The following is a 72,089-nucleotide window of genomic DNA, read 5'->3' on the forward strand; positions in this document are numbered from 1 at the left end:
TATCTTTATTATAGCAATCAGATAAACGCGTGCTAGATTTATTTTTGAATTACTAGACAAAAATAATCAAAACTTTGACCTGATTAAGCATATTCCAGTGAAGAGCCTTAACAATGTTGCAAACTATGCATTATAGAAGAATAAAGTATCTGATATTTGCAAATCCCTAAATCATTTATTTGCTACTTTTTTGTTGTACACAACATTGACTTATTCCTATTGATTTTATCTTGGTGATAAATGACAGCAAACAAATCGAAATAACACATTGAAATTCAGTAATCATTTGACTTCATACACTTTTCTTAAGCTGTTTTTGAAATTATTAAAAATAAAGAAAATTTAATTTTCGCCCAGATAATTTACTTTTAGTTTTATTTTCTGTGCACCCCATCCCTTTTCCTTTTTGCAAATAGTAATTTAAGTAACGACCCCTCATTTAATATTGCTTTAACAAGGTTTCCGGGTATTTACTTCCTCTTGGTACATCGTAAGGTGTACACGTCAAGTATGGCTGGACGTGGTTTTGGATCAGGAAAAGACAATGATAAAAATGTTGCTTCTCTATTACTTCAACCCCCTGGAACTGGATTTTCGTGGGATCAAATGGCAGGGAGCGCTATTCTACTACCTGTGACACAGTCGGGTATGACATACTTCTTAAAAATATTAACAATAAAAGATCATTATATCTACTAACAGATGCGTATTTTAATAGTTGATTTATACTAATTTTTGCTTTATTGTATATAGTTTATACTGTACCATACGTAACCTTAACACTCAAAGTTGCTATACGTTATAACAGTGGATGCACGCGTCATTACATATCTATGGTTATATAACATCCAAGCACAAGCAATGTAATGCTACAGTGTTGGCAATATGCAATTTCTAAGATTCATAAGTCATAAGGCTATTCAGAGTAAAACAATAGCAAAGTCATTCTTATTTGAATTTTATGTCTAGACCAACTTTTCACAAATGCTAATTTAAGTTATCTGAAAAGAGTAAAGATAGGTCTTTCTAACGTTACTATTTTGTCATATGTATTAAATTTAAATTTGCTGTTCCGTAAAATGTAGAGCCTAAATTTTGCTTAGCACAGGCACCAATATTGGTAATGCCATGTAGTAACTTAAAATTAAATTAATACCCTTAATTTACATCAAGTTGATTCATTATTTCTCATCACATCAGAGCTTCAAGAGCATTTGGGCAGGTAGTTTATTATTTCTTATTTATTATTACTACAAGCCACTTAAGAACAATTGCAAGAGTAATTGCACAATGCAAAACATACCTATTACAATACACTACAAACAGAACAAAATGGATAGTCACTTCTCTGCTGATGGCAGGTAGTGGGAGTATGGTTCACGGTGTCAGATGATGTGTATACTGCTCAACTACACAGTACACACATATCAGTTCAAAGTTTGTTGAGTAATATAGTTTTCAATTGTGTCCTCACATCTATGATATTTGATTTTCACATCTTTGAATTCAGCTCTTCAAACGTGACATGAAAAGAATATGAATGATCATCCAAATGTCTTTGAAGTTAGTAACATTTTGCAATACTGAGTTTTTGCTTTGAGTTAATATGTCTCCATATATTGCATTCTTCACACTGCACCATCAGGTATGAATATTTTGCATATTGCACAGTAGCAAAAAAACAAAATTTATTTTATTCATAGATGGTTTTCAAGGAAGATTGATGCTGTTCATTGTATCTGTTCACAAACTTGTTCAGATGAAAGGAAGTGTCCCTCTTCATCAGGTACAGAAAATGGAAGATGCTTAGTATTATGCAAAACATCTTTGGGTTTGAAGCACATGAACGGGCTTACGCAGCTTAATACATCATTTCCATTTGAGATTATTAAATATGTAGTGGCCCATCTGGCAACAGAGCTGAAGGAATTCTAGTATATTTTTGTGTTCTTCAATGTTTGCCTTCACATAATTTCCACCATCGTTTAGGATGCTGCCAAAAGCTATGACTGCTGTTTATAATTCACTAATTTTCCAAAGTGTTTCTGAAATGTATATTTCAACTGGCTTTTCTTTTAGTTGCAAACATGCAAAAATTGGGCAGAGAAAGATCTTCACTGATGATAGGCTGTCTTTGATAGGTCCAACACTTTGGTCATTTTCTTTTTCCACAATTTTTCTCAGCTCAGCAAGACTGTTACACTTTGAAATCTCTTTCTTATAGTCATCTGACATTTTTTCTTTGGCTAACTCGCTGTTGACCAGCAATTAAAAAATTAAGATTGAGCTTGAGAAAAAGGCAAACGAATGATAACTGTAATGAAACAAACCAATGATAACTGTAATGAAACACATGTAAGGTGATGGTCTGGCCTCCAATCAAAATATAAAAAGAACCCTGATTTAGTAAATAATGCTGACTGCAGGATTTAATACACCCTAAATGTGTGCCTAAATCGAGATGATAGTTCAAAGGTTGTGTCATTAGGCAAAACATAAGAGTCAGAGTTTTCGTTAGGTAGGTCATTCACTAAAGTCACAGTTGGCACAATCCCAAACTAGATAAAATCATCATTCCCAACTGTCATAAAAATATTGTAGTCAACTGGAACTAATTTGTTTTAATCTACTGTTGCTACTGGGCAACTAGGTTTATCCATTTTTAGTTTATTGTCAAGACAGATCAATCTAAAGTAATAATGCAATAACAGGACATACGTATATAACAAAATGCTGCTGCATAATGATGAGTCCCCCAGTAAGTCTTCAGATTTACACTGCTGATATCGGAGGTACAGTTCCCCTCAGTGGAAACAGCAGATGGTCCGTGTGGCTTTGCTGTAAGAAAACATGCATAATGATGACATTGCTGAACCTTGAACTTTATGCTGAATCTTCTAGTGTAGTGATGAAGGGTATTCTTGGCAGTTGGTATTTTGGGTCAAAACAGAAGCCTTGCAACTCAAAGTCTGAATGGGAGAATAAACATGGCAGAAACTTTTCACTTGCACATCCAAATCCCAAAAAGAGACAGCTCAAGCAAGATGAGTAATTTTACCATTTCACCAACTGTCAACAGTAACACCAAAATATGTCAAACTTTGTGGCTTGACTAGAGTTTAGTATTTGCAGATCAGTAACAATATCAGCATTTTCTATGTCAATAATTTGTTGGATCCTCTTGTTTACTTCTGCCTGATCATCCATTGCAGCTGCTTACTGGTCTTCTGTTTAATTCCTGTAGGAGTAATGCAGGACAGAAAACTTTGTAGAAGGTGAAATTTGGCCAAACATTTGAAACAATGCAGCATACATTGTATGTGTTTGATACTTAGGAAGCAGTATATTGACAGATTGATCACAAATAAACTTCTTTCTAAAACAGAAGGTAGATCACTGTCAGTTGTAACTTTCAAAAGAAAGTGAAGATTGCTAGTGTTACTCCCTGGAGAGTAAACAAGGAAACTGAAAACCAGTTATGGTCAGTTTCTACAGTGCAATGCTCGTTGGTTGGATTTGTTGGTGGCAAGTCAATAATTGGGCAGTATTCAAAATTGGCCTTTTGGTACATGTATTCCTAAATAGCAGTCAAAGAAGATGGCATTACAGTGATGGTTGAAGTGGGAAAGAATTTCAATGAGAAGTTGCTTGACAGATCTCAAAGTGGTGTACATGAGGTTTGGAGAAACTTTACAACTTTATTCTTCTGAGTAAACGATGCAACTTCCTTCCAAGACAGAAGATAGATTTGTCATAGATCGCTGTGCAACATTGTTACATATCCATCTAAGTTTGCTTGTAAACTGGTGCAACTAATCTCTTGTGAGATTATTATTTTTCATACATTGCTTAGTCTATATAGCTTAAATTTTATAACATTTTAGTTTTATGTAATTTTATTATATTGACTTTTCAGCTGTGCTTGGCAAATATTACAGAAGTTGTAAGGATGCTGTGTATGTGCACTCATTATTGTTACCATATCCAATAATATAAAACTGACCTGTCTTGGCTGTGCTTTAGTGGACTAGTATTTAATAAAATAGTCAAATTTCAATTATTATACATTAAATATGTATATTGATTATTACAATTTACAAACAAGTTCTTTAATTCATTTTTCTTCAAACATAGAACAGTAAGTAAGTAGTTACAGAAAACAATTATAATTAGAATAATTGGTTATTCACATGTAATATATTGAAGTAAGTGTACATAAAGGACCATTTCCAAAAGTGGAAAGAGGTAGTGGGGCCACTGCATTTGATTCAGTTCATAAGTGATGTCTCAACAAATAGAAAATATGAGGTTTTTATTTTACATTCTAACTTGTCAATATTGATAATTTGAGTTCCTAATCATACAAAACTATAGATTTAGTATTTTGACATCACAAGCATCTAATTTGAACCATTGTTGCATTCAGCATACCATGTGGCTCACAAAAATCAATATTTAGGTATGTTCTTTTAATACTTACTTTTAAGTTAAGAAATTAACTAATATGTAATATTAAAAATTGAATTATACAATTTGATACTAGACTTTATAAATTCATAAAATAGTAGTTCAATAAAATTTTGAATGCAAGTCAGTATAGGTGATGTCTCTGCCTTTGACCTATGAGCTGTTGTGATGTGGTTAAGGGTGGCTGTGGAAAGACAGTCTCGAAAGAGAAAGTTGTCCATTTATTATGCTATAAAATCATAAAAGAATGGCAATTGGAAATTTTTTTTTTTATTTTTAAGATCACGTCAGTGATTGTATTATACAGGGTGTTCGGAAAGTTACTGTGTAGTTTCGTAATCATATTTTATTCAGTCTATTTCAAGCCAGCAACTGATAGCGGTGTTTAGAAACAAAATAAGAAGGATCCAGGCCTGTATTGAAGCCAATGGGGGGTCACTTTCAATATTGTTTATAATTGTCATTCATATTTACCACCTGTATTCTATATTGAAACATGTCTGTTAATAAATATATAAGTGCACAGTGACTTTCCAAACACCCTGTAGTATTATAAAGATTTAAAATATTAAATATATAACTTATATTTATAAGAATTATATAGCACAAGTTTCTCACTTGGAGCATAGTGGTCATTTTTGGGCTCCTTACATTAACTCAGTGTGCATGGGCATGGTTCACTGAACTGAGTCTGTATTGTTGTAGAGTTATTGAAATATTTACAGGTACAGTTCATTTGTGATCTAAGATGTATCTGTCAGTAGTCGTTTTTTTCTTGCTACCCTACGACACAAGACTTTTTTGTGTAAGGTATCTAATATTGTTGAGGTGTATATAGTAATTCCAGCTGCTGGTATTGAAGTCTGTAGTTCTTTCAGTGTAACTGTTGGCTTAACAGTTTCTTCTTTGATGATTTTTTCTGCTTGTCAGGTGCAAACTTTCATAGGGTGACCTTATTTTGGCAAGGTTGAAGTAGTAAGGCACATCTTCCACATTTTCATAGCCTACTTTACTGTACTTAATGAAAGATTGAGAACTTTATATAGCCTTCTCCAGAACTGTTTCTAAACAATCTTCTTCCTTAGGGTTGTAGAGTTTTTGTTTCTCATTATTCTTAGTATGTAACAGTAAATCAAATTTTAACTTTCAAAATGCTATGCTTAATTCAATACTAATGGCTCTATATGATCCAAAGTAATTTTTCACATGGCTCTATAATATACTTTTGTATCTGATAGAATTGTACAGAGTCACTTGTTTATGCTTTAGCAGAATAGTGACAAAGTTAACAATGGTAAAAGCTGAGGATGCTAGAGACTTTTGCAACACAAGTTTTCAAGATTTTTTGTGTTGTATCACTAGACTGGGTAACAATGTACCTTTTTATTTTTTTGTAATTTTTAGAAACTAGTATGAGATTAATATATAATAAATATTGTTGGCCATTTGAGTTTGTCTTTCGCAAGAAAATAGCTAAAATGTATTACCAACACATAGGTGTGGGTGGGGGTGAAGACTTGCAATCACTATATATATTTTTTTTTATTTTTTCACACACTGTATTTTAATCAAGGTTGAAGCTTTTGGTTTGTTAAAAACAACTTTTCATATCAGTTGATTAAGTTAATTGTATAAAATTTACAGGCTTTGATTTGACACACCACTTTGTGTTGTGAAAAAAAAATGAAAAAAAGCTAGTGGGTGGAACAGTTTGAAACCTAAAAATGACTTTCTACAGATTATGTAGCTTTTGTAGATAAAATATTTTTATATGTTATATTTATAAGAACTTGAAGCTTTGAAATTTGAAAAAGTGATTTCACTCTACTGTGTTTTCTAAAACAATTAAAATGCTTACATTTCTTGTAAAATTCAACTGCTATTTTTTTATGTGTTGACAAGATTTTTTTTTTGTGTGTAGAGGAAACAGATAGTTTTGTAGGACAGTCAATCCCAGCAACAGAACAACACATTGCACCTCTTACTAAAAGCATGATGCAGCCACTTGTACCTTCTCAGAGAAAGGATTCAGGTGGTGGTGGTGGAATTCTAAGTCAGCTACAGCAACCTTTACGTCCACCCCAAGTGAAACCACAGCCAAAGTCACTGTCTCCTATGTCTAGTGAAACTTCAACTCCAAGTGATTCCCCAAGACCATCTCCTGCTCCTACTCCCATATCAGATACCACAGTGGTACCACCACCAACAAGTACAGTACCTTTGTATTCTGGACCCACAAATATCCCAATGGGTAGTGTTTCTGATTTGTCATGCCCACCTCCAACAGGTAATTATATACAAAATTAAAGACTGGACAGTTTTTCACTGTACATATATTTGACCTTTTGATTAGTAGATGAACATATGTAGAATCCAACACTTTAATTCTTCCAAGTGTTTTTAAATCCGTGTAAACAATGCTTAATATGAAAACGACATATAGTACAATAAGAGTAAAGCTGAATAATCAATATAACTCAGAAATTGATTCAGTCCCTTTAACACAGTATAAAATACAATTTCATTTGTACTATATCTCAGTAGATAAATGTACTGAGATTGTATGAAATTCATAACCATATTTGTGTTCAATGAAGTTTCATAATGTTTTGATATCTTCCTATTTTATAATGTGAGAGTAGAATATATGGAATGTTGACACAAGTTTTCTTAAACTTGTAGTTTTTCACACCAGGTTCATATTGCATGCTGATTTTGGTGAATGTTTTCTGAAGACCTAAAAATGCCAATTGCGAGAGTTGCTATGTTGCAGAAGAGGTTTTAGATTAAATATTTTAATTATATATATATATATACATATATGTAAGATAAATTTGATTATTTTACTGAATGTTGCTTTCTATCCCTCCAGAATGTTGGTATTCTTGGAAACAGTTTGAAATGTATACTGGTTTTATTTTTTACTTTTTTTAGTTATAAAATGGACAAACTTTTAAACTCGCATTGAATAATTGTGTAATATTCTGCATTTTGTATGAAATTAAGTAAGTTTTTTGGAACATATTTTACAAAGTAACAAGCATTCCACTTTTTCATCAATTGATGTGAAAAATTTGATTTTATATTTACATTGGACATTTTGATCAGCAACATTTTGCATTTCTTGTTAACTTTCTGTAATTTTTGAAAGATTACTTGATGAACTTTTGCATGAAGATAGAAATTCAAATGGGTTAGCTATAATGGATTCTTCTTGAATGTTTCTTGTAGGCCCAGCCCAAAATTTTCGTCGTCAGTCACCAATGAGATACGCACCTACACCAGGATTATATGGAAAGCCAAATGCAGTATCAGAAAATTTGAGACCACCTCCAGTAGTTGGTACTGCATCACCTCTGGTCCCATCATCAGGCTCACAAGAGCAGAATATCTCTGTGACTACGTCACCAATCTCCCAGCCACCTCTAGCCTCACAGATGCCGTATGGAGCTCAGACACAACCATGGAACCTACCTGTAGGATTTATAACATACCAACCAGTCCAACCTCACTGGTTTTATGAAAAAGAAATTGAGAAGAGAAAACTTTGGATACCTTTTAGTATTATTGATTCTCTTAATCTTGAGGAAGCATACAAAAAGGGTAAATATATTTAGATAATGTTACTGAACATAAAGCAGGTTTGTTTGTTTTTAACCTTCTTGCTGCAGTCAGATTAAAATGTGCATGTTGTGGCCTTTTACAGAGTTACTTTCAAACTTTAATTAAACAGTTTGATTATCAATAAAGTGAATACATACACTTGGAATCAAATGTAATTACTAAGTTAAATTTGAATATTATACAAGTTTTAATTTCTTAGTTTTAAAGGGAATATTTAAAGAAATCCTTAATCAAGGATTTCCTTGTATTGTGGTCATGACGTTTGTTCTCTAGGTCTTCTCCACTCTAATTTATTTACCATCCCTTTTTGAATTATGGAGTTTAACATATTTCTCAATATAATACAAGTATGACTGAGACAATGTCTAATTTGTATATTCACAGTTTTTCTATATTTATAGAGACAAACTAGAAAGTCAGACCATGTCCAACTGTCACATCTTCTCATTCACAAATTTCCAGTAATTCTCTGATGTTTACCTGTGTAACCAATAGAAATACAAAATTTTCATCTATCAAATTACATATAATATTACATAGCTTTTGATGCAGTTTTATTTTGTTTTCAGATTGAGAAGCTTAGGCTCTTAAATTATGGTGAAAAAGCCAGTTAAATTATAATTGTTATAAGACTGTTTGTTTTGTGAATGTTATTATTCTGTGTTTTTAGATGCACTAGTTATTAAAATAAAATAAAAAAAATTTAATGTATGTTATGTACATTTTTGAGTCATTATCATAAAAGTAACTAAAATATAAGAAAAAAGAAACTTAGTAGATTAGATTAGGTAAAGATAATCCTACATGAGTAGCTCATGTTGTCATTCAGTATGGTAACTTTAGCTATGGATTTCCTGAGCCATTTACAAGTTGTGAGGCCAGAATGTTAGACATGGTTCAAAGGACAATAAAATTAAATGAAAACAAGTGTAAACTGTTATGAGCCTTAAGCTATTAAGGACAAACATAGCTTCCTGTTACATTTTGCAATTATTATAGAAAAAAAAAGAAAAATTTTCTTTTTTATTATTATTATTATGGTTACAAAGTTGAACATATTGAGTCCATATAGAGTGAAGAAAATAACATATAAGGTATACAGATTGAAAATAAAATTTTTTATATTTACTTAGTAGGTTTTTTAGAATTTACACAGATGAAATAGAAAATTTTGAGATGAAGAAAAGTATTTTTAATCTTAACATGAAAATCGTTTTGCACTAACAGACAATTCTTTAAAAAAGTATTTTGCATACAAAAAGATTTGTAATGTTTACTGAAAGTTTTTCAAATTTTATAAAAATACATGTACCATATTAAAAGATATGGTATGTAACTGAGGTTATAATGCCAAGGTAACTCACTGACCATGTATGAAGAGTAAATGATTTTTTATATCCATGTTCTGACCATGCACGAAAAAAGTAAATGATTTTTTTATATCCTTGTTCTAAAATAGTTTAAAACATTGCAAAATAATGCATTTTGAGACATTAAAATGAATATTTTAATATAATTAAACTTACAAGGGTTATTTACCCCCTCATGGTTTATTGTTTAGATACAGGAATAACCTAAACCTGAGGTTTTAAATCTTTGAAATTGTAATTACAGACAAACTTATTTTGAAAGGTAAGTTACATGACTCAGTTCCTTGTAATCATTATAGTTAATTGACTTTTGGTAAGATTTTAAATTCTCCTAAGCTTCATTCTTTCATGTTTTATTTATTGTGCAATAATAACATTACAGAGATGGGCTTTGTCCATATGACTGATTTTGTGATCACCATAAAATTATACATAATTTTTAATGTACTAAATGTTTCTTCATGAAATTTGGCAGACTTTTAGAAAATGTTTCCAATATTTTATTCACCAAAAAGTCACATTTCTCAAATAAAGTATTTTACTAAAGATTTACAAGTAAATTTATAAAGTCTTTACTAAAACAAGCTGAGTCAAAGGAAATGTTTGGTATATTTTGTCTTGACTTGCAAGATTAGTTTTTCTTATTTTATGTTGCCTTTCATATGCAAACTTTTTTGAATGCATGCAACAAGACTTCAACTCTCCCTCTGTTGGAATCCAAAAAGGTGCTTTTAAAAATAGGGTTTTATGATTACCAGTTTAACTGTCTCGGATGTTGCAGTCCCTCTAGACTTCCCAATGCACTTTTTCTCCATTTCTTCTAGTTGAGTACAGGAGTCGTTACCACTTACCAATCCAAGTCTCTGGGGTAGTTGATCATGGAGGCAACCTGCTGGAAGAGTTCCACAAAAACAACTACAACCATTCAGTTCAGAAAAGGGCAGTGGTGTTCTGCAGGTATAGAGGGAGTTGCAAGATCCTCTGGATGGATGATTTTCCTGGAGTTGAATTACCCAAATGCAGTTTGCTTCTCCAATTGGATGCCCTCCTGTTACCCTCATGTGAATGTATGTGCCAAACAAGTGAGGTTTTGAAGATTGAGTGAACCAGTCATGTAAGTCCTGACACAGGTTTTAGTGTAGTGAGTCACATGAGGTCTTTATGGCATCTTTCCACTATTGTTCTATGTTTGCCCTCATTATGAGGTTGTTGACTACTGAGTTTATTTCAAGGTTATGGGAGTCAGTTGCACAAGATGAAATATTTTGGGTCTCTGACATTAGACCAATTTATGTGTTCCTGAAATTTTCTGAAAGGTTTCCTCTGGAATCTAGGACTTGAGGTGAAAATGGCATAGGTCCTCATCCTACCCTTATAAGGATTTCAGTACCTAATGGGTGAAGTGTTGGATGTAGTTGACTTGCTGAGTGTGGTCCATTGGAACTTTGGATTCCAATAGAGGGAGGGTTGAAAGGTTGTGGCATGTGTTCAAAAATACATTTTCATTTAGAAAAATTATATAACTTTCATACTAAAAACAAAAATTCTTCTTATACATCTTACAATTTTCATAACCCCAAGTACCTCCAAAATGATTGTTTGGTCAAAGTGGATTTCTGTATGTGGTGAGGGAACCTTCCAGAAAAGTTTCTGTAATTTCAGTTTACCTCCTTTGAGATATAAACATCCACTGTCCCATTTCTCTGTATCATCTACTTCTATACAGATTTTCTGGATACCAGGTGATGTTGGTATTGATGGGAACAAGCTTGCTGACATCGTAGCTAAGTCTGTCTGCTCTGGTAATATCACCCCTACACCTGCCCCTTACATGGACTATGGTTATGTATTCAAGGCTCGGCTTCATGCCAGTTGGCGGTCAGCTTGAAGTGAGCAAGGTGATAACAAACTTTTCCAGATCAAACCTATTGCTATTTGGGCATCTTGCTTTTGTAAGGATTGGAAGGAGGAACTTATTCTGGCTAGGCTATGCATTGGTCACAGTTCTTTAACTGATCACTTTCTTTTATCTGGTACTGATGCACCAATGTGTAGTCTGTGTGACACTCAATCACAGTAGCCCACATTTTACTGTCATACCATCATTACAGTTGAGATCAATGGCACCATTTTAAACATATTTACCATGGGTTCACCCTTGACATTGGACAGTGTCATTGGCAATGGTGACACTGTCCACCTCAGTTGTGTTTTTAAATTTTTAAGGGCCATTGGTCTTTTCAACTCTAAGGTTTTACTTTGAAAATTGGAGTATGTTTTGTTTTAGCATGATTTCTTTTGCATATTTTAATCATTTTATTTCTTTACCAGTTATTTGGCACAGATAGACCAATTGCTTTACACCATTAAACACTAAACAACCAACCAAAATGATTGTTAAAATATTTTCTTCAACACTAAGTGTAACAGAACCATCTTCAGTGAAAGTTGAAAAGTCTTGTACATACTGCAAGCTGTGCTTCTTTTCTGAGCATTCATCTGTTTTGTGTTTAAAAAGGTGCACATGAGGGAAAAGCTGAACATTTCAATTTTAACATGATGGAATAACAGGCATGAATAATGATGGTACCAAGTTTTATTTTGCATGGAGGATATTCTACACTAAATTGTTAGGGATTAATCATGCTATCCTTCACCTTTTAAAATGTGACATAACTGAAAGAATAAAAGTGTAAATTTACTGTATCTTACTGCTGAGTGACTCTTGGCATAACTGAAATGCCCAACAGTTACATTTTGCATTTGGTAGTATAAGTATCTCGGAGCTCTAGCAACACAGTCTTTTTAAAGTCCATGATATAATTTAAATTGATTTCTTACTTAAACTTTTATCATCACTGGACATGAATACTTTTGCTTGTTTAAAATCAAATTCAAAATCTTTTTTTTTAATCAAAAGACTGTGGTAAACAGTTTGAGTCTGTTTTCATTTCATTTTGTTATTTTATTTCTCTTTTGCCATTGCTAACTAGTGTAGCAATGTAATAAATAACCTAGCAGATGTTCAGGGTAAACAAATTATTGCATTATATCTATATCACACATAGGCAATCTGTATACATTCCTCGAGGTGATTTTTTTTAATTTAAAAATTCTTCTTATCAAACATAAGAAGTTTCTAATTTTTACATTTCATTACTTTCATGTAATAATAAATAAAGTGCACTGAAAATCCAAGGAATTTAGGACTTACTTTAGCCTTGAGGTCTTGTGCTTTCAGATGTATAGTTTTATAACTTTTTTTCTCTGTTAGTTGTCCAACATCATTATGTAGCTTTCAGATTTCCATTTTAAAAAAAAAAGAATAGAATGTCTAACTACTGTAATTTATCTTTAAAGCAAAAGAATGTGTGTGGGATGTGTCAATGTGTGTTGAAGAAATAGAATTTTTTAGTAGAGCAAGAAGATGAAGCTTTGAAATTTTATATTCATACTTGTAAATGTCTATAGTATTTATTTCTCATTTATTCAACAATCTGAAATTTGTGTCGGAAGAGACACATCTGTAAGTGAGAAGTCAAAGTGCCATCACATCATATTACTCAAAGATGCAGATTGAGAATTTATTATTTAAATATTTCTTTTTGAAGTTTAGATTAAAAAATGTAAATTATAAATTGCTTCTGCATGGAATTATAAAGAAAGTCATGACATGCACAATTTAACCCTCTTGTTAAAGGTCAAGCTGTTAAAGCATGAGCCATCATATTTCTAACCAATTTGATGTATTTTTTTGGTTTATTGTTAATTTCTTATTGAAGATGAAACAAAAATATATATAAATATTGTCTTGTCCTTTTGTCATTGAATCCATTGCTGAGATAGATTTATTTTGTTCTTTTACTACAGCTAGGGACAAATGTAGTGGTAGTTTTTAAACTTTTAAGATAATTGTAGTTACAGTTGAAATATACATGTAGTTATTGTTCTCTTTTAGATTCTCAAAGCAGTGCTGTAGCTACAGATGGAGGTAGATATGATGTTTTTTTGGGAGAACGACTGAAAAAATCTGTATACTGGGAGGAAGAACCTCACTCAGTTAAGAGATGTACTTGGTTCTACAAACAAGAAGGACAGAACAAATTTGTCCCATATGAAGAAGACATTGCTAGTAAATTGGAGGTAGTTTTTTTATCAGCATAATGAAAATCTTATCAGTTTTTCTTTATTTATAATGCATTTAGTTTACAAAAAAAAATCAATCTTTTTAGTTATTGAGAGGAAATTTCAGTGATTATAACTCTTAAGTATAATTAAAGTTAACATACTTTAAAACAAATGGTGTATAATCTGTTATGTGCATAACTTTACTGATCTTGACCTTAACTTCTGAAGGCAGTAGCAAATGGTTGCTAATTGTTTCCTTCCACTGACAGGGACCATAGCTGGTACTAGTAATAACATTTTCTTCATTAAGATTAACTGCATCATAATTCATGTTTTAATGTTAATAAATATTTATAAATGTTATTTATATGTGTAATTCTTCTATGTCATGTTTTCTTTTCAAATATTTTACAATATCAAAACTCATTTTGATTATGGGTTATGTTGTTTTTATTTTAACTATATCACAGAAGTTAAAAGATGTCCATAGAGATCTTTATACTTGTCTCACATTTCCTGGTATGGGTGTTAAATCTCCAGTAGAATTTCTGTTACTGAGACATAATTTTCATCATGATATGATAATAAACAATCAGATCAGAGTTTCCCTAACATCATGTAAATTTAACAGATAAGGAGTGTGGAAACAAAACTTTGTTTTTGATGGTTAACACGTACAAAATTATTCACATGTATATATTTATTCTTGTCAAACATAAGTGAAATTGCCTTACAAGAAGAAGCTTTATTGACCACAGTAATAAGCATATCAACTAACAATATGGAAATGCTGTAAGTAAAGCCATGCTACAAACTTAAAGTATAAACCAAAAATATTAAGTAAAATAATAACTGTAGAGATAAACCCAGTGGTCAGACTTGATGGATTATTGTAAATCTATATACAACCTAGAATCATAAGTTATTGTGTATTGCTCAATAAATACAAATAAATGTCCTGTATATAAGGACTACCATTAAACAGAAATGTATATCTGTATACATTTATCTGTATTAATAAAATTATAATCTAATATTTATTTCATAAAAGAAGGATCTTGTATGAGAATTGTTCTGTGTTTTAACAATGAAACTATTGCAACATACAAAATTATTTGGATATTGTTTGAAACGTATATTTTATTTTTACTCATTAAAATAAGAAAGATTAGACTAATATAGATGTCTTTCAGGAAGAGTTCAAATATGCAGTTTCCAACAACAGCTGGAATAGAAGGATTGAGTTACCTGATTCTGAATTAATCATCATGTATAGCCCTAATTCTATTCTTCACACACTGCCCACCAACAAGCCTGATGAATGGGGAAATGTAATTGTAAGTTATGATAGTGCGTGTATGAAAATCTCTAGTATTTTGTATTTGTAAAATCATCATGGTTTTGGGTATTTTTAAAATAATGTTTAGAATGATTTTTGTAACAATTTATAAGTTTGTTTTGATTGTAAGTCATGATTAGTGGTATTCAAATATGAATTATTTATAAATGTTCACACAATTCCAAAAATTTAAAATATTATTTTAAAAACTGTGTCTTTTGGACTATTAAATATACACGTTTATATCAATAATATCAGTATTTTAAATGTTTCATATAGTTTTACCACTTCTGTTTGTTTTCATTAAATTCTAGTAGAAGAATGTCATGACAAAAAGTTGGGATGTGATTATTGTAAATATAAAAAAATTCAATAATTTGTGTTTGAGAGTAGAACTATGAAAATGTTACTAATAGGGTTATTAACAAAGTATAATTACCAGGCTGTAGTTTTGTTTTGGAAAAATTAGATAACATGGATTTTACAATAAGAATAAATCAATTCATGGTTTCTTTCCAGAATTAGAAGCAGTGATTAGGTTTATCTTGCATCATTACAGATACAAACACGTGAAAAAAAAAAGTTACATATCAGAAATTATTAAAATATGATGTTTCACAGGAGATTCAACGACCTCATGTTGTGAAAAGAGGAGCTGAGAATTTTGAACTTGTTGATTATGGAGAATCCACACAAATTGACCATCTGGTGTTTGTAATTCATGGAGTTGGAGCCATTTGTGACTTAAGATGTCGTTCTGTTGTAGAATGTGGTAAGGTCTGATGTTGAAGAGTGGACAGACTATTTAGTTTGACATGGTAGAAGCATATTGTGTGAAGAAACAATTGTATGATTATATATGCACACACACACACACACACACACACACAACAAACATGTATGTGAATTAAAATCATAATATTAAAAATATAATCCAATAAAATTGAAGGTAGAAGACAAATTGATGAATTTGTATAGCTTGAGGATTTTTTAAATAACCTTTTACTTTTTTGTTTTATTTTAAAAGTTAGTTGCCACAAACAGCATACATTAAAATGAAAACTTGGTAAAAATCCTTTGTTTCAACACTACCTTAGGATTCTTGTGAAGTCCTCCTTGTGGTAGTCTCCTGTACATAATGAGGGGACCTCCAAGAGAAGGTTCTGTACTCTCAGTCTACATTCTCTGGAATCTGAACATCCACCTGTTGCATGTTAACCTTGTGTTATGACCCTCAAAGGGGAGGAGGAGAGGATTGTGATGGTTGAGAAGTCCAACTCCAACACATCACTTTGGTCATGAATTCCTGTAGACAGGTAGTGTTGGGATAGTTTCTCAAGGGTCAGTTGACTGGTCCTGTAGGACTAGGATTAGCTGCAACTCACTGCATAAGCTGTAGTGGTTCTTATCTTTACTGCCATTCTTGCTCTATGTGGGTGGAAGAGAAAGAGGTATATCATTTAAAAACTATTAATAACATTTCTTATCCGGAGGCTCGAAGTTGTTCTCTACTCTGTCTTAGATTTATGCTGTTGCACTACTTTCCACTGCTACTGTGGGTGAGAAGACAGACCTTTCTCTATCTTTTTCACATCACATGAAGAGTCTTTTGATGTCAATGGGATAATTAAGCTGACAAGTAAACATCTGCTCCCAATATCTCTGTCCCAACCATTCTTTTCAGCAACTGTTCAGGTCCATTTCCTTCAGCTCCAGCTTCTGGTTTCTGCTCCAGTCCACCATTTTTAGCCCTGAGGTGTAGAATGATTATTTATTGATGCCCGTAGTTGCTGGAATCTCTGTATACTGACAAGGACCTGTCCACTTGATCCAGGACAGGATCCATGGAGGTCAACAGACCTCCTTCTAATAAAAAAAATGGCAGGGTTTTAAACTGAAGGATTCTCTACCCAGATCTGCTCCACCTAAGTAAAAATGGCCATTTTGATGAGGTGGAACCATCGAAGTTTCCATTACCCAATGTAACACAAATTTTGTACCTGGATAGTATGCATTATTTCTTAGTTGCTTATATTGTAAAAGTACAGAAAATGGCCATTATTTTCTTCAAACTTTGCTTTTGTGACCTGGATAATGAAATTTAGAAATTAACCTATTCTATATGTAAAATCAAACTTATATAAGATCTAAATAAAACAACATATGAATCAAGATTTACATGTATTTGTACTAAAGTTATACAAAAATGTTTAGAAGTGAGTAGTTTTTCGAGATTTGTGACTGTAATGTAAATCACTTTCACATATCAGCCCCCAAATAGTCTCCCATCATGTTTTCGTTATACAGTCCCAGGTCACAAAAGCAAAGTTTGAAGAGAAAAGTAAGTCTTTTCCATTTACTTTAGGCATAAGCAATAGAAAAATAACACTTTCTGCCCAGGAACAAAAAAGTAAAAATTTTGTTACATAGTGTTATAATCTGGATGACATTAATGCCTTGATTGACTGCTATCATCCTGTGTGTCTTACCTTGCAGGAAATGTTTTTGAAACTTGCCGATACAATCACCTTTTGTCAGTTTTTCTTTATGCTGGAATGACAGATTGAGTGATGTAGGGGTGGCACTGCTAGTCAACCAGCATGTGTTTGTTCTCCATTTCCCACTTGATACACCCTTGGAGACTGTAGCCATTTGTGTTTCCATGGGTCATGTCATCACCATTTGTTTTATCTATCTGTATTCTGTAGAGACTTATGATCAGTCAGACCTTGATGCTGTCTCTCTTTTTAATTCTGGGAAACTTTAATAGGCACAATCCTTTCCAAGGTTGTGCTGATATTCATGGGAGGGGTTCTTCTTTGGAGTGTATGCTCTCAGATCACAATCCTTCTCTTTTCAATACTGATTCTTATACTTATTTTCATATACTTAGTCATCGTTTACTGTCATTGATCTATCCATCTGCTCCCCTTCACTTTTCTTTTAGGGTTGACAGTGACCCACAGAGCAATGATCATTTTCCTATTGTTTTATGTGAGATTAGTCGTGGTTGATGCTACTCAACTCGTATGCCTTGGTGGAAGTTGGCCCAGACCAATTGGCTCTTTTTCACCACTCTGTCAGAACGTAATCCTGATGTTGTCTGTCTGTCATCAATAGATGACCTCATGGTAACAGTGAATGATTGTATTGTTTAGGTAGCTCCTCAATCAGTTACTAAGACTTCAACTTGTTTTTCACAGTATCTTTCTCTACAGTGGAAGAAGGCTCAGAAACAGGCCTGGGATACCTTCTGACAGTATCTGTCTCTTTCTAACCACATCATTTATCAGCATGCTATAACCCACACTTGGAAGGTCAGATGTCAAAGCCAAAAGGAATCTTGAAGTAAGCTCACCACTAGCATCTCTTCTATCACCAGTTCCAAAATTACATGGGACAAGATTCAGAAGGTCAGTGGGAGGTATGCTTCCTATCCACTTTACATCTTGCTCTTTTATGGCCAGGAAGTTGCTGTTATACAAAACATTGCTGATACACCCAGTGAGAGGTTTCCTTATGTCCCCATCTTCTTGACCATCAAGTCTCAGGCAGAATGATTGCCTCTTTCCTTTTGGGCTGATCTTCTCTATGACTGTAATCGCCCCTTTACACTGGTGAAAATCAAATATGCTCTTCATTGGTCTGGCAGTACGTTGGTTGGACCTGATTATATCCACCATGAGATACTGTTCCATCTCTCTCCTGCCTTTCTTGCTGTTGTTCAGGTTATTTTTAACTAGATTTGACAGGAAAATGCTTGGTGAAGGATTATCATCCTCCCTTTCTCTAAATCTGGGAAGGACCCCAGTATTCTTTCTAATTATTTTCTAGTTTCTTTGTGTAGCTATCTCTGTAAAGTCTTGGAGAGGATGGTTAATGCTTATTTTGTTTGGGTCCTTGAATCAGGCAACCTCACATCCACCCAGTGTGGGTTCCTTTGATAGTACTCCACTGTAGACCACATGATTCAATTTGAAACGTTGATCAGGGAAGCCTTTCTTAAGAGGGAACATTTTATTTTTGTGTTCATTGACATTGAAAAGGCTTATGACAGTACATGGTGGAGATAAGGCATTTTGTGGGACCTCCACCTTTATGGGTTGCATGGCCATTTATCCTTTTACATCTCTAAATTCAACACTTTCCCATTCTTTTCCACAGGAACTTGGAATCCCTTTTCAGTATCACGATTAATTGGGACACCTTTTTTTTTTTTTTCATGTATCACTTCCAAGTAACCCAAAATTAGAATATGCTTTAACTAATAAGCTTATTCACTTGATAGTGCAAGAGAATAATCATGATGTAAACCTTGGTTGAAGAATCTTGATTATCACAAACTGGAAATTATTTTCAGGTCATAGTATAAAATGTTGTAAGCCTTTAAGACCACTCCTAACCTAAAACTAAACATTTTGGTAACACAATATTTTTAAAAATATTTAGTTTATGTTGAAGACTCAATATCACATAAAATTATGCTTAAGTTTAAATGGTTGAATAAGGTTTTTAATGTAAAATAAACACAAAAATTAAAACTAAACAATTTGTTTGAATGAAACCTGCCAATAAGGAGGCTAGTAATATTTAAAAAAACTGATCAGTTAAGAATTTAAGATTTGATACAGGGTACTGTGGTTTAAGGTGTATAAGTAAAAAAAAAAAAAGTAAGTTTTCTTTACATTTTTTCACTGTAGCTCAGCATGAGACTAGTAAGCTCATTAATTATTATTATCCTCATTAATTATCTTGCAAGTCAGAGTGATATCTAATAAACATGAATACTTAAAGTAGTAAGGAAGCTGTGTAAACTATGCCCAGTTACCAAAATCAAATTTACTAGGCAAAGCTTCAGTGACAATCCAGTCTGTCAAGGGCAGAGAATTTTTTTATATTATTCATCACTTATAAATTTTGTAGTGATAAAAATAACAGCAAGAGCTGAAAGTTGATATAGAAAATATTAATGTAAATTAGTAAATACATTTTTTAAAATTAAAGAAGTTTGTCTTTTTAACATTTGAACTGCAGAAAATTCATGATTTTATTCTTTAAGCCTAAAATTTCATAGTTATATCCTTAATCTCAGGTTTGCACCTCATTACTGACTTAACAGAATGTAGTTATGATCACATAAATGATGGTTTTGAGACAGTAAAAGCAAGCTACAACAGTCATAATTGAGACTTTGGATTTATTTTTGTTGCAATGAAATATCTTCATGAATGCACATTTAATGATTTATTTGTTTGTTTTTGTTATGTACTGAATTAAAATAATTACATCTCAGTAGATAGCATTAGATAAAAACAGATGTATTAAAATCATATACTGTTCTGGCCAAATAATAAAATTTTTGTGGTTTCTGTTTTACATTTGTTTGATGTTGATAAATATAGTTTGGTATGTTATCTACTCTTTCTTCAGTGGATGACTTTCGAAGTCTTGCCATAAACCTCCTTCAGAGCCACTTTAAAGAACATGTAGATGAAGGTCATGTGGGAAGGGTGGAGTTTCTTCCAGTTTCTTGGCACTCAACTCTACATAGTGATGCAACAGGAATTGACAAGTATATAAACATATGTATAATTTTGTATTTTTTGTATTAAAGAAAGAGAAATGTTTAGAAATGATATAAAGTACAAGGTGTAATTAACTTGTTTTGTTATTGAAAATGTGTTAACATATGATATGTTTTCAGTATAAAAATGACATTTATTTTAAAAACCATTACAGTGTCAAATATTGACCCCTGGTAGCACAGCAGTATGGCTGCAGACTTACATCCCTAGAAACTGAGTTTTGATACCTATGATTGGCAGAACACAGACAGCCCTTTGTGTTGTCTTATGCTTAATGATAAACAGAAACTGTCAAATTTTACTTAATAAACCAATTAGCCTTTATTGAAGACTTTTGGATAATTTTGATATTTGGACATTAATATCCTTATATGTTTTGATATATGTGTGTGTGTTTGTGTGCATGCATACACATGTATGTTAAAGTAAATATGTCCTTTAAAACCAGATTCTAAAATGAAAGTCATAGATTTTACATCTGTGCTTTATTTTTGTAGACAAATGAAAACGATCACACTGCCTAGCATCCCCAAGCTCCGAAATTTTACCAATGACACACTACTTGACATACTCTTCTATACAAGCCCAGTTTACTGCCAGACCATAGTGGACACTGTTGGGTCTGAGTTGAATCGTCTATATCATTTGTTTTGCAGTCGAAACCTGACCTTTCAAGGGAAAGTTTCTGTTTCTGGCCATAGTTTAGGTAAGGTCTTCTGGTAACTTCTATTGAAATATTTGTACCAAAGGTCTCAAAACATTAAATTTAGCAATTGACAATTGGTTTTTAATATACACTTTGAGTTTTAAGTAAATGTTTCACTGATTTACTGTGAAAACTTTAAAACTTAAAGGTTGTTTGATCAGTGATCATGGCAGTAAAATATTTAATCCTTTTTCACAGTTTACTGCTGTCAAACACAATCTAAAAGCATAGAAAAACATGATAATTTGAGTTAAATTGCAGAAAACGTTAATTAATAGGGGAAAAATTGCTCAGTCTTACTTTAATACTAAGTTTGAGGAATTATAGAAAATTATATGTGGGCTCCTGGCTTCTATGTTTGGTGGAAAATATATTTAATGGAGTTAAGTATGCACTAAAAAAAAATTGGAGTTGCACACATAGTACAATAGGTAATCCTGACAAGATACTCTTGTGTCATCCTATATAAAATATGCTGTCGAGAAATTAAAGCTTCACTAGGCTAGTGCATTGTGCAAGTGTTTACTTTTGACCCATGTTTTTTTGCACATCGAAGTAATACATCTGTGGTTAATTTATAAAGTATTTACTTGCATCAATTCCTTATCATCTGTAATAATTGTTGAACATCATACTTCCATATGTAACAAGTAGTGCATTTTCCAGCACGCTGTAGGTCCATGGTATGACATAAGTAACTAATATCTGATGTTTAATTTCTTGCAGTGAAAACAGCAGATATCCCAATGTGGCTTTGCTCTAAAATAAATCAATCCAGTATTTTATGGAATGTGAATGGAAAATTAAGTTTAAACAACATTCTGTTCAAGACAACAGGTGAAAGAGTATTAAGATTCAAAGAGGCCCTGATCAATAAAAACTTTCATTGCTGATACAAACTTCATGAAGAACTCCTTCAATTTTTAATTAAAATATATTTTTAATATTTTAGATCACTAGATAAAATGTTGCAGTTTCATCAGTGTTTATAATTTTCTGTCTTGGCTGCTTATTAACATTGTTCATCAAAATGCCAAACTGTGTGTTTCTGTTAAAACAAATTTATAATTTCATTAATATATTTATATATCCCTACATCTTAATATGAATATATATATTTTCATTATCATATCCATAGTGTTTAGCTCACTGACAAGTGAAAAATGTTTGTTTGCAGTTTCAAGCAACTTTTAAGTAGTCATTGGATTAATTAATTACACCAATTTTGTTTTCAGTGTATTAGTAGAATAAGTTGTTTCAGCAGTGGCCTTTAGTCACAATACAAACTGCTTTGTAAAAGTTATAATCATTTTTTGTTTGAGAGTATGAGTGATCGTAGTTAATTAAAAGAAAATGGTTTTATTTGAACAAAAATTTAATGGGTGAGGTGATGAGGTTGAATATAATTTAGTATAAGACAGTCACCAAGTCATTTTAGCTGACATTTAAAATATTTTTTTATTTTGTTAGGTTCTTTGATCCTCTTTGACATTCTTGACCACCAGATAGACCAAAGTCCTTTGAAAAGTCAAAGTCTTCCTGGGGTATCAGTGGCTACATCTACACACAGTGCTATTACAGAACAACAGGAATTACTCAGTGAGAATTTTGCAGCTGACCAAGATGTGCCAGCAACATTAGAGTCAGTTTTTGAGAAGCTAGGTCTTCTAGAATATGTGAACAAATTTGAAGAAGAAAAAATTGATTTAGAAACACTGGTATGCATAGCACAGCTTTAAATCATTTCTTTTTTAATAAAATAAAAATTAATTAAAATAAATTCAGAAAAACAAAATGAAAATTAATTGGTAATATACAATTTCTGTTCACAATGTTCCAGATTTTTTCTTATTCTTTTATGTAAATATTAGGAATGGCACTATATTAAATCATATTTCAACCTATTATCTGTGACATTAATTATACAAATTACTATACCATACTTGGTTCTAAAACAAGAAAATTTTTGTAGTTGATCAGTTCAAAGCATCAAATATGAGCTGGAGTTTGTTTTTGTAAGGCATAACTTCATAATATACTGGTAAATAAACTTTTTTGCAGAATTTGGTCTATGATTTAGTGCCATATATACACCATATAATTCTGATAAACCAAAACATTTCTAAATGTGTAGACCCAGAAATAATTCCCTTATTCTCAATTTCCAAGAGCCTATGTAATTGAGCAACTGTGGCTTTCATAATTTTACTTTTTGAAAAAAATACTGATATATTAGTTAAACAATGACAAGTTTTTGTCATATCTATGTACAAGTAAAATAACATTAATAAATAATAAATGGGAATTTTGTAATTTGTTCCCCTTCAAGAAAAATGTATAAGCTGGAAGTTGCAAATTTACCCAAAGCATGTAGAAATGGAGAGAAAGTACAACATTATATTTATTTTGTGCCATAAGCTGAACTATTTAGTGAAGAAACCAGAAAAAAAATGTATTTCAATGATTTTTAGTCTTACTGAATTACATTTATTTAACCTTTTTATTAACAAACTAGTACTTGTAGTATTAGGTGTCGATTTCAGAATATTATTTGTCTAAAGTTCTCTTGATTGTATGATTGAACTTTATTTTTTATTGGTATTCATAAGATACTTTGCATTTAAAATTGTTTTACCTTAAATTCTGTTATCTTTGGAATATGACCATTACTTCTGGCTGAAACTTTAGACAGAAATAGTTGACTATTAATTAGTGACTTGGTATTTAAGTGAAAATTACATTTTGACATTGTATGTCTGAATTTAAAATCCTAGTTAGTTTCTTAACAAATAATCAAAGCCATTGTTATCCGTGACGTACTTATTATTATCCAATATTTTAATCACAGGCTTTTTGTGGAGATGTTCTGTAAAAGTTCTTTTCTTGCCCATGCATATGCAAGTTTTTGCTTATTAAATTCAGCTCATTAGAAATATAGATTCTTGTTCCATACTGCTTACAAATTAGGAGTAAGATAAACACAGTAAACTTGAAACTCAGCTGGTTATAAAAGTAATAATAAGTTTGTTTTAATTGCTGCTTGTGTGAGTACCTTTCTCTGAATTCTCATATAGTCTTTTCTCATAGCATATGTGCAGTGAAAATGATATTAAAGAAATGGGTCTTCCAATGGGACCACGGAAGAAACTCCTGTGTTATCTTCAGGAAAGGAAAGAAAAGAAAGTAATAAATTATTTGTTTCTGTAACTTTATGTTTTGTGTTTATTTTTCTTAATTTATATAAACAGTATTAATATCTGAACTGTAATATATTATGTAGTGCATTAAAGTCAGGATAGTAATGTTTACTTTTATTAAAAGGTGAATTAAAATACATATTGTTTAAGTAATACAACAGAATATAAAATTTGTTGCTTTGTTCAATGCCATTACAACTAGATTGGAACTGCTGTAATATTTCTTTTTAATGTTTTTTTAGTTTTGTATACCTTGTGAATGTAAATATAATGTTTAAAACGTTTTTTTCTTAAAGTAATAAGTGGTATACATATTTAGTAATCAGAGTATTGTTTGACTGTTAGGAAATGATACAGGAGGAAGAAAAGCATACATATGTAAGCAAGCCAAGTGAACCCGTTCCAGTTTCACCTATAAGCATCAGTCAGACGTTTGTTTCTCAAAGAAGGGAATCTGTAACTACAGTAAACTATCACATGGGTGTTGCTGGTACTGGACAACCTTCTGTAATCTATCCAAAGTGAGTTGTAAATTTTTGATTTAATTTTTTGAAAGCTGAAATAGTATTCAACTATTTCTCAGCTAACAAGGATAGGTTCTAACAGGTTTGGCATATCCTTTCACTGTTTATAAAGATGTACATTGAAATGTCAAAATCTTACTGGTGTATCATTGTAGTGGTATAGCAAACAGTTTGGTATGCAAGTGTGATTTAAATACATATGTTATTGTTGCTAGTAGTATGCTACATACAATGTTGCAATAATCTTGTAAAGATTGAATATTTTTGGTCTTTAGAAATTCATTAATTTTTCAGCAACATAAATAAGTTCAGTTAAGTCCAAAACATTTGAAATAGGTGTTTTAAATATATGAAATAATCGTTTTAGGTTTTTTATACGTACAGATTAAAATAGCTCAAAATCCTAAATTACTATACCAATACTATAAAATTGCACTACAATTTATTAAGTTTGACTTCCAAATATTTCAGAAAAGATGAGAAAGCCATTATGAGGATATTCTGAGCTTTCAATTGGTTATTCACATGCCATAGACAGAAGTAGATGCATTTAAGTAAGAGTTTGCAAAAAATGAAAAGATTCAATGTATATCAAAATATCTCAGCAAATAGAAAAGATAGGAGGTTCTTATTTCATATTCCAGCTTCTCAGTATGAGTAATTTGAGCTTCAAGTTCATAAAAACTGTAAACTTTGTATTTGGACATCACAATCATCTACCTTTAACCAAAGCTGCATTCAACATGTCCATGTGACATACAGAAATCAATATTTAAGATTCTGTTTTTAATATTTACTGTTTAAATTAAGCAAAGTATACTACTACAATTTGATACCAAACTTATTCATAGAGATAAGGATAAATATTTGCATGTACTTAGATGTCAGGACACACTAGGAATGAAAAGAGGATTTCATTGATAAGTTGTGCCCTTCTTTAAGTAATTTGTACTTGTTTGTTTGCATTCAAGTTAAAAAACAATGCAATAAACCAAGACATCAATGAAGAAGTCATAAATAAATTTGATTTGTAACTTATAGAGCCAAATTGATGGTTCTAGGTTTTATTTGCTGATATTTAAAAAATTCATTTTCCAAAAAGTGAGAAAGATAAAATGCAATGTATATGTTTTTTTTGTCTTTTAGGCTAGATTTTGCACCTTCTTGTTTTTTTGCTCTTGGATCTCCTATAGCTATGTTCCTAGCAGTTCGTGGGATTGAAACAATAGGGGAAGATTACAGGCTTCCAAGTTGCCCATGGTTTTTCAACATCTTCCATCCGGTAATAATATGAGGCTAATAAAATATAGCACTAAATAATGTGCTTAATAATTTTAAGGAATTTATTTCTACATTCATTTTAGTTCAGATATGATAATTGTAATGCATAGTGAATAGTTCCAGTCTGTATTTGTCCATTTAACTCAGATTGCTATAACTGTACTGCAGTAGAACTTAACTGTTTTAAGTGTAACATTTAAGTTAAAATTGAAGTAATGTGTTCATGCTCACATGATAAGAGCAAAATGTAAGTATATTAAAGTGTTTATTGTGGAGAAAAGTAAAATAAGTTTATTTAAGTTGCTGTCTTGTTTGTAATGTATAATAAACTAATTTTTCTTTACTAAAGTTAGCTCTGTATTTTATATGTTCCAGTGCCCATACTTTAGAAAATTAAGAATGGTAATGTTTTAAATAAAATAAAATATTCTTAATTACTAGCATAGTACTGTAAATGTTTCTTTTAGGTACTTTGGAATAATTCCATATTTATAGAGATAGCACTTGTATGTATTTTGTCATCTAACATCAATATTTTTATCTGCACAGATTGCACTACAGTTTGCTTAGTATTAAATATAATCACCCAAGGTCTTTTAACTGCATTACATTTCAATCTTTGTTCCATTTGTACTGATGAGAGCTTAGAAATTAACTTGCTACAGTTGTGACCTACAAGTATTGATTAATTTCACATAAAATAATCAAAATTCTAACTAATTTGGGTAATGTCACAAAAATAATGAACTAATCAAAATTAATATTTTCTGTCATTATTGTTTTTGATTATTCCAAGTTTCCAAACATTTGAAGTATTACCATTATGATTTCTCATGATTCTTTATTTACTTGAAGGTGTTCAACTTAATTTTTAGTGTTACAACTCATGAAAATAATCAGTTAATTAAAATTAATGTTTCCAATTATTATTATTTGTGATTATTCAAACTTTTCAAGTCTCATGTAAAAATACTTTAGTTGTGTATAACTTAAGTTGTATATGTATTGAATGTTTTCTAGACTAACATCCTTAATTACTAAGTATCCACCATGTTTAACCCCCTAGAGAACTGTAAACAGTTGAAAGTGCAAGCATAACAAATTTCACATTTACATTAATTATATTTTAAATACAAAGTTTACAAAACTTTGAACAAGCCACTAACCTGTTTTTGTTTTGTTTCTTTGTAGTTTCTTTTGATAATGTTTTCATTTTGAAAATTTTTTTGGCATTATGTATGTTTTCAATTTACAGGAATATTCTTATATGAAAATACATAAAATATAAGGATATTTAGGGTTAGTGAGTATGGTAAGCTAGAAATTCTTCAATGGAAAACTACTGAAATGACAAGTTTTTTTTATTTGTATGTATTAGTAAATATGTTATTACTAAAACAACATGAGTACAAGAACTTCTTAATTATTGAAAACAAACTATAATTATTACAAAGAAATTAATGTTAATCAAAAATTTAATTGGAGAAATATTGCCTATATCTGTGTAGGACTTAGGATACAAGTGTAAGTTTGGTTTCTACTAGTTAATACTTATTGTTCATTGGTGCTTTGTTATTTTTGCAGCTGTTTTACTAACTAAGAATGAATAACAAATATAAATAACTGAGAAAAATAAAATGACATAGACCAAATTTAATGTATGAAATAAAACTTTCTATTTAAGAAAATTTAGTTTTACTTCTTTTCATATTTCTTTAATGGCTTCTTTGTTTACAAACAGACAAGGAAATAATTAAGCCATTATTAGAAAAATACAGACATAGTAATTATAGTCATTGGAAAAATAACTCTATTGGATATATTTACATTACTTTAGGCAAACAGTGAAATATTAACAGATTTTCAAAGATGAAAGGAAGTAATTTAATCTCTCTTAAAATCAGGGTCAAATCAAAATTTTCAAAAATTACATTTCCCAAATATGATACAAATACTTAACTAAGTATGAGGATAACCCAGTGATAAAGTATCAGTCTGCTAGTCCTAATGAGGTTAATCAAGTTATTGAACAAATCCTTGTTACAAGAGAAAATTTATTCATCTTGGAAATGTATGTGTTCAAAATACATCTTAATATGGAAACGCTGTAATGTTTTAATTTAGCTATTTAAATACTTTGAAATTTTTAGTACTAGCAGAGGTATTCAGTTGAGATAAAATAATCTTAGTCAATATTGGAGAATAAATCATGCATGTATATAATACCAGCAGGGAAACACATATAAACCAAAGAGTAAGAGTACCAAATATTTACTCAAACAAGTGACTGTTTTTTTCACAGTGGTCACTTCTATAAGAAGTGTCAAATTGGCAAAATTCTGTGGAAATTAAATCAGTTTAGTCGAGATGGTAGAATAAAATTATGAATGTATATAATACTGGAAGGAAAATGTATAAACCAAAAAGTAACAAATATTTACTCCAACGCTACACTTTTTGTGCATCTTTTCCATTGGTGCTTTTATCTTCAAAATATGTCAATCAAGTAGTCAATGGCAGCAGTCTCATTTTCACCAGAATGACTTGCAAAAGTAAAAGTTCTTAAAAAGTTTTCTTTGGATTGAACACTCAGCACATATGAAGACTGATGGATCAATGTTGATACTGATTTGAGATTTTAGGAATTCCAAAAAAATAAATACTTTTCCTCTAATGTACTCTTGAAAACAAGCACACTGATAAACATTTTGTTAATTGTTCAGGAGATACAGAGCATGCTAAACAGACATTTGGCTGTTGTATAAAGTGGAGAGGTTGTTAAATGGAAACATGACTTTATAAGTAATTGGGTTTCAGGTTTAGGCTTTGCAAGAAAAGTAAAACTGAGAATAAAAGTTAAAACATTTTTTTCAGAACTGAAATTCATAACTGTTTCATAATGTTTTTATACTTTGTTTCTGCTATTTTTTAATATTTATGAATCATGGGTTATTTAAAAATTGTAAGTGTGTAGAAGCACAACTTTTTACTGTGTTTATTCACCTTGTGTTTTAATATCTTTCTCTTTGCTTAACTTCATGAACCCTGATGGCCAACACAGTTTGACCCTGTGGTAAGTTAATTTTAATATTATAATATGTCAGTGATAGTACTATATTATTAATATTTACTATATTTATTACTTTTATTAGTTTTTATTGTACTGTGTTCATTGTCTTGCCACTCGTGTATTTAAACATTAACATATGGTAATTTATTTCAAATGTACAGCTACCATAAAGTTACACTGCCAGTGTACAGTGTACAGTACAGGCTCTCATCAATTAGATGTTTTTAGGGAAGATTATATTAAGTTTTTCATATACTGATTTGAAGTTATTATAGGAACATCAAATTTAAGAAAGAGAGCAAATCACTAGTGTTTATGTTGCATAGATAACATATACTTTATTCTTCAAAAATTGTTAATATATTTGTTTTTATTATAACAATTATTTTTCATTGTCATCTTAGTATAATTTAGGACTAAAATTTGTTGAAGCCGACTGAACCTCATGAGAAGTTATTGAATTATGCAGGGGACAAAATATGCAGGTTCACATTGTAATATGCAAATCAAAACAACCCAGTTGCTAATCATTTTCCTCTCTACTTGGCATAATTTGGAAATCACTTTCTCTTATATGCTGTTTTTTGAGGCTTCCCACAACACAGTGAAGGTGCAAAACAATTTAGTTTGATATACAGACTCGGTACCAAGAACCAACAATTTTTACTTGTATATGGTTTTAATACAATAACTTTTAAGTAAACTTTACAAGTTGTTTGTACACAAAATCAGTTTTTTTGACAAAGTGTGTGTACTAAAGATTTGTCTATGAATGTATAGTGTCTTGTTTTTGATCAGTCCAAGTGCAAAATGATTTTCATGTTCAAATTAAAAATACTTTTTCATTTCAAAAATCTCAAATGTAATTTGCATAATGTTAAAACCTCCTAAGTAAATTTGAAATGTTTTTAGTAAAAGTTTACATTGTATCTTTATTACTTTTTCTACACTAACTCTATAGAAGGTTGGTCAGTTTTACTGACCTTGTAACTTTAAAAAAAATTAAATAAATCTATACCATCTTTTTTTGCTTTTTAGAATGACTTCAAGTTGTAATATGAACCATATTTGTTTATTCAAAGTAGCTTTAAACTCATAACAACAGAGATCTACTTATATTTGAATTTTACTGCCCTTTTAACAGTGTGTACCTGCTAGCACTATTCACACCATTATATGTTGTAAATCACTTGAGGAACATGTGGCTCATGTTATGCTGTCAAATTACATTATCCAAAAGCAACTTCATGCTGCTTGCTTGTGTGCCTTATTAAAAATTATTATATTATTTGTTTTACCTAATCTAAGCTTAACTTACCTAAAGTTTCCTACTTCTGCAAAGTAACCAAATGTAATTGAAGGTTTTCATGAAGTATTTGCTTTATCTGAGTGATAATAATAAGTAATGTACATTAAATTTCGTACTTCTTGGAGGGATGATAAATTATAAAAGAAAGGATGTCTAGATAAAAAAAAAGTTTCTCACCCTAAAAAAATTCAAGATATTTTTTTAATATTGCCATATAAAATTAAAAGAAACTTCTATACTTGTAAAGTATGGATTATTGGCTACAATTTCATGCTGTACTAATTGATGTAACATAAACAAACAAAAGTAGTTTAATTAACTTTTGAATGTAACTCACTAGAAACTCATGAAATGCACAGTAAAGGATGTAAAGGAATAATTACTTAAGAAAAGCTACCAGAAAGCCAAAAAGATCACATTGTTAAGAAAGTGATGAGGTCTCACTGGTAAAAAAAAAAAGAAATAAACTAGATTAATTTAAAAAAAAAAAATTATTTGTGGCAACCTTATTCAGTTGTAATGTCTTTAAGTAACTTTGTTTTTAGGTTAATTGATTGTTGCATTATTTTGTGAGGTGTTTGGTTTTACTTGAGTTTTGAAATTGTGCTTTATATACCAGTAACTATTTTGGTCATGAAACTTCATGTGTGGTACAGTTAAATATTAGGATTTGAAGCTAAATAGAAGTGTTATTAGAATAAAAATCACAGTATTTACCTCTTCCTTCCCATTAGTGGATGTCTTTACCAAGAGTTAATGTTTTGAGTGCTAAATTTAATTGTCATAATGTGTTAAAATGATGATGGTTAAAAAGATTCTAAACAATATTTACTAAATGCTAATCAGATTTGATATTATATAGGCAGCTTGCTTTGCTCAGTAATTAACAATTATTAATGGTTTTAAACTACTTTTCATTTACATATAATTATATGAATTTAGAACTTAACCTTATTAGATCCAATTTCTCACATAATCTAACTAACTGGAAACAAAAACCAAGGATGGTTATTATGTTTCTAAAAGGCTAATCTGTGTATTTTATAGAGAGTAGGAAATTTCAAAGGACAGTATAGGTATAGTGCAGCCTGTTCTAGTTCACCTGTTATTAATGAATTTATGAAAATGTATGACATTTGGTAGTTAAGGTCTCGTATATATATCATATTATACAATCCACATAATCTTAAATAGCTGAATTATAAATGGAGTATCACTGTATTCTGATGCATATTTGAGGATATCAGACACTACCACACGTCATGGTAGACTGTGTTTTTCAATATGATCCATCAGTCTTTTTGAAATAGATCCTATGTATACTATAGAACAATTGAAGCATTTATACATGTAGACAACATGTGAGCAATTTGTTTTTCCTGTTCTTTCTTTAAACACAAAATAGTTCCTTATTATAATAATGGATTTAAGGATGAATTAAAGCTTTGCTTGTGATGAACAATGCACAAAAAAGTTTTGAACTGCTTTTTATTTTCAATGACAATGATATGTGAAGTGTTTTTTGGGAGGTACATTATACATCCCTTCATTGATGCACTTGTGATTTTGTTGATTGTCATTGGAAAATTCTATCTTGGATAATATTTGATGTTGTATACATATGTGGATAGTTCTTTAGGGATGGAAGTTTGTTGAAGAGATGTCCAAACAGCTATGAGTAACCTCAGTTGTGGACTGAACAAGAACTTTCAGATAAGGACATAGGAAGGATTACGAATGAGAGAAGGCCATTTGGCTCATCTTGCTCATCCAAGAATCTTGTTAGTTTTATGTGTGTGGATGACAGTTAAAGTACACATTCTACACCCTTTTACAGAGTGTTATTCATATTGTGCATTTGATGTGAGAAATATCAACTGTTTATTTTACAATGTGATACTGATTTAGTGAATTTTGTGCTAGAGGAGAGTAAATACCAGATACAGTATACTATGATACTAAAAAAAAAAGAAAGTTACGTTTAAGCAATTCTAGAAGTTATTCAAATGCAATAAGCAAATTTTACGATGAAGAAAATTATTTTTTATTCTTTGCATGAATATCAGAGTAGTCAGTCTGTCAGGCTTACGTGTACAAAAGACTTGCACATTTGACTAACAGTTTGCTACATTTCATGTAGATACACATTAAATTCAGTCAACATTCCTTCTTCAGTATGGGGCTGGTCCAACCATATTTACATTTGATTAAGCTATTTTTAGAAGGATTACAAAGACTCAGTTCAACAACATGACTGGTTACTTTAATATCCATAATTTTGGGTATGAAAGAATGAATGCCTTCTGATTTTAGTCCTAAGTGTATCTGCTTTCAATTTCCAAATGGCTTCCAATATAGTCATTTTGGTTTTGGTTTGAAGGAAATAGGAATATAGGCTCTTGTCTATAGCCTGTTTTTTGTTTGGGAAATTTTTAAAATTTGTATTTGCATTTTTTTTAATAAAAGTTGTTTGCTGTTATTATATGTGTGTGTTTGTAAGTTGTTATGCATATTTGTTTTGTACTTACAGTGTACACATTTACTACTGTCAAAACATGAACTGATAAGAATTTTCAGTTTTGGCAAATTTGCTGTATTTCCACCCTTGCAAATTTTTTTTAAATATTTTTCTAAGATTTTTTTTATGTCTCTAAACAACCTTATTATGAATACATATATATATCTGAATGTTTTAAAATAGCTTATTGCCAGCTCAGTTCTTGAAATTATATGCAAAAACGGCTCGTTTGGGCTGAGAAAACACTTTACATAGAAGAGCGAACAACGTTTCGACCTTCTTCGGTCATCGTCAGGTTCACAAAGAAAACCTGGCGATGACCCGAAGGTCAAACGCTGTTCGCTCTTCTATGTAAAGTGTTTTCTCAGCCCAAACGAGCCGTTTTTGCATATAATTTCTCAACAAGTGGGTTTCTCGTCATCACTGAGCTCAGTTCTTGCTTTACCACAGTGTTAAGTCATAGATAATACTCCTACTATCCTACTATATACCTATCAATGTCTTGAATTTGGCTTTATCAATGTTATACATACATAAAATACAGTTTGAAGACTTTCATTACAGGTAACACAATTAATATACAATGTTATTAGAAATTATTCAGAATATCTCAAATACATAAACTGTGTAGCAGAATCTTCCCACTGAAATAAAACTAAGTAGGAATATCATGAATGGTATCAACTGCAAAAAAGTTGTTTGGTTTCAGAAGTTTTCCAAACCATAAGTAAAAATTAGAAAATTCTAATGCTAAAGGTTTGAAATTAAAGCAAGGAAATTACATTCTGTTATGTTTTGTTACTTAGCAACTAAAAACTGTATTGTGTACAAGTCAGTATTATAACTCAAAATTAGTTTGTTGTTAGCCAATTACAAGAAACAGCATCAACAAATAAATTATAACTAGTTACAGATTTTAAGAACATTTTACCATTGTAAGAAATGCTAACTGTTATTTCAGAGTTTATAAATGATTGTTTGTGATTGTAGCAATTGTTTTTCTTATCATACCTGGTGAAATTACAGTAATTCTTTAATGTGTAATATTGAACAGCATTATTTATAGTATTGTTAATGAGTAAGATTAAGTGGAAGCAAGTGAAGAAACCTCAGTATCAAATGATGGAAATGGTGGTTAACTATGGTTACTGACTGTTATGTATTATTTTTATATATATAAATTTATTTTTTATGTTTGAAATGCTACTTTTAATATATAGGAAAAAAATTAAAAGCATTATTTGGTACCTACTGTTGAATATGCAAGTAGTTGATTTACAGGTTTTCCTTGCAGAATCAGAGCTAGAATGTAGACTTGTTTATCTAAGTTTTCCATTATCTTTAAGAGTTGGTGAGTGATACTGCTGAAGAAGGTTGGTAACCCTGTTAATGTAAAGTAACTCTGGTCAAAGACCCACATTGTCCATTTAGATATTATCCATATAGAGGGTTTGGAGGCATAATTCTCTGAAAATGTCTTAAATCAATTTTGTTCCCTCTGTTACTGTTATGATGCTTATTAACCCTTTTGCTACATTTATCTGTTTCTGTGCATGTTACAAGGGTTTAGTGTGTTGCATTCAAAATGTAATTAAACTACTACTTTTTTATGGTATGCCAATAAATATTGTTAATAATCCATATTTTAATAATATATAGGTCATAAGTATTTAATTTTATAAGAAATACTTTTTAAAAAATCTAGAATTTTCTCTAATGTGAGAATAGTGGCATTTGCTTTCTTGGCACCCCTTCTTTAATTTATCTACCCCCCAAGGAGTATCAAATGTAACATAAATTACTTATTATAATATCATCATCACTCAGGTAATGCATAACTATTATAGCCTTCAGTTTTATTTGGTTACAGAGCCGTGAAATACAAAACCAGATCCCTCCTACCATGCTTGTTTCACACAATCTCTTTTTCAGAAACTGACACAAAGTCTCTCTGATGTTCAGTACTATAGAACTTGTAACTAATAAATAGCCAAAGTTTTAAGCTATCAAATAACTTGTTATATTGTCTTATGTACAGATAATTGTTAGTTTCTCTTCCAGTTTAACTTTTTTTCCCATGGGAAATACACTGATAAGTTCAAATGAATTCCTAGTAGCTTATGTCACAAAGTTAAAAAGCTATAAAAGTGTGATAGTTATGGGAAATTGTTTGCTTTTTATGCATTATTTAATTAAATAAAAAAAAATTTAGGGCATGGTATGAAAAGAGTAGGGTTAAGTATGATAAACAGATGACAGAAAAAAACAACTCATATAAGTACTTTTATTCTTGTTTTTTATGTGTATTCTTTATTTATTATTATAAATAGTAAGAAACATGTAAAAACAGGAAACCTTTTATGTTGATAAATGTTAGATTAGGTGAAATAAATTGAAATGTAATGATTGTTTCATGAAGTACACTTTTAAGGAACTCTTGTAATGAGACGGGTTCAGAATTTAAGGAGAAGTAGATGCATATTGTCATAAGTTTAAAGAAATGTAGGATAAACAAATGTAGTTTCATGTTACGGTTTGGAGTCATGCTAGAAAGAAAAAAGGGGAATTTTTTGTTTTAGTGGTGGTGGTATAGGTTTAAGGTAGTGAAAATTGCACTTAAGATGTGTAATTTACTGTAAAAATTGTTTGAAATTTAGTTAGGAAGTTTTAAGAGATTATTCAAAAAATAAGATTTTTGAAATCAAGTAAAGTATCTTTAATCATAACATAAATCACTAAACACTCAGACTAGTATCTAGCAATACCACCTATATTCTCAGACAGATCTTTAGTAAAAACACTTTATTAAAAATTCTAATTTTTGTAATGTTTATAAAAACTAATTTTATGAAGATAAGCCAAATGTATTAAAAGTTGTGTATGAAAACTATAACAGTACTAAAGAGGGTTTACAGTGTTGGTCAGTTCGACCAACTTTGTTCTGAGAGAGTTAAAAGTGGGGAGAGAAGACTGTAGGAAATAACTGGTGACTGAACAAGGTGAGAACTTTTTTCCAAAAAAAAAAATATATTCAAAGTGGTATAACATGTACCTTCTCTGTCTATGCTGCTGAAGTAAGCAAATCTAGTCAGCAAACTTGAAAATGTCTTTCCTTTGTATGCAGTGCAATTTATTAACTTAATCAGTGAGAGTACAATCTTATTTCCTTACATGTACAAGCACACCAGTGACTGTCCAACAAGAATGTATGGTTTTATGATTACATTATAATTTCCTTACTTCTCACTCATTGAATGCATTTAATGTGAATTTAAAATGATTTTAAAACAACTTTTCTTAAGACAAAGTGAAACTCACTGATGGCTATGTTACTCCAGGATAAAAATTATAAAGAAAACCTTGTAGAAAAAGTGTGTACAAAACCAGGGTACTTAAGTAGATGAAATTGAATTAACTGAAATAAGCAAACAATTTACTCAACACCAGGCATCTAATGAAAACTGCACACCTGCAGAATGAAGACACTAATGGATGTTATATTACAGGCCTACAGAATGGAGACACTAATAGATCCAAACATGACCATAAAACCTATTCAGATTCCTCATCACAAAGGAAGGAAAAGAATGCATCTAGGTGAAGCATGTTTATTTTTAGGAAAACTAAACAATACCTTTAATATACTTATCTGTAAAAGTTTGAGAATGTAAGAATCTTGCTGTTAAAAAACCTATTGTTATACACATTTATAAGCTTTCAGCAAAACAACTATTGTAGAAAAGCTACACACCATGTTAAGAATTGTTGTATTATTTTTCACGGATTGTTTGTTTACATTATGGTTACTGTATTGCATTAACATGATAAATGTTTATTTAAACATTAGATATTATTCCCAGAGTTTTAAATTTAAAAATTACTATAAAATCATTCAAGTAGATTGTTCTTAATAGTAATGTAATGATCATATATACACTTCTCTAATTTTTTAATCCTGCAGCTGAAAGTCACTTGGCAAAATTTGTGTAAAATGGTTATATTCAAAGTATATTATTAAAGTTTGGTTTAAAACATACATACATGTGTGTGGGTGTATTGATATTTGATAAAATAATTTGTATTAATTATTCATTTGTTTGTTTTATTTTTGTGTCAAAAGTGTTCCTTTTTGTAACTAGACACAAAAACACTACAACTTAATGGTAGACCATAAAACATAGTTGCATTAAGTTTACATAATTAAAATCTTAAGAACCTAGTTTTATTTTTTGTGACATTTCTAATCATTCATTTTCATACCTTTCTAACTTTATATTTTACATGATAATTAATAAGAGTAAATATGAGTTATCAATGGAAAGAAGTAAAACTTAAAACTTTCAGGATATTTCATCAGAATGGACTTGATTACCTGATTTTATTACAGAAATCAAAGATAGTCTTACCAAGCTTGGATACGACTTGAAGCAGAAACTGGTAGAATCTCTCCGTTACACCTGGAATAGTATTAATGAATTTGCAAGGGCTCATCGTTCAACACAATCCCAAGTAGAAGCTGTGATGGACCAGTTTGTACAGGAAGAAGTTGATCGACAGAGACAAGAAAGTGATGACTTAGAAAGTACTGGTGAGTGTTTTTGTCCATTTTAGACTTAGTATTTTTAAGTACAAATTTCTTTTTTGAAAAGAAGTTGTATATTAAGAAAATTATGTAAATATAAATAATGGTGAAACAGATTGTGAAAAACATATCCAGATTTATTGCTCATTTTAGTCATGTACGAAAAATAGTAATTAAAAATACTTTAAAGTGTACTGATGTGATGTCATGAACTCTTGGTTGACAAACTTAAGGTAGCTAATGTTATCCCATTTTGTAGGTGCTGGTTTTGGTTTCTTCAGGTATTCGAGAAAGTTTTAATACAGATATTGTTATGTGAGTGAACTTGTTCACGAAATGTTGTTGATTTCTTATTTCATTAATAGATTTTGTTTGGCTATTATAAATATAAATTATTTACACACAAATTATAATGAATCGAGAAATAGAATTTTTTTTTTTTTCAGTGTTTCTAAAATATTTTCAGTGCTGATTGAAGGATAGAGACCATTATGCAAAGATGGCATATAACTGCAGGAAAAAATGTTTAATTACTTGTATCAAAAGGTTTTGATTTACACTTTTATCAAGTGTTTGTGAATGTTACAAGTAACTAAACGATTTTTTTTCTCAAGTTGTTTGTTGTCTTTATATGGTAATATAATTTCTTTTGTTGTAATTTTTTGGTACAATTTTTGTTCATAAAAAAATGTTAAAATTATTGTAATTCTAACTTGTGAGGATTTAGGAGGAACAATATGTTGCAACTTGATTTGAGAGTTGTAAGCTAAGTCTTAAGTATGTGGATGCAATGATTTACATGCTTGGCATTGCATTTCTAATAGTGACGGAGATGTGGGTAAATTAGTAAGGGTGAAAAAAAATGGAAGAATTTTTTAAATCACTGCATAATTTACTGTATAACCAACCACTGCACAAAACAAATTTAAGATGTCTTTTGTTTTAATTATCCTAGAGAATTATTAGTTATATTCGTGAAACAGCATCTAGGAAATGTGATAGAGCTTTTGAATAATGTAATGTAATATAAAGATATATTAATTGTCATTTTTTATCAAATATATATGATATTTAATATTCAGTGCTATGATCTGTATTGTGTATGTCAGTCCTAGAAAAACGTTTTACTCAATTTTTGTGATAGTAATATTTATCACAACTGTATAATGAATAATTATTGCTATCATAGTACTAATTGAACAAGAAACTTAAAGGCTGAAGATATTGTACAACTGTTCACAGTCATCGTCATTATCACGTTAATCAGAAGCTCTGAATATATTTTAAATTGTGGTATAAAGAGGTGACATTTTTGTGGCATGGTTTTTAGGTTGGGATGCATACATTTTAAGGATGTATTAACTTCAATGAAAGATATAAATTGTTGAATTCTTGCTTAGAAGACAGCTGTCAAACACTTTATATCTAAGTAGATAGTTGTTTCAGTTTAAGGTATGTGATCTTTGTTTCTGTGTATCTAATTTTGTAAATGAAGTTATTCCCTAAACAACAGTCTTTATCTTGCAGAAGTTTTGCTTTAGATTTTTGTGTGATTAAACTATTCAGAATTTAAAATGCATTACAATAAGAAATTTGTTCTTTTATTTATTGTTTGACCTCATTCTTTGTCTTGTTTTTATGAAATTATTTTGGTTATCTTTATAGAAATAAAATAAAGAAGCCAAACCATTTCAGTTGAGTCAGAGTTGCTTGATATCCTTCTGTTTGACTATAAGAGATGAACTTGTCCCACTAGATACAAAATGTATTTATTATTGTATATTTCTTAAATTTGTTAATGTATATTGGATATATTTAATCACCTGTAGTTTCAAGGTACTTCATAGCCTTGATTATTCTAACTAGATTGATACAGCTTTAGTGTTTGGTTGTCTTTTGTGTAGATTGTTCTTTATACAGATACTTTTGGGTATTACATGTTGAAAGAAAAGCTTTTTTCAGTGTAATTTGTTTTATTACAATGTAACTATAAAGGATGATATGGTCTTGCTAAATATAAGAAATACATATTGGACAGTTTTGATGAAATGATAAGAGAGGTATCATAACTAGAAGTTGTAGATTAAAAATGGCTAATACAAGCAGAAGTACCCAATGATGGGAAAACTTTTAAGTTCATCTATCAGTTTAAATCATTTCTTGGACTTTAAAATGGTTAATTGTGTTACACTCTTGGTTTTGTTCAGAGCCACTCAATAACAATAACACAGTAAATCTACATTTTCATTCTTTAAGTTTACATCACATTTTGAAATGTGAATGATGGTGTAATTAATTTCTAACAATTTAGTGTAAAATATCATGCTTGGTAAATAAAACTTTGGCATCAACATTATTTTTGCCCCTTCTTATGTTACTTCTAAAGTGAATGTTTAGCTTTGCCTGCATGCACAGCTTATCAAACAGTAGACAATGTTTGGATAGGCACCATAGTTCACAGAATACATATATATGAGATAGCAAATACATTGTGTTTAGTGGTTCAAATTCATCTTGTGTCACTGCATAGCAGTGTTAATAAGTCAAACCACTCTGGTTAGAATTAGTTCAGTGGTTTTTCTGTTCCTGCTTCATCTGCAGTGAAATTTTATCATAATTTTCCCTACTGAGGTGCTTTTTAAATGTTGAGAAATATATATTTTTTGTAATCTAATTTCAGTTTCTGCATCTGACATAACTTCAGAAGAAGTCCAAATAGGCCAGCTAAATGGTGGACGACGTATAGATTATGTACTTCAAGAAAAGCCCATTGAGAGTTTTAATGAATATATTTTTGCTCTAGGAAGTCATGCTTGTTATTGGTGAGTGTTTTGAAATATTGGATCTGTTGATAAAGTAATTTCATGCTCATCTTCAACCTGCAACAGTTTATTTTGATTCCCAATCTATTTTTAAAATAAAAGAAAATAATGTAAAACTGACATCAGTTTTTTAGTTCTGTAGTTTTCTCAGAGCAAAATAAAACTTAAATTATTAAAATATTTAACTCTAAAATAATTTCCTTAAACATAAAGTGCTACACCTTTCAGCTGAAAGACCAACTATTACAATGAGTGAAAAAGTTGTACCATTATTTTTCCTGCTTAACTGTGTGAGTTTAACACTTCAATGTACATTTTAATTCTCTTGTTATGAATTAATCATAGTTGGTGACCCAAAAGCAACTATCAGAAATTTCATACTATAAATTTTTAATGTTTTATGTAGCTTCAGATAATCTGACAAGCTATTAGTAAATATTACCTGTCTCTTGTGTGCAAAAAAAATCAGATTTTTTAATTAATTATTTTTACTAAAAATGTTTAAATTCGTTTCTAAAATACAGTTGCTATTCATTCAGCTTGGTTTCATGATGAATACTCTGCCTAAACAATCTACCAAAGAAGAAACATAATACTTCCTAGCATTCATTTGTCTTTTTTACTGGCAGTTGTTAATGAAACTTAAGCCTGCTTTCTTATAGTGCTACACCAAATAATTTTTAATTAAATAAAGTACTACAGAACTTAAAGTTAGCAATGTCCTGTCTCTCTAACTAGCAACATGTCTTTAAAGTTCAGTTAATCTTTTCGGTGTGAACACTGAGAAAAAGTTCCAAACTACTAAAGGCAAAATGAATAATGCTATGTACAGAAAATAACATATAATGTATCAACTAACTGATTAAGACCTCAGCCTTCTATTGGTTATAATTAATATAGTATAAAACATCAGAGAGAACTATTAACAGTTTGTGTACAAAAGGATGTGAGAGGTAAGCACCGTATGAGAGTTTGATTTTAAAATTTATGGTTTCATAAACAAATAAGGCTTTGAGGCTATAAAAATTGTTTAGGTTGTGCAGTACTTTGAGTAATTTACATGGAGTTGTACATTTCAGATAGTAAATAGATTACAGAAAAGGTAGGACGCAGAGAACAAATGTTACAATTCTTATAGTAAGGGAGATAGAAAATTTTTTTTAGAAATATTTCATTACAAAATTAAGAACTTGCATAATATTAACATTTGATTCACTAATTATGTTTGATGCTAAATTTATTTGTATAGAAAAATAGTAAAACAGTTCAGTTAAATTTTAACAGTAACTCTAAAAGGTTTAACCTACCAGTAGCAAGAAGATTAAATGGAGCTTACACTTAAGAGAAACGATGACTTGGTTACAAAATGTTCTTGCATATCAGTTAAGAGCTTATATTAATAAGTGATATTTCCCACAGAGATTTACCTGTGTTTGTGTTGCTCATGTATGGCACTGAAGTTGTATTGTTACTGAGACATGTTAGTGAAAATCCAAGTATAACAGTTCTTATTTCATATAATATTTCGTTCAAAATTAGTGATAATTAATGTTATTTCCAGCTTAGCTACAGGCAAAGTATGAATCACATCTTGATAACTGTAGGAAATTGTAATTGTAACAAAGCTTGTTTAAAATTAGCATCATAAGTAGTACAAACTTATTTGAAATATGCTATTACTTAATCTACTTGTTTTGTCAAAACCTTTTGTGATCAATTTGATCATGATTCTAAAATGTTTGCCAGCTTTTATTTCTTTGTTTATGCACAGCAGTGATGTTAACAATAATCACAGTATCAAAATTCATACCTGTGGCACAGACATTATAAACAGCATAAAAAATGTAAAATTGTTTTGTAATGTGACAGTATGCTTACATAAATTAATAATATTATAGGTGTAGCAAAATGAAGTATTTCTGTGTTTTTCTTCAGTGGTCTCACAGTAATTCAAGAACACTGACTGCTCAATGATGGTATCAAATTTTTGTGCAACATGGTTATGTATTTTGGATGTCAATCATAAAAATGGCATATCATATAGTTATGGGTGCTACTGTTTATGTAAAATAGCCTGAAGTTATTTTGGTGAAATACTCAATTTACTGTCACTGAATCTTTTTAATCCATGATGAATGTCTTGCAGGGAGTCAGAAGATACAGTACTTATGATACTACGAGAGCTGTATGCACTCCAAAGAATTCAGCCAAAGAAACAAGGTCCACCAACACCACAAAAGATTCCTTTGTATAACCCTGCCATTGCAAGACCACCTCAACCACCTCTCCAGTCCTCAATAGCTTCAGAATGTGCAACACCACCTGCTTTTACATCCATGCTGAACACCTCCACAGCACCTTTACAGTTTTCACAACCCCCTCCTGTGAATAAACCAGTTGGTCCACCTCCTTTATCTGGGTTTGTAAGTGCCTCACCTTTTACAAAGAAATAATAATTGGACTGTGCTACTTTACAGATATACACACCAAGCATATGAGATATTAAGTTAAGTCTCTTAGTGCTCAGAGAATTGTCTTCTGTAATAGTTAAGAACTCAGTATCTTGTGCATTGAAAGTTTAGCATAACAAAGCTCCTATGATAACAGTTAAGACATTCCATATGTAGCAAGATGCAATAGTAAAGATGCTGCTTTCTGGTTTAACTTTATACTAATACTAAAAGCATACCAATAGGAGTAGCACTAAATAGTTTTTCTTGAAGTGAACATAACTTTTCATTAAAGTAAAACCAATATTGGACACAAGCAACATAATTGAAACACTCAAGTTTAATAGAGCCAATATACTACATACTGCATTTTAGTTCTTTCAAGGTATTAAACAGTACTTTTGAACAGATTGCAGTGTAGTTTATATTAATGTTATGCTAAAAAGTATCTTTAAAGAATTTGTTATAAAATGGGCCTTCCAAAAACTTGTCATTCAGACTGAAAATGTTATTTGCAGCTACTGTATTCCAGTATTAAATAACTGTTGCACATTTTTTCTATAAAAAAGTTAACAACTTTGACAGATTCAGAAGTACCAAAATATTGATTGGTAATTGAAATATATGCTTTTGAATTTAATTTCTACAAACTAAAAAAACTTGTTATAAAATGTTTTAAATTATAAAAAGTGCTACTTTTAGATTACACCTCAGTTTCCAAGTTACTAAACACTGCAAGATAAAACAGTATTATTGGGAAATGTTTTAATAGCAAGCCACAAACAGAAATACTTTTGAATTTTGAAATAATTAGGTAGTGTGAAGATTATAAAACATGTAGTACTCATGGTAAAACTAAGTAAATTATATTTGTATGCACTACTGTTAAAAAGTTAAATATGGTTAAGTGACACATACCTTTGAGCTTTAGTTGATAACAACTAATATTCTTATAAAACTAAATTTAGCAATGTTATTGGTGATATGATTTAACAATGAAGACTAGAAAAATTTTGTTTTTTCAGTAATGGTTGTATATTCTTTTATCATTCTTATATGCAGCAAATATAAACCATAAAAGGTATTGCTAATAAAGAAACATTTAAACACAGTTGTAAGTAATGAATTAACATGTTAAGATTACAAATGTAGTAATTTAAGGATAATCAGTCTTACACATCCTGAACAAATGATTCAAAACTACATCATAGCTTAAAATTATCCCATAATAAAAACTAATATCTTAGCATTAGCTTATGTAGCTGATAAAGCAAAATCATACTTGAAGTTGTTTGTTTCTCTTAATATAAAAAGAAGTTTAAAGGTAATATACTTGCACAGTAATGTAGCTAAAATAAGTGAAAGAGTTAGACATGTTTACCAACATCAACATTTTGTGACCTGAGGTTTTTTATAATTTAAGGATGTATTCTGAAACAGCTATAGTGAGGTTGGTATTTCATGTGATAGTTGTAAGGTTGAACATTTTCTTTGACATAATAAATACAGATGTAACAATATACTAAATTGAAAGTATCAACTCTAAAGTGTAAATATCAGATTTTCTTGTGGAGTTCTATGTAAAATAAATCGAGGGAAATGGTTCATTTGTTTAATGCTATTTCTTCATACTTTATTTTGATTTCAGTTTGAGATATATAAACAGCGTTTGTACACACTGATTAAAGGTTTTGAGTGATGGGTGGTGTATACTGACTATTTAAGAAAGTACAAACATTACTTAATACATTAACACGTGTATACATTGTACAAATCAAAATCATTATCAATTACAAACTCACCTATTTAACATATCTTAATGCTTTTTGGATCATTTTGCTGATTAGAACTAAAGCTCTCACTCATCTGTCCTATACATTTCCTACTTTATGGGATTTCATAGTTTATTCTGTCTATTCTTAAAGTATTAAACTTATTTAGTCACAATTTGAAATTACATTAGTTTTCAATGTTTAACATAAACTATCCATAAAATTAGTGAAAAAAAGGAACTTTTTACCTTAAAATTTACAACTTGTTTTGGTAAAAACCCATTTCTTAACTCAAACTATAAATATAGTTGCACTTTAGTAAAATTTATATAACATTTAAATTAACATTCATGGAATGGAACTATTTTTTCTTAGTTGATCTTCTAAATTTTGCATTCCAAGTTTCACATTGATACATCACACTTCCAAACTTGGAGAATCCTAGAAAAGAAAAACTGGGTATCACCAAAAACATTGTCACATCAGAAATCAAAGGAGTGTACTTTTATTTTTCAAAAAATATTTGGTAATATAGTGGCATATAATACAAAGAATAATTTTATGAATTAGGTTTTTGCTTTTTATTTAATATTATGAGTTACAACTGGTAAAAACTAAGAAGTGAAGTTTAAATTTCTGTTTGAAACAATGAAATTTGTAAAATAAAATCATAATTTTTCCAGCCTTTAAATTTCTCCACACAGTTTATCAGTAATACTTAAAAAAAATGTATTTATATGAATCTACAGCTAGTGTATTTTATCTCAATATACTGAGTAGTTTTATTTTACAGTGCTTACTGTATTGTAAGATACTTAATAAAACGTTGCATTTTGAAAAAGTCTAGCAATACCTGAAGTACCAACATCAATTTAAATAAATCATTTTATAACAGTTCAGGAATTTTTTTTCACAATTTCCAAAAGCTGTATACATTTTGTATCTTACTTGTTGGTTGGCATCTTAACTTCTGTCAAATAGCTTAATAAAAAATTACATTCATAGAGATTGTTATAATGCAGTAAATTATGTTTTCCAAATACATGTTTTTTTATATAGTTTTAGAAAATTGGTCTCAGAATGCTGTTCAAGACAAAGCTATCCAAACAAGAAAAATACATGAAATAACTGCAATGTATTTGACCCCCATTACAGTGCAATATCTTTTTGCAACTTCACTATGCCCAGATGAGCAACAGGGCTGGATTACACAAGATCCTGCAAATTTTCCCCATATTTAAAAAAATAAACCAAAAACTATGGCTTGTGGCTTCCAATTTTTCTCATTTTTCTGGGCACAATTTTTTTTTCCTGTGATATTTCACATCTTGCAGCATATAGAATAGAGACTGAGATGGAAACATCAAATGATGGCATAATTCTGTGTTGGTTTCAATACCTGTGGTGAGCAGAGTAGAGAGCCTAGGGTGTAGTTTTGTGCTTAATTCTAAATAAACAGTTAAACCACTTTTTCTTCCAACTGAGCATAGTGGTATGGGGGCAGACTCCCACCACTCAAAACTAGGTTTCTATACCCATGGTGTAGCTTTGTGCTTAATTAAAAAATAACTCCAATACCTCTGCTTATTGTTTGCACTGAAATACCAAAGTTTCTGTGCAGGTTTTTATGTTTTGTCAAAATATGTCACCTTTAAGAACTAGTTTTCAAAGGTACATTAAAATCAGTTTTTATTTTGAACTTTTTTTAAAACACCCATATCTACGTTGTACAACACTAAGCTAAAAAAATGTAAAATTACGCTTTTCATGTTCTCATTGATGTTAAAATTTTTTTACATATTTTAAAGTTTTAGTTTACTGTCTTGGGAGTCTAAGGTTAAAAAGAAATATTTTGTGATGAGCAAACCTCCACTATTTTTTTCCTCTTATTTCACTCTCCAGAAATATAATAGATTTACTTGCTAATAATAGCATAATTCCAGTTTCACAGTTCCTATTTAATACTTTTTGTGATACAGTTTAGGAGAATTCTTTTAATCAAATATTTCAAATCACTTAAAAGGTGACAGTATTTTGAATAATGTTTAAATTAACAACATTGTAGGTTGTAAGATCCACATATCCATGTAGTTATGGTTTTATCACTACCCAGTTTTGTACTTGTATCCCATCACTTGCTAGACCATCACTGCTTACAGTTCTCCACTTATAAAATCAAATTTTTGACCATCACCCAAATCTTAAATCAAGAGTTGCTACTATTAATACTCAACAATTAGAATGTTTAAAAGAATATTAACTCATTACTAATTAGTTCACCTTAAATTATCACACTGTTACTTTTTTTTTCATTGATTTAAGTATTTTGCTTATATTTATACAAACCTCAGGTTGTTTGTTACTTTTAGAACATTCTTATGGAAAGTCACCTTTTAATGCCATTATTTCTAATAATCACATTTGTTTCTTGTTTACGTCTTGCATACAGAACTGTATTGCCTTTTACTCACTTCTCTTTAGTTTTAATTTTGAAAAACTTCTGTCTTCCACTTAAATTCATATTATAAAGTACTTCTTTTATTAAAAGAAAAACATTTATAAACAATTTGTGAAGTCTCTCCTACTTTAGAATTCATCTTTTAACCTTATATTTATATTTTTCTGACTTTGATTAATAGAATACTGATCTTTCTTATTTAACAACAAATTACTATTTATGGGATTATTTTTCCAACACTTGAAATCCTACTCCTTGGTACTGAACTGACACTTAAACAAACTTTTGAAATCCAGTTAATTACATGTCATGGAACAATTCACCCATAACACATGGACAAGTATGAGATCTGTTTCCACATTTTTCCCCCACTTTAAAAAATAAATTGTACATATACACAATATTATGTTTGACTGCAATTTTGTTTCTTTTTTTCTCATTAATCTTCACTAGATCATTAGATTTTTTAATGAGATGTATATAAAAATAAAATTGAGTCTTTTAGTAACCACAATGCCAGAATGTACCAAATACAGCTGGACCTCTGATGGACAAAATTACATTTATAATTGACAAGTTATTTCTATATTGAAGAAAATTTGTGTAAAAGTGAAGCAATGTGGCACATTATGCCTAATAAGATTAGGAAAAATTACATCAACCAGCAAATGTGTACAATCCACAAGTAAGTCCACACTCAGTCTTTCCTGTCATTTTAATAACTCCTAAGTTCTGATTACATATTAAAACATGATTTAGAAGCATAATTATTGTATTATAATAGAATAAAAATTTTATAATTTATAGGAAAAAAGTTTTCATAAATATGCACATATACCTACAAGTTGGGATTCCCAAATAACACTATGTAACACAAATTTTGTACCTGTATAGTATGTGTTATTTCTTAATTGCTTATGTTATAAAAGTACAGAAAATGGCCATTAATCCCTTCAAACTTTGCATTTGTGAGCTGGATAATGAAATTTAGAAATTAACCTATTTTATATGTAAAGATATGCAAAGTTGCACATTTTCATTTACATAATGTCTGAATAAAACAACATGAATTAAGAATTACATGTATTTATACTAAAGTTATACAAAAATGTTTAGAAGTGAGTAGTTTTTTGAGACTTGCAACTGTAATGTAAATCACTTTCACATATCAGCCCCCAAATATAGTCTCCCATCATGTTTTCATTATATGATCCAAGGTCACAAAAGCAAAGTTTGAAGAGAAAAACAGGTCTTTTTCCATTTACTTTAGGCATAAGCAACTGGGAAATAACACTTTCTGTCCAGGAACAAGAAAGTGAAGATTTTGTTACATATTGTAATTATAATACTTAACCAAACAAATGCCCGAGTACACAGTCATAGTTGCAAGCATATTAATCTCCCCCCCCCCATAATCAAAATAGTATATTACTGTACACCAAACAGCAAGTAAAAAAAAATCTACAATACAATTACATGCTGAGTATGAATTGTTTGTTTCAAGGTAACTAGATTCTCACTAGTAGTAAGCTCTGCTATTGGAAGATTGCCACAATCACTAAACATTCCTCCACCATTTAGCACTGACCAACATGAATGCCAAGTCTCTTCTTTTACAGATAGATATGCAATTCATACTTGCTTTTCAACATATGGTTAACAGTTTTCATTTCATTTATAACTATGATACAAATTCATACCCATAGGTTTTAAATTCAACTATTTTATTAAGGCTACATTTTATCTTGCAATATATCAGGTTATAAGGTGAAGTTTTATTTCCATTGTTCCAGTTAGATGTTCCCATCCTGAAGAAGGTCAGTTTATAGCATAATTATTAGTTGTTTTCCACTAATTAATAATTAATTCAAATTATTTTCTCTATATAAAATTCAACAAAACCTGCTATTAAGAATTGCATACAACTCCAGTTCCCAAGAGCTGTACTCGCATGGAAAGAAGAACATTAAGTTGTTTGGTGTGTGTATGTATTCATAGCAGATATAAAAGCAGTATGTACAAAACTAAGCTGATTTGTTATATGCACAAACCTAAGTCTGATTACTTAATATTACCATCATCTCTGTAACAAATTCTAATAACATTCATTGCATTTACCTAATTACCACTTATTACTCCAAATTAACGTCAATGTTTTGTTTTCTATCTGGGGACCAAAAAGTGGATTCATCTGCATCATATATGTACACAGCCAGCTGTTAGGGGAAAAAAAAACAAAAAACATACATACTCCTGTTTATATTATAACAAGTACTTTATATTACATAATAGAATACATAAGCCTGGTATTATTTTCATATAACTGGTATGTACTTGAAATCTATTGATTTTTTATTTTCTTGTACAGGCTGAAAACATTACAAACAAGTATCAGCTAGTCATACATCATTGAAATTATTCTACTTCCTTTTAAACCAAATATCTCAAAACAAAAAAAATAATAATTACCTTGTTTATGCACATATACATACACCACAACCAAGTTTGGCAAGTAATGCAATATAAAATAAATATAAAATTTATCAAAATTCTAAATATATATAAAATAATTCAACAGGTATTTCAAGAAGCATTTTAAGCATTTGTAAATTAGCAAGTCTTATAATAAATCTTGGCAATGACCACAAGATAAATCTTGCTAATAGAAGTATAGGACAGAAAAGAATACATTAGAAACATTACCAACATACAGTCATGTGAAAAAAGTTAAGACACCCTATGAAAGCCTGTGTATTTTTGGAACATTTTTGGATATATAGATATTTAATCTCAATATTTAAAATACTGAGAGATTACAGAAATATAACTAAACAATTAAAACTTAATAGAAGACTTTAAGATCTTCTGTAAATGTAATTCTACAAAAATGCATATTCTAACTGAGGAAAAAGTTAGGACATCCCCACATTTATTCCCACTTAAAATGGCTCAACTCACACACAGGTGTATCACACCAGGTGCACATGATTAGAAGATCGTTACTCAGCATTTTGAATAAGGCTTGCCCTATTTAAACCTCAGGCATTTAGTTTGGTGTGCCCCTGACTGTTGAAGTGAGAGTGAGCACCATGGTGAGAGTAAAAGAGCTGTCTGAGGCCTTCAGAAAGAAAATTGTAGCAGCTTATGAGTCTGGTAAGGGATTTAAAAAGATCCCAAAAAGATTTTGAAATCAGCCATTCCACTGTCTGGAAAATAGTCAACAAGTGAAGGGCTTTCAAAACAACTGCCAACATGCCCAGGTCTGGTTGTCAAAGTAAGTTCTCTCCAAGAGCAGACCGCAAGATGCTAAAAGAGGTCTCCAAACACCCTAACATGTCATCATGGTACCTACAGCAGGCTCTGGCAACTGTTTATGTGAAAGTGCATGCCTCTACAATCATAAAGAGACTGCACAAGTTTAACTCGCATGGGAGGTGTACAAGGAGGAAACCTTTGCTCTCTAAGGGAAACATCAAGGCCACACTGAAGTTTGCCAGAGAGAATGTAGACAAAGACCAGGACTTCTGGAATAATGTTCTTTGAACAGATGAGTTCAAAATTGAATTATTTGGACACCAGAACAGAGAACATGTTTGGCGTAAACCAAATACAGCATTCCAGGAAAAGAAACTCATACCAACTGCAAAGCATGGAGGTGGAAGTGTCATGGTTTGGGGCTACTTTGCTGCAGCAGGACCTGGATAGCTCACAATCATAGAATGTACCATGAATTCTACTGTGTATCAGAGGGTGTTTGAGGATCACGTGAGACCATCTGTAAGAAAATTAAAGCTGAAGTGGAACCGGAACCGGACCCTACAACACGACAGTGACCCAAAACATACCAGTAAATCCACCAAAGACTGGCTGAAAACTAAGAAATGGAGAGTCCTGGAATAGCAGAGTCAAAGCCCAGATCTTAATCCCATTGAGATGCTGTTGGGTAACTTGAAGCAGGCTGTACATGCAAGAAACCCCTCAAACATCTCACAGCTGAAAGAATTCTGCATTGAAAAGTGGGGCAAACTTTCTTCAGACCGATGTCAGAAACTGGTAGATGACTACAAGAAGCATCTTACTGCAGTTATTTCAGCCACAAGGGGTAACACTAGCTATTAGGTACCCTAACTTATACCTCAGTTAGAATATGCATTTTTGTAAAATTACATGTACAGAAGATCTTGAAAAGTCTTTTCTTCAGTTTTAATTGTTTAGTTATATTCCTATAATCTCTCAGTATTGTTGAAATTGAGATTAAATATCTATATATCCAAAAATGTTACAAAATACACAGGCTTTCATAGGGTGTCCTAAATTTTTCACATAACTGTATATTAAAAGACACTATATCAAACAGAATTTTATCCTTTGCACTGGACAGGATTGCTAATGTGTAAAATTGCCCAAAATCGATCTCAATTCAAGAATAAGCAAAACAAAAATAGATCAATTTTAACATTTTCTCACTAGAAACTGATAAAGAAAGCACCTTCAAATCACCAGTATAATTAACTTACAAAACATGAACAATATGATTAGAAAAATAAATTGCATAACATATTTTAAAATAATACAGAACAATTAACTACCCTCGTAATTTGTTTTTGTTATACAGTATTGACTATACATGAAATATGCGAAATCTGACAAACAATACTTACAAGATATAGCAACAAACTGCTGTAGTGACTAGCATAACCTGGATAACCCTGGGAAAAAAAAAATCATTGGTTCTTAGTTGATGATTCATTCCATAAATTAATGCCAGTATTACATAAAATAGTATCTCTTTTAACAGCCTGTACAAAATTTATGTCAATATCTAAGACAAGCTAGACAATCTACAGGGTGGCCCGTAAGTCCCTACTCATCCATATATCTTATGTATCCAGTGTATCTGTGTGCTGTCTCTCATTCTCGTTGCATTATATTATGCGACGCCATGTTCTTTAAGTGTAAATAGGCTTACATCGGCCATATTTCTCTGAAAAAAAGAAGAAAAATTTATTATACATGTGTCATTGAATGTAACATATGGATGGGTAGGGACTTACGGGCCACCCTGTACATAATTTGAATGTGACCTAATAGGAAGACAAGAAAAAAAAACTTAGAACTGTTAGCACAAAAATCTCATTGACTCTAAAGGTACACAATCAAGTGTTATTATAATTTATTACTTAAATGTTTTATACCTTTTGGTTACATATGGAGATACCTCTTTAATGACACTTAGTTAAACTTGTATTGAGAAGTCCCACCCACACACACAAATTTAAACGATAGAGTGTATATTCCTGCATAATTCTCAAAGAGTTAGAGGTTTGTTGTGTATAAAAGTATCAACACACTAGACCTCTAGTCGGGGTAATATTTAGAAATTACAGTACCTTGTAAATTTAAAAATGTACTTTTTCACATTAGAAGCAAGCTCCATATCGAGATCATTTCTATCATTTTATTCTGACCATAATTTCACTTCTGTTAGTGTTACGTGCTAGTTTTAAACTAATTTTAGGTATTGATTCAACACATTTAACAACCGTAAGTCAGCTACATTCATGTGATCTACACAAGCTTACAAACTAAAGCACTCAGCTTGAAAGTGAAATGCGAATCTACTGAAAATTTTCTTTTTCACTTAACCTAAACTAAAGTAAAACATATACAATTTATGAAATCTGATAAATCTATAAGATCCGAATTTTAGACTAATAATATTAATACTATTAAACTATTTGCCACACTACTTATTTTTAGTAAGATACTTCATTTTTACGTCTTACCCTCTATTTTCACCTTTAGGCACAAACCATGGAACAATAACGCCCACTATACCCCATAGTAAAGTAACAACAATCAAAGGTACTGCTAACATCTTGTAAATTTAAGTTAAATTATGACACAATTCTTAAACTTAAACCACTTTTTTAAATTTTATACGATGAGTGAAACAACAGTTCTGACAAAACTGTCACGCGCGTATAATATATTTAATAGGTGGCGAACGTTAGCATAAACATTGCTGACCGTAGACTTATAAACTGTTAAATAAGTATTAATAACTTTTGTGGCTTTGTATTTACTTTTTTCAGGTATTTTGTTCTACTAATATTATTTAGGCACTAGTGGTCTAGCTCTTTTAAAATATTCGTTTTTAACTATAAGAATTTGTATAGTCGTAGGATTGACAACAAAATTAAATGTAGAGAATACTATTAAAATATTTGTTTTACAAAGACTGTCCGCAGTTACTAAAAGTAAAAGGGGGACGCATAAAATATTAACTGTTTGCTGAACTCAAGCACTTCCACTTCTGTTATACTAAGTACGAAGATTAATAAAATTTTGATGTTTCACCTTGAATTACCTTCCATTGTTCTTTGAAAATAGCCTGAAATCTAATTTTTCACTTTGTTCTAACACTTTTCCACAATACTGTATATACGTATATATGAAGAGAGACAGAGTCGGCCGGCGGCTGAGTTAAGCATGAAAGCGTATAAGACCAAATTTCAGGATTAAAACCCAACGGTGTGCAAAGTAAAGCTAACCCATTGTTGAACTTTGTTAAAACACACAAAAACAAAGTCTGCATACATAAATTCAAATTGTTTGTTCAGATTTTAGTTAAAGTAGCATATATCCTTCAAATCTTTTTTAAAAAAAAAGAATTATTTTTCAGAGGTTTTCCTTAGCTCAGACTAACTTTTCACATCCCATCATCTCATTTTCAGGAGCATTCAGTCATGTTTGTAGAAGTTATCAGAAACATAAGACATTTCTTTTAGTATCTCATTATTCTTATAATATGCAAATTAACCACAGTAGTAATGTTATACAACATCTGCCAGAATACGTCTTTGTACCTATTTCAATATATTTTTATACACAAGCATAATATGATAAAAGGACTAAAAACTGGATAACACTATGTAAAGGGTATATGCTAGCTTAATTGATACTCTTACTGCATCTGTAAAAATAACATTGAATACTTATCTTCTCTCCATGATTTTTTTTTAATCAGCAAGAATGTTAGCCTGAAAAAATACTATAAATGATGTATAATTCAAACAGCTCTACGAGGATATTTTCCAGTTATTACTGAATCAATGACTTGCGTCCGTAATCCTTCCACTGAATCTCTTTCGGAATTACTCTTGACGAGCATGAACAGGTCACTGATATATCAAAGGACACTAATTTCAAATCAATATTTCAACCAACAGCATTATTAATTTTCTGGCTACTATGTTTAGAGAAGTATTCAAAAACTGTTCATCGTGCAGTTAAGTGTATAATGTCATTTGCTGTGGCCTATTTATGTGAGAAAGGTTTCTTATTATACGTAACAACAACAAAAATCAAAATAGGCTGTAAGCGGAAGATAACATGCGTTTGCAAGTGAAAACCATGGTGCAAAAAACAAAATAAAAAGGCGTATATAAGAGTAAATATGTTGCCATTAAGTTCATATTCTATGAAAAATTAATTCTGAGTGATCTATATAAAGTAAGTTTTCTTTTAATTTTAAATAAATAAATAGCATAATATATTTATGTACAATCGACATTAACCATGTTGTTTAGAAATTGGTCGCTTTTATCTAGGTTAGGCTTTTAAGGGCAGGGTTGGGATTCCATGATGGAAAGAATGAAATAAGATGTTTCCATGATTTCGTGAAGTTTGAAAACTATTGTTTTAATGTAACAATGGCTTTTGATTAGCTAATTGGCAATCAGAGTCAACTTATTCTTGCATACAAATTAATGAAACTCTAAGATTATCTTGATTGTTCATTATTCTATGAACGCATCAGGTTGGGCGGCACTGGAGTGCAACTTACAAACGAATTTATAAATAGAAAGTTTGTTTTGAATTTCGCGCAAAGCTACTCGAAGGCTATCTGCGCCATTTATAAATAGATATTACAGAGTTATTTCTGTTCAAGAGTCTTTTGTACTTTGTTATTTTAATGTACACTAGTTGACGAGGCTGGACCACATCATATATGAGAGGATGAAGTGTAATTGTGTTTAATTTATAATGCTCTGCAATAAAAGTCACTATAATAGTAATATTATTAACAAAAATTGACTAAGAAATATGTAATTGTTCAACGAAGTTAAAATAGGTAGAGTAGAATACGTCTCACTAAAACAGTCATAAAAAGTTGAAGAACCAATGTCACCTACGTAATACTAATTGCTTTCTAATATTTGATTTCTAATGTTTTAAAAATACGAAAGTGGAGTCTAAGATTAGAGATCAGAGATAAAGCCAGAGAGAGAGAAGCTAATATTTTTTACGGTTATGTTTATCGTTCATTCATCATTTCCTTTTATCGTTTAGTTGATCTATAAATTTAGAGCTGCATTAAAACGCTAACTTACCTACCAGTTAATCATTTGTATTTTGAGTAAATATATATCTATATACAAATGATGAGACTGGCATTAGCTTCCCTAGCGGTGATGTACAAATACTGCTAATAAAAAAGAAAATTATACAAATTTATGATTGCATGAAAAGTACTCTCGTAACCTACTCAGTGAATAAATAACATGATATATTGTTTATTAATATTAGTCCTCTCTAAGTACGTGTTACTAACCGTATTTTAGAAAGTATTGTTATACTTGAATAAAGTGTTTGTTTTTGTTGTTGAACCCTGATTGTAACAATTTGTTAATTTTAGACCGTTACAGTTAAAGAGAATCTATCGTATTCTGATGCAGATATCAGTTTTATCTGAAAATACTACCAGAGCTGTCTGTGGTACCGCAATAAATAGAACACTCTACGTAGCGCTGTTATGTTTTTAGGAATGACTAGGGTATCGACGCTACATTTGAAAATTCATAGCGATTACAGGTAGCATCATTTCATTTCTCGTCTGTGAAAAGACCTACTCGTTGAAACTGTAATAGAAAATATAAGTTATAATCATTTGTATATTGTATGTAATTATATAATATTATATATGTTGTTTTGATCTTAATTAGGTTTGCCTATGCTACCTGACATACACTGCTGGGCAAAATCTTAAAGCCAATGAACATAAAGAAAAAATATGCATTTTGCATTGTTAGACTCGACCACTTATTTAAGTAGAGCTTCGAAAGATGAAAATAAGGAAAGGGAAAGTAAAAATAAAACCTTTTTAGCATTTACCAGGGAAAATGTGAACACTATGAAATTAGCCTAAATACTAGCTGGTCAAAAGTTTAAGACCATACTGAAACGAAGCGTTAATCGGTAACACGTAACGATATTTAATTATTTGTGTTCAAGCATTAGCGTTGTCAACATCTCCCACTGACATCTCCTGTGTTACATTGGGTAAAAACTTGGTAAAGACTAAAAAGTTGACAGAGTTTGAACGTGGCAGAATTGTCGAGCTGCAAAAGCAAGGTCTCTCTCAACGTGCCATCAACGTGTGAGATTGGACGTAGTAAAATTACTGTTGCAAATTTCTTAAAAGACCCTGAGGGATACGGAACTAGAATTTCAAGTGGTCGGCCCATGAAAATTTCGCTGGCGTTTAGCAGGAGGATTCGACGGGTTTTCCGGCAAAACACCAGCCGATCGTCGAATCAGATTAAGGCCCTTACGGACGCAGAATGCAGCTTAAGAACAATAAGACGGCATCTACGAGAAAAAGGCTTTAAAAACCGTAAATATCTTTAAAAGCCACGTCTCATTCCACACCACGAAACAGCTCGGTTAAACTTTGCTGAGAAGCACCAAACAGGGGAGATAGAAAAGTGAACGAAGGTTTTGTTTTCTGATGAGAAAAATTTAACCTGGATGATCCAGATGGCTTCCAACGTTACTGGCATGATAAGGAGAGCCCACCAGAGACATTTTCTACACGACACAGGGGAGGAGGTTCCACCATGATCTGGGGTGCTTTCCCCTTCCATTGAACAATGGAACTTCAAGTTATACAGGGGCGTCAAACAGCAGCTGGCTACATTGGCATGTTGGAGAGGGCATCCTTATTGACTGAAGGCCCTCGATTGTGTGGAAATGACTGAATCTTTTAGCAGGACAACACTGCAATCCACAATGCTTGCAGGACAAAGGACTATTTTTTGGCGAATAACTTGATTCTTTTCGATCATCCAGCGTGTTCGCCCGAACTGAACCCCATTGATTTTTGGCAAGGGAAGTCTATAGAAATGGACGTCAATTCCAAACAGTGCATGATCTTCGTGAAGCCATCTTCCAGCCAGCCTTCTGCAAACGCTTATATCGACCATGACAACGCGAAAGTTTGAAGTTATTCGCAATGACGGACGTGCAACTCACTGAGACCTCTTGTTGGGCGTTTCCTACCCTATTTAGGACTTCTTTTTGGAATGTCTTAAACTTTTGACCAGCTAGTAGTAAGGCTAATTTCATATTGTTCACATTTTCCCTATTAAATCCTAAAAAACATTTTTTTTTAATTTTCTCTTTCCTTATTTTCATCTTTCGAAGCTCAATTCAAATACGTGGTTGAGTCTAACAACGCAAATTGCATATTTTTTCTTTAATTTCATGGGCCTTAAGATTTTGACCAGCAGTGTATTTAGCTGTTTTGATTTGCAGAGACAGCTTGCTGGCTATCAGAATCGTAATACCATGTAATCATTGGCGGCACTACAAGGAGGCAAGAGAGGTGGGGCAAGAGGTAGTCCGAAAATTGCGGATTCGAATCCTCGTCACACCAACATGCTCGCCCCTTCAACCGTGAGAGCGTAAAAATGTGACGGTTAATCCTACTATTCGTTGGCAAAAGAGTAGTCCAAGAGTTGGCGGTGGGTGATGATAACTAGCTGCCTTCCCTCTAGTTTTATACTGCTAAATTAAGGACAGCTCTCGCAGATAGCCCTCTTGTAACTTTGCGCGAATTTCAAAACATAGCTCAGAAGACGGCTGGTATGGGCATTAGCTTTGTTTGTTTGTTTTGAATTTCGCGCAAAGCTACTCGAGGGCTATCTGCGCTAGCCGTCACTAATTTAGCAGTATAAGACTAGAGGGAAGGCAGCTAGTCATCACCACCCACCGCCAACTCTTGGGCCACTCTTTTACCAACGAATAGTGGGACTGACCGTAACATTATAACGCCCCCACGGCTGAATGGGCGAGCCTGTTTGGTGCGCCCGGAATTCGAACCCGTGATCCTCGGATTACAAGTTGAACGCCTTAACACGCTTGACCATGCCGGGCCGAGCATTAGCACTTTAATTAAAAATAAAGTACAGAACAACGTTTCAACCTTCTTGGATCATCTTCAAGTTAACAAATAGAGAGGTTGCAACTGGGCGTTACCGGGCACGTCTTAGGGACAAGAATGTAAACGGGCACGGAATTGCAGGGCACGTTGCAGTTAAATGTTAGAATGTTAATTATTATAGGTATGAAAGTGTTCCTTTATATCGGTTTAATTTTAGTTTTAGTTGTTGTATAAATAGGGCTTTTTTTGATTTTGTGTTTGTTTATATTTGTTTCCTTACTTAGTATCTGGGTGTTTTTATGGTTATATTGTGTTTATTTGATTTGCAGTGTTCAAAAACGTGTGAAGGTGTTGTTTCCATTTTTCTGCTTATTTCTCCAATATAGAAGTCGTGGTAGTCAATTGCATTGTATTTTATAAATTATGTTAGTATAGTGTTTGTCGGTGTAGTTTTTACATAGTATGGACTTTAGTTTTGTACCTGTTTTTTGAATAGACTTGGTGTTTGCTGGAATGTTGTGTTTTGTTACAAGTTTTGTTCGAATGTTTTGTTGAGTGTTTTTTTCAAATATTCGTTATTTTTTTGCTGATTCCGGGAACATATGGTATGCAGCAGTATGAGTTTTCGTTGTTTGTTGTATCTTGGGATTTATTGTTGTTGGTCTAGATGTGTACGTATAATTTTTTCCACGGTTTTTTGATGAAATTTATTGACGTTGATGAACTATCGTTTTATTTTGTTGATTTCATAGTTAATTTTATCTGGTGAGCATAGTTTTGTGGCTGCGTTTATTTGGTTTCTTAATATCTTAAGTGTTTGCTTTGTTTCATGTGCTGAGTCCCAGGGAATGTATAGTCCAGTATGGGTGATTTATTGTAGATTCCTGTTTTGAATTGTGTATCGGTTCTTGTGATCTTGAGATTGAGAAATGCTATTTGGTTAGTTTTTTCATGTTCACAGGTGAACTTAATGCTGGGGTGTATAGAATGAACGTGGTTGAAGAACTAAATGTTTGTTCTGTAGATGTGAATCCAGCATGTGCCATGAAAATGTTTGCTAGAACTGGTGACATAGGATTGCCCGTATTAAAGCCATTTATTTGAAAGTAGTTTGGGTCATTGAACATAAAGTTAGTTTCGGTGGTAGTGAAGTCTATAAGGGTTGCTAATTGGTTGCTGGAGATGTGTATCTATGGGTTGGGGTCTTGGATATAAGGTTGTATTATCAGAAAAAATGAGTATTCAGCATTTCATGACGTAGGTAATTTATTTGTGTCACCCAAGAGCATTAGAAACGCTACAAGTAAAGATAACATGTCATCAAATGTACTCGACTACATTCTGCGTGATTGGCCACAAGTCGACACTTCTAAATTATATCTATATTTTAATTGAAAGCTGGAATTTTTTACAGAGCAAGTCTGTGTCCTGTGGCAACACCAGGTTATTATTCTGATCATGCACCAAAATTACTGTTACGTGAACTACCAAATGGGTATGTGTCGAATGAAGACCTTAGTCAGGTGTTATTTTTGGTGGCCTGATGTGGATAAAGATATAAAGAACACTATTTGTGCACGTAGTGATTGTGCATCTGATTGTGTCAGATAATGAGTTACAGTTCATTTCTGCAGAGTTTTCCACCTTTTTACAAAGTAATGAAAAATTCAATATAAACACATTACTCCTTATCCTACAACCTAGAATGATGCAAGTTTTGAAGCAAGGATTGAAGTCCTGCATGAATTTAAGTGAACTGTTATTAAAGCATAAATTAGTGAATATACTGCTTGCATATTGTTGTAAATCTCACACACCAACAAGTGTGAATCCTGCAGAATTGTTTATAAAGCGCAAATTAAACAAAAGGTTAGATTTAATTTGACCCATATTGACTAAATACATCGATAACAAACAGGAAACTGGAATATGAAGAGTAAGCATTTTTGTATCTTAAGTGTTAATATTTATTTCGGATGTGTGTGTTTTTCTTATAGCAAAACCACATCGGGCTATCTGCTGAGGCCACCGAGAGAAATTGAACCCCTAATTATAGCGTTGTAAGTCCGTAGACTTTCCGCTGTACTAGCAGGGGGCTATATTTCGGATGTCTCCAATTTATGTGTTAGGATACGTTACGTATTACTATTTCAAATTACCGGAACTTTGAATTTGAGTTTAGTATTTAATTAAATGTTAATATGTAATAAAATTATGTTATTTGCCAACAAAACTGATACGCAGAATTTCCTTTTTAACACAAATACATTTTAGTATACAAACATAAAACAATGCAATTTATAATAACGTTTATCACTACTAATTATTACAAATGATGGTTTATATACAACAGTTTTACAAATTTACAGACAGTGCTGATTCTTATATCCGGTCTAGAACAATATTTTATCGACGATCCAAGTTCACCTGATGAGTAAACTAATTCTGAGTTTATATTGCCACACACCTCACTTAAACTAGCTAGCTGTCATTTCTTGATTGACCTAACATTGCTTACTAATGGAGATATTTAATGTTCTCGTAGCAATTCTATCGTCTGAAGTAATTCACTAAAGTTGAATGGTTGGTAATGTTCGAAATCTATAAACTTTTGTGGTTAAATTCTGTAGTTTTCAGAATAATAGACACTGACCACAATTATTGCTTCCTAGGCCTGCAGTACATTGACTGCAGCTGTCCAATAATAATCTTCTCTGTTTATTGATTAGCCGCTTTTTATAAGGATCAAACGAGAGTGTAGAAGTTTCGCGCGTTTTCATCAAACAAATGTTGTTGATCTTTATACTCAAGAATGTCCTACACATTTCAAGGACAGACGGTACTTGTGCAATACTTAGTAAAGAATATACGTCACAGGCAAAAAAGAAAACTATAGAGAAATAAACGTAGGCGTGTGTGTTCGTGTGTGTTTTTCGTATAGCAAAGCCACTAAGGGCTATCTGCTCAGCCCACCGAGGGGAATCGAACCCCTGATTTTAGCGTTGTAAATCCGGAAACATACCGCTGTACTAGCGGGGGGCTAAACGTAGGCACTAAAATAAATCTACAACAATAAATCTATTACACTGGTCAAAGAATTCTGGTGTGTAACTACTAAGCTCATCAACAGAAGTGGAACCCGATAGTTATTTTTCAATACTTAGCGCCGTTAGGGCTCTCCAGTGGCACAGCGGTATGTCTGCTGACTCCCACCATTAGAAACATGGTTTTGATACCCGTGGTGGGCAGAACACAGAACACTGTGTTTAATTCCAAACAAAGAAACTAGAGCCATTGTGCGTGAAAACTACCACAAATGTTTTTATTTTGTTTTTGGAGAACTAATATATATTAATACTGGTACTGTTTTTGGCTTTCTTTCTCTCACATTTTCGTGATTGTGCTTTTTCTGTCTATTCTCCTAAACTTTGTAACCCTCTTCTTTTCGAGCTGGAATGAACGAAATACATCACAGTATCTGATCTTTTGAAGTCGTATCTCTTTTACCTGTCTCTTGACTAATATAGGGAATGACCAGTGACAGATGCTTTGAATGTTTGGCAATGGCTAGAGGAGTGCTGTATAAGAAATTAAATTATTACTATTACGATAAAAATTATTAATATTCTATGCAGATACAGCAATAACATTTCAGGGTGGTACTATTAAGCCATACTACACATCATATGCACCTCTTTTTATATTTTACTATATGTTTTTGCAAGTTCTTCTCTGCTGAATTAGGGACTGAACTTATGAGCAATGATGCAAGTGATTTCAAAAGAGAATAGAGTAAAATCTACAATTAATTCATCCCAAAAGAGCAATGATCAAATAACATTATTTCCTGAGCAAAGAACCATCCACTTCAAAAAGTATAGAACAGAACTGTCAGCAGAATTTTTTTTTCAGGGTGGTGTGTGCAAAATTTAAGATTTTACCAAAATGTAATGTTAGACCATAATTGAGAGATCAATTGTAGCTTGAAACTGTCTGAACCATCCTACCACCCTAAGGGTTCGCGGATATTAGATATTAAAATATGTAGAAAAAACTGCCAAAAATGTAAAATTTTGCTTTTCTGTAACTTCACTTCATATTACATAGCTGTTAGTATTTCATTAACAAAACTTTCTATAAAAAATTTCAATAACATCCATGCAAAATATAGATACAAAAAGTGCATAAAATGTAAACGTTCATATATTTTATTTTCTGTGAGCTTCACAATTTCAATTAATGTAAATTAGTCAATCGTGTTACAATTTCACGTTTTCACAGAGCTGCTATAATGTATATGAATTAAGCCAAACCTTAAAAGTCTTTCACGTGTGATTCTAGCCCTACTGTATGTACTCAGTCTCCTTAGGATACTAGCAAACGTTGCGCACTCACATAGGAGATTCACATACGTCGTATGGTGCATGCAGAATATCTCTTAATGACGTACAACGTTCACCTGGAGACTGAATTTCAGCATGAGGGAAACACAAACAACTGAGAACTGTGGCAACCAGTGACTCTGAAACCAAGTAGGGAAGTCTGTATATACGATTTTCAGACGTATGCCATTCAAAGCAACCCAACATTAGCTCTTGTTGAGACCAGCAGAAGAAGACTGGAAATGTCCTTAACAAATTACATCCACTAACAAGAACCTGCTGGTGAGATAGCAAAGACCAAATGGTGAAGTAGACCATGGATTATGTAGGAGTCTGAGATCATACAAAACCAATGGATAAGCTGCAAAGCACACCACGTCATTCTGCCATCTTGTAGCAGGGACTTACTGCTTGTCAGAGCTTGTCATCTCATTCAAGTCATATTGAGGAAGTAGTAAAAGAGAGAGATTCTGACCATGATCAAGGCTCTGTGAGCAAGGCAAAACAGACCAGCCCACTGAATTTCAATGGCATTGCAAAGAAGGATTTTGAACATCTTAAATGTTTTAGATGTGTATCAGCTTGGAATTAACTGAATTCTGGAACTAGTTGTCCAATGTGTGGTTTTGAATTAGTTCAAGCAGTCTAATCATTGACTCCATGGAGCACTTGAGTGAAGCACAACTATGGAACTGTGAGACAACCATTACCAAGTTATGCTAGAAGTTTGACGCAGTAAAAAACAGCAATTTATTGAGTGTAGCTCAAGGCTCAGAAGATAGAGTTATGTAAAAGAGTAAATATGCTCGCCTTATCACAGGAATGACAAGAATGAGCTATATGGCTAGTAAGTTATTAGTCCTGTAGGTATCTAGTAAGTTATGTGGCCTGAATAGCTCATAAGCACTATAAATACATGTTCTATGGGTGAATAGAACATGTTCACATGTAAACCCCATAGAAATAGTGTTAGGTAAGGTAGTATTGTGACTAATATTCTTCTAAAGGTAGTTTTTAGAGTGGAGTAATGGCCATAACTTGGTAGTTATAACCTAGACATTTATTTGACTTAGTCAGTTGGAATACATCTAATCTGGAGCTTTACTATTTAATACTGAATCCTTGACCATTTTGATTATCTTGTTCTTAACTAGTCAGTGGTAAGTAGTATAAGTATGTTTTCACAGTTGCATGGGGGTGGGAGCAAGGAGCTCAAAGAACTTGACAAATTTAAGAATTGCCAATAAGAGGAATAAATACAGGGGGCCTAATTATTCTTGATGTGAAGGGGCCATCTTTTGTAGTTACACCACTGCCAGTGTTTCTCCAATCTTTAGTGTGCTGATACTTCCATGTGTTATCAAGTTGGCATGAAGTGAAGCAGTTCTTGTAAACCACAGTATGCTCAGACCTTTCTGTCTAGCAAGGAGCTAACATTTCCTCACAAACCCAGATATGCCTGGAGCCAGCCTGACTTTCCACCAAGTAACACCCATGGAGGAAGATGTATTGCTAGTACTGTGCACTGGGTGTCCAAGACCTTGTCAAATCAGTTACTGAGCTAGCTCTCAAGTTTTGAGCTGCTGAGCAAGTCCATTAGAGGGGTTCACTCCTCAAGAGGCCAATCTGTAATAAGACAGAATTTACCATGTATCAGTCAGGTACCACTTTTATGATGGATGAGATGATCCTTCAGTCAATTATTAAAAAGCAGTTGAGTTTCTGGGCCTTTGAACTCAATCTCTTTTGTGTGTGGCCCTTGGTGTTAATCCTTTCATTATGGCTAATACACTGGACTAGTCATTATACATTTTCCACAAAATGCTGGAGAATATATTGTTTGTGTTTGTAATCCATCCATCCATAACTAGGGTCTGCAAACTGGTTTATAGATACTAAAAGAATAAATGCAATATTTAAATTTATTCCACAGATTCTCAACTTCAATTGATGTTATATAATTGTGCTACTAAGAAAGATGACTAGACTCACAATCAATCTCTGAACTGATTTCAGACAAAAGAAGAGTAGTGATCTGTTATATTGTCATCTCATGGTAACAGTGTTCTAGTACATTCTGAATGTTATTCACTTTTTTTATAAGGATTAAAGAGCCTCTCCAATGTCACGAAAGATTTATCATAAGAACATCTCCAACACCTTCAGATGTTGAAATAACATATTTAAGATAAACTGACTTGTGTTTTTTCTCCATACGTTCATCCTATTACCAGTACTGAAAACAAAAAAGTATAAATGATTCATTGGACTAAATCATATATTTCCAATAATTTACTGTTAACAATTTGTGCTCTAAGTATCATTGATAGCAATTTGTTGTTTGCATTTCATATAAGTGGTATTTTGACTGGTTATTAACTATTACAGAAGTTGAATATGTTGTATGAATGGCATTTTAGAGCTGCACCACATCATTACAGCCCACGTTTCTGTTGATATGTGTTTATTCATTGAGTACACATGTACAAAAAAATAACCTAACTACAGGTGGCAGCACTTTTCTCAATATTCTTAACACTCCCACTTAATTTTAAGTTTTACACAAACTTACAATTACTGTCAATAATCTTACAGTTATTCTAAATTTTTTACAATTACTTTCAATCTATTATTATAATCGTCACTTTATCTGGTTCATTTATCCATTGGTGCCAGTCCAACATTATCTCTGAACCTTTTAAATGTATTTCTAGCAAGTGACTTTGTAAGAATGTCAGCAGTCATACTGTTTGTGGGACAATATTCCAGTTTTACACATTGGCGAATGAAGTGGTAACGAATATCGATGTGTTTTGTTCTTGCATGACCCACTGGATTCTGTGCCATGGAAGTTGTTCCTTGGTTATCTTCCATGATACGAACAGAGTCATCAACTTCGGAACCTATTTCTTGCAGTAGTCTTCTCAACCATACTGTTTCCTGTGCTGCAAAACTCAAGGCTATATACTCTGCCTCTGAGGTGGACAGGGCCACTGTGGATTGCTTTTTGCTAATCTAACTTACAGCTGCTCCTGCTTGAATGAAGATATTTCCTGATGTGGACTTCCTATCATCCAGGTCTCCAGCAAAATAAGCATTTGAATAATCAGTAATGACGTCTCCTGGTACCTTTTCAAACTTAAGACTAAGATCAACTGTTCCTTTCAAGTAATGTAGGATTCTCTTTGCTGCTGTCAAATGTGCTGTGTTGGACTGAGCACAATATTTTGATATTGCTCCCACTGCATATGCAATATCTGGACTTGTTCCCATTGCAGCATACAGAAGGCTGCCTACCAACGATTGGTACAAACTGCAGTCAACCTGAGTGCTAACACCATCATCCTTTTGCAGTTTCACGTTTACATTTAATGGAGTTGCAACTGCCTTACACTCAGTCATCCCAAATTTCACCATCATAGTTTGGATATACTGTCTTTGGTTTAACCATACACAGCCATTCTTTTCATCCTGAACAACACTGAGTCCAAGGATGTAATGGAGCTTTCCAAGGTCTTTCATGCAGAATTTTTCCTCCAGTGCTTCCTTTATAGTGATTATTTCATCATCACTATCAGCAACCAAAATAATATCATCCACATATAGTGCAACTATTGCTATATTTTCACCCTTCTGTATGCAAACACATGGATCTGCTGAACTCTGAACAAATTCCAGTTCCATCATCTGTTCATGAAATGATTTGTTCCAACAGCATGGTGACTGTTTTAATCCATACAGTGATTCTTTCAGTTTATACACAAGGTTTTCCTTCCCTGGAACAGCGTAGCCTTCTGGTTGTTCCATGTATATCTATTCATCCAGATTTCCATTCAGAAATGCAGTTATGACATCCATCTGGTGAAGTTTCAAGTTGTTCTGCACACCAAATGCAATCAAGGAGCGAATTGATGCATAGCACACCACTGGGGAGAATGTTTCCTCGTAATCTAGACCACAATTCTGCGAGTAACCTTTGGCCACCAGCCTACTCTTGAACCTCTCTACCTTTCCAGTATTTCCACACTTAACTTTGAATACCCACTTACAACCTATAGGTTTTCTTCCAACTGGTAATTCCACCAGATCCCAGGTGTCATTTTCTTGTAAAGACTCAAATTCCAGATCTGTGGCTGACTTCCACTTTTTTGCATTGTCACTTGACATTGCTTCACTAAATGTGCTTGGCTCTAACATACTGTATAAGTTTGCAGTATGACAAACTGATTCATTTGCTGCTGCCATATCAGCATGCTCATCATATCCATAGCGGATGGGGGTTTTCCTGTTTCTTGCTGGTCGTTCAGCTTTATTTTTAGCTTTAACTTCTGTTTCTTGGTCCACTATCTGTTCACTTGATGAAATATACTCATTTGTCACAGGCTCTTGACCAAATTCTGTTTCATTAAGGATAACATCTCGCTGTATAAAATTCTTCTTGGATTTTTCATCATACAGTTGATATCCCTTGGTGCAGTTATCATATCCAATGAAATGTACCTTCATAGACTTCATGTCTAATTTCTGTCTTGACGCATCTGGCACATGTGCATATGCAAAACATCCGAACACTTTCATGTGTTCTACATCTGGTTTCTTCCCATGCCATCTCTCATATGGTGTACTACCATCTTTTATTGCCGATGTGGATACTCTGTTACCCACATAAGCTGCAGTAGCTGCAGCTTCCGCCCAGTACATTCTTGGTAACTTAGCATGTAACAGCATGCTTCTTGCTGATTCCACAAGAGTTCTGTTCCTTCTCTCAGCAACACCATTTTGTTCTGGACAATATGCTACTGACATCTCATGATGAATGCCTCTTGACTTCAAATATTGCTGGAACTCATATGACATATATTCTCCACCATTATCTGTGTGCAGGGTTTTTATGCGCTCTCCAGATTCATTTGAGTATAACTTCTCGAATTCCTTGAATTTCTCAAAGACTTCTGACTTCTGTTTCAAGAAATACACTCTGCAGCATCTTGAGTAATCATCAATAAATGTAACAAAGTACTTGCTACCTCCAATAGATGGGGTTTGCATAGGACCACAGACATCACTGTGTACCAGTTGCAGTCTTCCCTTTGATCTGATTTCTCCCACTGACTTAAATGGCTTCCTGTGCATTTTACCTTCAGTGCATCCCTCACAGAAACTGGCTTCATCAGACTTCTGGAATTTGATTCCACTCCTGAAAAGCTTCTGTAACTGTGAAACACTGACATGCCCTAGTCGTTGATGCCATATATCCAAGCCATTGAGGCATTCTCAATAACACTGGTCTTACAGTCCAGTTGGTATAGACCATCATTCTTTCTTGTACCCATGCCATGGAGTTGTCCTGATTTACCTCGGATGTAACAGCAATTAACTCCAAACTGCACAATATTTCCTTTTTCAGTAGCAGCTCCTACTGAAAATAGTTTGCTAGCCAATTTTGGTATATGAAGGGCACTCTGCATTGTGACATGCTTTGAATTACTGATTTTAAATGTCGTTTCTAGTTTACAGTTTCCAACTCCAAGAGCTTCAACAGTTCTTCCATAACCAATCCTAACTTGCTGAGGTGTGCTAAACTTGTGCTAATTTGATAATATGTTCCTCTGGTGTGTCATATACCTAGATGCACCAGAATCCACCAACCATTCCCCATTTCCTGTTCCTTTATCCTGGTTTGTTACAAAGGCAACATCATTGTTTCCATCAGTATAATCTTCTGCCACATTAATATCCACATTCTTAGCCTTGTGGACCATTTCCTTAAGTGTTGGACAATTGCATTTTATATGTCCCTCTCTGCCACACTTGTAACACTTGAAGCTGTTACCCCTTTTCTTTGTTTCTTGTGTTCCATGTGGTTTGAAGTTGCTGCGAGTGGCTAATGCAGTTGATGATGTTTCATTCGATGTGGTCTTTTTCTTCTTTTGTTCTTCATTAATCAGTGCCTGTTGCATAAATTCTAATGAGATATCATCAATTTTGGTTTCCAGGGCTGTTACAATTGTATCATAGCTAGCTGGCAGACTACCAAGTAAGGTAACAATTTGATCTTCTTCTGCTATTTCCACCCCAACCACAGCAAGCTGATCCGTTAATTCCTTCATGTTTCAAATATTCCTGGACCATCATGCTTTCTTTCATCTCAGATCGAAAATACTTTTTCAGGAATAGTTTATTGGCTAGTGTGTTCCCATCAAAGTGAGCATGCAGTACATTTCATGCTTCCTTAGGAGTTGTGCAAGAGGTGACAAGATAAAAGTTGTGCACCTTGAATATTCAGAACAATTGTTGAAAATGCATGTGGCTCAATTATTTTCTCCCAACTTATCAATTGATATTTTATCTTCCATTGTCAAACTATTTCAATCACAACTGTAATATTCCTTTCTTTGATTTAGATCTATTTATCCCATTATATGACTTGAGAAAATAGTGTCAATCAATATTTTACTTACAGTTTATCTTGGTATTTCACAATGTCTTCCAGACAAAGGAAACAAATAACCCAGCACTTGTGATAAAGTATCCATGTAAATCCTGTGCCATCCAACAAAAATTGTCATCCAAAACTGTTCTACAGTAATCCTCAGTATCTCCTGGATTACTTGTACTAACAATTTTAAAACAGTTTCATCTGTTTAAGCACTGTTTGAGCAATCCTGGGCCCATAACCTGTTGATATGTGTTTATTCATTGAGTATATATGTACAAAAAAAAACAAAAAACACCTAACTACAGGTGGCAGCACTTATCTTAATATTCTTAACAGTTTCCACATCCAGTCATGAGCTACTTGATTATATTGCATTTTGACAAGTCCTGTAGTGTAGTTTTTATTGCAAAAAAGCTCCATCACAAGGCTGTCATGTTCAGAGCACACATTCCTCCATGCATACTTTCCAGGTAGCATCATCAGTAAGAGAATGATGGTTTTACAGCATCTATTTTACCAGTTCATAGGTGCTACATCCAGTGATTTGACTGGTATGTCACTGAAGTATGCAACCACTGAATGGATATTTTGTAGAAGAAGCATGTGTACATGTAACTTATGTCACTTTTCCAGATAGGGATCCATCTTGATTATACAAGGTGTCCATAAATTATTCACCCCTTATAGGTCTTTATAAATTCTTTATTATAGGAGCTTAAATTAGTTGGCAGCAATTAAGAACACAACTCAAGAAATTTTTTCTTTATTTTGCAGGACATCCACTAGGGGAATAATGGCAACAAGGAAGGAGAAAGTGATATATGTGCTGTGACTGTGGGAAACCAAACTACCTAGATATGCTTAGAGCATATGCTGCACCTCAGCTTGAGGATATGCAGCCCCATGTATTATTTTAGCATGATGGGGCATGGGCACTCTGGGGTTTAGATGTGCACAGGTTCCTCAGTGAAAAGTTCCCTTCTCATTGGATCGGGCAAGGTGGATCTATTCCATGGCTGCCTCATTCCACGAATATTATGCCTTTGGATTTTTTTTATGGAGCTACATAAAGGACCGAATGTATGTAAAAAAAGTTAATAACCGCACAGAATTAAGACCCTGAATTGAAGAGACATTGGTTTCCATCATGCAAGACATGCTTCTTAATGTTTGTAACAAAATCATCTGTTGCCCTGAAGTTCTGCATGCTACCAAAGTTTATCAAATTGTTGTTTACTGACTGAACTGTGGTAGTTTATTTAATTAAAACAAAAATTTCTTGAGTTGTGTTATTAATTGCCATAAACTGTTTTAAGGTAGTTCATATAATAGGGAATTTATAAAGGCTTATAATGGGGTGAATAATTTATGGGCACCCTGTATTACACACTGTTGATAGAAACATGTAGATGGCTTTAGCCACTGACTTTTATGTTCATCAGTTCTCTCCTGTTACAAAACTTTTTTGTTTTCCATTGCCATTGAGTACTCGTGATATCCTAATGTTGGAAATTCTAAATCCTTAACCAGAACCTGTCTTTATGATCTGAGTGTATGAATATTTTGTGCTGGAAATGGTTGTTACATACTATACTTAAATTTGATAAATGGTTGGTGACATTACACTATCTACAAAACACCAAATAATGTCAAAATGTTATTTTGATACATACATTTTTACTGTGACTTGATATTGGCTATAGATTTTATCTGACTTGTTGATTTGCATTTTCAAAATACTTTTAATATAATGTACTCAATCTCCTGTAAAAGATATTTGACAGTTGTTGTAGCATTCTTCAAGTGGCACAGACGAAAACTATTGAAAGAATCAGTTAACTCTTACACAGACTGTTGTCTGCTGGTTTTCAAACTCATGTCCAAGCATTATTTCTACCAATCATTTACCACTAGCATTTGAAAGCCCTTATTTCTTGTAGTAGTTGTTTTGTGCCTGGTTTTTGAATAAATTTGGTATTAACTGGAATGTCATATTTTGTTACTAGTTTTTGCCAAATGTTGGTTATTTGTTTGCTGATGTCAGGAATATATGGTATACAGCAGTATATGGTTTCGTGATTTTTTGATTCGTAAGATATATTTACTTTAGTTGGTTGATTTTGCTTTCTGTCTAGGTGTGTGCGTATAATGTTTTCTACGGTTTGTGAAGGAAACTTATTGATGTTGATGAAGTATTGTGTTATTTTGTCTAATTCATCGTTAATTTTATCTGGTGAGCATAGTTTTATGGCTGTGTTTATTTGGTTTCTTAGTATGTTGAGTTTTTGTTTTGTTTCATGTGCTGAGTCCCAAGGAATGTATAGTCCAGTATGGGTGATTTTTCGGTGGATTTCTGTTTTGAATTGTGTGTCGGTTCTTGTAATTTTGAGGTTAAGAAATGATATTTGATTGCTTTCTTCCTGTTCACATGTGAAGTTAATGTTGGGATGTATAGAGTTAATGTGATTTAAAAAATTAAGTATGTGTTCTGTAGATTTGAATCCCGCAACCGTGTCATCTACATATCTGTACCAGTATAGTGGTGGATGTAATGCTGTGTTAATTGCTTGTGTTTCAACTTGTGTCATAAAAATATTGGCTAGAACTGGTGATACTGGGTTGCCCATGCTTAGGCCATTTGTTTGTATATAGTTTTGGTTGTTGAACATGAAGTTTGTCTTTATCGTGGTGAATTCTATGAGGGTTGCTAACTGGTTACTGGGAATGTCTATAGTTGGGTTAGGGTCTCGGATATAGAGTTCTAAGGCTATCTTGCAGGCTTCAGTGGTTGGAACTTCTGTGAAGAGGGGATATAACATCGAAACTGGCCATTAAGGCT

The 72,089-nt window shown here is 32.1% G+C and overlaps 2 protein-coding genes across 2 annotated transcripts; one reads left to right on the top strand and one right to left on the bottom strand.

The window, feature by feature from the left end:
- Positions 1 to 469: 469 nt before the first annotated feature.
- Positions 470 to 45,585, top strand: PAPLA1 (Phosphatidic Acid Phospholipase A1). The gene is made up of 17 exons (XM_076460774.1): positions 470 to 646; positions 6,389 to 6,754; positions 7,699 to 8,070; positions 13,420 to 13,604; positions 14,783 to 14,926; positions 15,550 to 15,700; positions 20,359 to 20,500; positions 21,011 to 21,219; positions 22,690 to 22,937; positions 24,307 to 24,402; positions 24,762 to 24,937; positions 26,087 to 26,222; positions 29,283 to 29,294; positions 36,625 to 36,715; positions 37,506 to 37,706; positions 40,381 to 40,522; positions 42,669 to 45,585. Exons 1-17 carry the CDS (start codon positions 511 to 513, stop codon positions 42,973 to 42,975), a joined length of 3,114 nt encoding a protein of 1,037 aa, XP_076316889.1. The 5' UTR covers positions 470 to 510; the 3' UTR covers positions 42,976 to 45,585.
- On the bottom strand, positions 43,297 to 53,211 carry LOC143229057 (V-type proton ATPase subunit e 1-like). The gene is made up of 4 exons (XM_076460775.1): positions 52,989 to 53,211; positions 51,864 to 51,911; positions 49,321 to 49,418; positions 43,297 to 45,185 (listed from the first exon to the last, which is right to left on the bottom strand). The coding sequence occupies exons 1-3, from the start codon at positions 53,078 to 53,080 to the stop codon at positions 49,325 to 49,327; spliced, it is 234 nt and encodes a 77-aa protein (XP_076316890.1). The 5' UTR covers positions 53,081 to 53,211; the 3' UTR covers positions 43,297 to 45,185; positions 49,321 to 49,324.
- Positions 53,212 to 72,089: the final 18,878 nt, after the last annotated feature.

This window comes from Tachypleus tridentatus, chromosome 10 (genome assembly GCF_004210375.1).
Source record: "Tachypleus tridentatus isolate NWPU-2018 chromosome 10, ASM421037v1, whole genome shotgun sequence".
Classification (NCBI taxonomy): domain Eukaryota; kingdom Metazoa; phylum Arthropoda; class Merostomata; order Xiphosura; family Limulidae; genus Tachypleus; species Tachypleus tridentatus.

What these genes read in the sequence shown, in the direction of transcription:
- PAPLA1 (XM_076460774.1), top strand. Translation starts at nt 511, where the DNA reads ATGGCTGGACGTGGTTTTGGATCAGGAAAAGACAATGATAAAAATGTT. An exon ending in ATGAATGGGGAAATGTAATT is followed by an intron (nt 14,927 to 15,549) that starts GTAAGTTATGAT and finishes GATGTTTCACAG; the next exon opens with GAGATTCAACGACCTCATGT. An exon ending in TGATGACTTAGAAAGTACTG is followed by an intron (nt 37,707 to 40,380) that starts GTGAGTGTTTTT and finishes ATCTAATTTCAG; the next exon opens with TTTCTGCATCTGACATAACT.
- LOC143229057 (XM_076460775.1), bottom strand. Translation starts at nt 53,080, where the DNA reads ATGTTAGCAGTACCTTTGATTGTTGTTACTTTACTATGGGGTATAGTG. An exon ending in CCTAAAGGTGAAAATAGAGG is followed by an intron (nt 51,912 to 52,988) that starts GTAAGACGTAAA and finishes TTTTTTTCCCAG; the next exon opens with GGTTATCCAGGTTATGCTAG. An exon ending in GCAGTTTGTTGCTATATCTT is followed by an intron (nt 49,419 to 51,863) that starts GTAAGTATTGTT and finishes TTCCCCTAACAG; the next exon opens with CTGGCTGTGTACATATATGA.